The 57,521-nt window shown below is 40.2% G+C and overlaps 1 protein-coding gene across 2 annotated transcripts; it reads left to right on the forward strand.

Annotated features, from left to right (window-relative positions):
* The first annotated feature begins 20,274 nt into the window (after positions 1-20,274).
* Positions 20,275-50,987, forward strand: LOC102219132 (sodium-coupled neutral amino acid transporter 4-like). Of its 2 annotated transcripts, none has more exons than XM_023349819.1 (16): positions 20,275-20,462; positions 32,317-32,586; positions 33,384-33,477; positions 33,563-33,678; positions 34,707-34,780; positions 34,919-35,011; positions 35,769-35,850; positions 35,944-36,026; positions 36,173-36,231; positions 37,405-37,659; positions 38,523-38,602; positions 38,710-38,810; positions 39,310-39,434; positions 45,478-45,622; positions 46,138-46,235; positions 46,914-50,987. In XM_023349819.1, exons 2-16 carry the CDS (start codon positions 32,462-32,464, stop codon positions 47,016-47,018), a joined length of 1,635 nt encoding a protein of 544 aa, XP_023205587.1. In that variant the 5' UTR covers positions 20,275-20,462; positions 32,317-32,461; the 3' UTR covers positions 47,019-50,987. The 2 variants fall into 2 exon arrangements, with proteins under 2 accessions (XP_023205587.1, XP_014325063.1); XM_014469577.2 differs by lacking the exon at positions 20,275-20,462 and adding an exon at positions 28,275-28,774.
* Positions 50,988-57,521: the final 6,534 nt, after the last annotated feature.

The following is a 57,521-nucleotide window of genomic DNA, read 5'->3' on the forward strand; positions in this document are numbered from 1 at the left end:
TTGTGGGAGATGTAGGCACAGGACAGGCTTCAGTTGCTCAACCTGTATCTGTGTATAAAGGCTGTGTGTGAATACAAAGTATGGGGGAGTTGGACGCGCAAGAAAGCAACAGAAAACCAATTTGGATGCAACCGACTTGACTTTTTACACTTTTCGAGAGTTTTTGGATGGTGAGTCACCATCCATCAACAGTGTGTCTGTGTTGTTTCTGATTAGAAAATTGATCAAAGTTGTTTTCATTCCCACCAAATAAAGTCTGGATTGTTTCCGGTCGTTTTCTGAGATCTCTGCTTTTATTCCACACAGACTCCATGAATCCCATCAATCCACACAGAGTGCCCCCCTCCTCAGGAAGGGTCGACGTGAATGGAGATTCCACCCCGAATGCGAACTCACTGGCCGAAGCTGGAAACACTGGTGCTGAGACCACCACAGGTCACAAACTGTCTCCTCTCAGTTATGTTAAGTGGTAGTGAGGTAATGTGCTGCCTTTATACAGTACAGGCCAAAAGTTTGGACACACCTTCTAATTCAATGGGTTTTCTTTATTTTCATGACTATTTATAAGGCAAGAAATCCCACTTATTAACCTGACAGGGCAGGTTGACCTATGAAGTGAAAACCATTTCAGGTGACGACCTCTTGAAGCTCATCAAGAAAATGCAGAGTGTGTGCAAAGCAGTGATCACAGCAAAAGGTTGATACTTTGAAAAACTAGAATATAAGGGCTATTTTCAGTTGTTTTACACTTTTTTGTTTAGTGCATATTTCCACATGTTATACATAGTTTTGATGCCTTCAGTGTGAATCTACAATGTCAATAGTCATGAAAATAAAGGAAACTCATTGAATTAAAAGGCGTGTCCAAACTTTTGGTCTGTACTGTAATTCCTACAGAACCTTTCTGCGTCCTTCGGACATTAAAAAAGTGCTTTCTAAGTAGTTTCAACACTTGAATTTTTTTCATATTTAATTCCTTTACATCTGCAAACAATAGAGGAACGCAAAGGAGTTTCTAACTGTTCTGAGGGTGGATCATAATGGTTTTTGTTTTTGGATACAAATGTGGAAAATCTGATGCGCAAATGAGTGTGTTGCAGGATGTCTCTGCCAGCTTTAAGATATTAGAACTTTTCAGTTTCTAGCAATTAGATTCCAGTGTTTAGGGTCACGACTCAATTCAGAACCGAGTTTTAATTGAAGAGCCAATTTTTCTATACAAACGATCCAGAGACTCTGTTTAAATGATGTGACTGAGGAGAGGAAAAGACAGTGGAAGCAAGTAAGGACATTTATTTAAAAGTTCTGTGTCAAATTCCATCAGTTTGCATTTGAACAAAAAAAAATAATCAATTGTGCATCTTAAATGACCAGTAGAAGGTTAGCTTGGCTGCCTGGCTTTTTCTCATCTTAAATGAATTTTAAAATTGATTTTTCAATTCATTCAGAATTCCCAGGAATAAGAATTGCGATTCTCTACAGAATCACAGTTTTTCTGCACCTCTAATGTTGACTAAAATACACAACTCTATAAACTCTAATACACACCAGTGACTGATTTTAATCTGATCAATGCTTCATATTCAATCAGTAAATATTCATTACGTTTCCGTCACATGAAAATGATTTTTTTTTTTTTCTTCAACTCTTTGAACGTCTATATGCCAATTACTTACAAAATAACTTCAGTTGAGTTTAATTGGACAGAGAGCATCTGCTCATCTCTGTTTTCAAGTCTGGAAGTTTTACTCTGGGCTTTGACTATACCATTCATAAACAAGAGCAGGTTTGATCTAAAGCGTCTCGTCGCAGCGCTGGCTGAGTGTTTGCTGTCCCGCTGGCGGGTGAAGATTGTGTAACGTGACAAAACGTTGTCTAAATGGGGCTGAAACGGGATTTTCGTTGCTGTGCGGATTGGACACTGAGTATGATCAAATGTTGCTTTTGAATCTTGACACAAAGAAAGCTTTTCTTTTCGCTTTTTCCGACCTTCAGACCTGCTGCTGTGGGAGGTATTTTCCTCCTGTCTCCCTTTCAGCTGGTAAAATCCTGGTGATTTTTTCCCCTCGCTCCTGTCAATGACGGTTTTAAAGAAAAAAAAAAAAACACCTTCGCTTTGTGTCACTGGTAAAAGCTTTTGTGTGTCTGGGTCTGTTTTGTTGCTGAAAGAGAAATTGCTTTTTTTTCTTCTTCTTTTTTTCAAAGGTTGACAAAGAGAGTGTGTGTGTGTGTGTGTGTGTGTGTGTGTGTGTGTGTGTGTATGTGTACACACTTTCAAACACCCCCCGCTGTGCCTGCCAATTGAAGTATGCCAATTCATGGCAAGGCATTCTTTGGCTTCGCAGTGACTTCTTTCATTTCCTGCTTCTGAGCACAGGGTGAAGATGACCATGGGCGTTTCTTGTGTTTAATAGATAAGGTTCATATGTGGTCAAAATGGGCCAGTAAAAGTTTGCTTCAGGTTGTCCTTTTCTCTTTTCTTCTGATCGTTTACCATTTCTTTTATTAATTCATTGCATTTTTTTTTATTTTTTTTATGGTTCATGGCCATGAACTGCTTTGTATCGGTTTTTGTTTCATGACAGCAGATGTTTCAGCTGGACCACAGGTCAGTTTTGACATAGCTTAAAAAAAAAAGACAGAGTAATGTGTGCTTATTAAACCCCCAATTGTATAATTACATGAACATCAGCTGCTGCCAGAGTCAGAATTATTTCAGTAGCAGCTCACCATGTAAAATTCCAACCAGTAATTCATAAAAAATTTAAAAAAAGAAAATTTAAGTAGTCTGTCTTTTGAGTTGCCTTCCTTCCTGCAGTTTTACTTGCTCTTCCTGAGTATATAAGTTGGAGACTCTTATTGTGTCACGTAACCAGATTTCTACATTTTGTTAGGATTTATTTGTTTCTGTCATTTTTTTGATTGCCGTCAACTTTAAAATGAAACTACCGTAAAATTTAGAGACCGTGGATTTCTTTATGTGTGACCAAACGTACGACCTGCGAGGAGGATCAAATAATTATGAGCTCCACTATGTTAGAATACAGTAGAATTCAACTTTGTTATTGCACATGTCACAAGTACAAATCAACAAAATGCAGTTTGCATCCATCAAGAAGCAGAAACGAAATATATATACCTATATATATATATATATATATATATATATATATATATATATATATACATATATACATATTACAAATACAGTAAAGTTTTTACAAATATGCTAAAACTGTAAATATACAGGCTATGAATGTACAGACTATGAACAGGAGTAGATTATGTTCTACAGTATATACAGTAGTGTCTAACAAATAAAAGTGCAGGTAAGTTTCAGTCCATGTGTTGTTGTTGTATATATGAGGATACAGCCGTCGTTGTTGTAGATGTCTGGAGGCAGAGTTCAGGAGTGAGACAGCTGTGGGGAAGAAACTGTTCCGGTACCCGGTGGTCTTAGTCTGGAGGCCCCTGTAGCGCCTCCCAGAGGGCAGTAAGGTGGAGAGTCTGTGTGCTGGGTGACTGGAATCTCACAGCTCTGAAGAAATGTTATGGTCTCTTTTTGGTCTGCATACATACATTTGTCAGTAGGATAAGTACTCATATTGCTTTCTTGTATTTAAAGACACAAAGCTGATCTTCAGATATTATTGAGGAAACAGTGCCCTCCTGTGGACGAACGAGATAGTTGTACTTCTTCTGGCCCTGTAAATGACAATTCACTAAGTACTCATTATCTGAATGTCTTTCATAACATATTTTAAAATTCACATTTTATCTTGTGAGGACAAACTGAGAGGATATTGTTTGGCACTAAATGTGTATGTTTCTGCTTCCGGATCAAAGCTCAGTTTCCGAGACAGGAGAGTTTAACAGAAGCGCTGCGTTCTACCGGTAAAGGTGTGTGAACCTGTGATACATGGTTATGTTCTGATCTTTATCAGATGGCTTACTGCACAAACGACAACTGTCCATCTCAGGTTGTCCTCTCAGCACATAGTGACAGAAGTGATACGGTGGCTGAGATGGAAGCATTTCCTGAGCTCCACTCAGGAGCATTTTTGGTATATGCGTCAGAAGGATAACATAATAATCTCTCATTATGTTGTCACGAGTTTAAATACTACAGAGGCATTCCTTGACAGCTCTAGAGTCCCTTGCAAATGTATGCACACCCTTTGAAGTTTTACATTTTTTTCTTATTATAACTATAAACTCTCCTCCTTGTCTAGATAAGCCATTGAACCAACACAGTGTAGACGGGATTGTGGTGTGGTGGCTGTTTCACAAGAGTCTGGCTCGGCTCTTTAGCCCCAGGTCAAGGAACTCTAAAATATCCTGCATACCAAGATATTTTGGACAAATTCATGCTCCTGTCTTTGTGGGAAAAGTTTGGGAATTACCCCTTCCTGTTCCAAAAGGAAGGGATAATTCCCAATTCCGAAAATTCCCTTTGCTTCGTGCTTCAGTACACAAGGAAAGGCCAAGAAAGATATGGCCGTGTAGGTTGGGTCAACCAACCAAGCAAGATTGGATGGAAGCCTGCATAGAATCTTGACCTCGACCCAAAAGAAAATTTTTGGGGGAAGCTGTGCGTCAAAAACTCTCATAAACACACTCCTAAATCCAGAACAGTTGAAGTTGTTACAACTGTTGACATCATGCCATGCCCAATAGATCATGGGACGCTGCTCAAGCGTTTGAAGGCAGTTGAGCAAAGACTCTTGGCAATTTCCCATTACCCAGAGGCCAGGCATTCATCCAGCTAGCAATATAGCAAAGTTTCAAAACATTAGAACTGCCATTTTATCCATAGTATGGAATGTGTTGGACCTTAACACATCACATCAATGTTTCCTCAGAGAACATGTCTGTTGAAACTGATAATAGAACTATTTATGATTTACGTGGTCTTCCATAAAGAATGTGTTTAAAGATTTATGAAGAGGAACAAACTTTGGCAGTGAAAATCAACTCAATTGAATCAGCCAATCACCATCGTTTTCTATGTGTATATTTTCTATAAGATGAACTCTTATTTGTTTGATTATGGTCTAATGAAAGTCAGCAACTAATCCCCTATTGACTTATTCAAAGCATTAGCATGACAGCCAATGAACTGAGTGATACTGTTCCTTGTGCAGGTTCTGTGGTAAAAGCAACTGCACATGTCATAGATTGCACTGTCATTGTTGTGTGTACAGTCAAAAAAGGAATGACTGTTGAGAACAATTCCAGAGGCTCCTGCCATTTGTTCAGCTGCCTGATGGAAAAGTACAGGGCTCTGAACTGCCACCCAGCTGCTTGCCTGTATGACAGCATGGCACCTAATTCTCCTGAGCCGCAGCTCTGTTTGTGCAATTAGCGCAACTCAATTTGTGAAAACAAGTGGCGCATGACGTTCCATGAGACAAATCCTTGTTTATGAAAACACTTTTCACGAGGGAGAGCTTCCCGCCACGACACAGTGGGAAAAACACACCAAAATGTTGAATATTTTACAGGACGCAGGTTCTGTTGAGTGAGGTTTGAGTTAGGACATCACGGACTGTTGTACTGTGACTGTTTGTGACCTGAACAGTACCTACCTAATCAGAATGGCATATCACATATCATTTAATTTAATGAGTCCTGCTGCCTCCAACTGAAACATCGACAGATTAGTTTGAGAGTTCTTGTCTTACATAAACGTCTACCTTTGCTTTGGTTTAGCATCAAGTGAAGGACAGAATTTGATGGCCATGCCATTCAAACAACTATAGATCCATCATATATACACCCAAACGAAACTTTTCTTCTCTTAGGAAGAAAATTATAGTGATCGACCTCTTAAGATCTTAAATTTCTTTCTAAGAGCTCATCATGCCTCTCTGTGTCCATGCATGCCAACCGGCACAAACTCCTATTTTTAGCTCAGCATTTGAACAATTGCATTCCACTCAGAGGTGTACAACTTTTCCTTATTTATGAAGGAGTTGATAAAGCCCTGCTTGGACAATCCTGAGCATCCCTTTCTCGAGAGTGAGATACAAGAGATTGTCTTCAGTCAGAGGCTTCGTCAAAACTGCTGTTGCACAGACCGCTACATAGTGTTTCCGTGCTCATGACCGGTTTAAGAATACTTGGTCTTGATTGGATCTTGTGTTAAGTAACCTTTACTACAACACTGCTGCCATACTAACTATATTTTGACTTGACAAAATACACATTTAGCATATATCTTATTACATTTTGATTAAATGAAATGAGGTCAGATTCACCATCAAGTTTCATAGTCTTCAATTCAAGATATCTAGTGAATACTGACTATCTGAAACATATATTTCACATACAAACAATTACATTATGACTAATCTTCAAGTACATTTAAGATATCTCACGTTTTAAATATAATTCTGTTAAATCTTAAATGATGCAATGATATCTTAAATATATTTTTAGATGGGAGGTATAGGATTCTACTAGCGGAAATTTTATTCTAAATATCTTGAAAACAAATAATGACTCCGCATAACTAACTTAGAGATATCTAGAAGTCTAACTGTGACAAGTCAAAATTCCTTTTCAGATATCTAGAATAAATCAGAGTTATCTTGAATAAAAAAACAAATAGATAGCATTTGTATTTCAGATATCTTGAATCTTGAAATTACTGAAATCTTTACTAATTATTCCAACAAGTCGAAACTTCCCAGATTTACATAATATTTTGAAATTTCAATAACTGTTTTTCATGCTCTATTTTCAGCTTGGGAATCGACAGTTATACTTTTTGCTCTTCAAAAGCTGTTTTTAGGTGCATTGTGTGTGTCAGAAGAAAATGTATATAAAATCTGTGTGTGTGTGTGTGTGTGTGTGTGCGTGTGTGTGCGTGTGTGTGTGTGTGTGTGTGTGTGTGCGTGTGCGTGTGTGTGTGTGTGTGTAATTTTGACTAGTCATAGTTAAGTTTGAGATATCTTGAATTGTAATCACAGACATGTGACCCTTCAAACCCAGTGGCGTTATTTGAGATATCTTGGAAGGCAATCTGATACGTTAAAATGTAATCAAAGACATCTTGAATTCAGATATCTTAAATTACCATCCGGCATAGTTCAAACCTAGTTGTATCTAGTCAAAACTCACTTTTAGATAGCTGGGATTTAACCAGTTTCATGTTAGAACGGCCTGCAGTTGTAAGGCTGGTTAGTTCATGTGAAAAGTGACGGTAACAAGAGATCGTTTTTGTCAGTCACATGGTGACAAATATAGCCGATGGATATTCCTGGGCTTGAAAGCGGCCTGTTAGCTTGCGAGTCAGAGGCTTGCACTGCACCATGCTAGCCCTGCCAGGTAGCAATAATGTTTTTATGGGAATGTTTTAATTTAGACATCATGCTATGGATACTGACCACAGAACCTAATTGGGTATAGTGTTAGGTGTTATGTAAGAATGGAAGGGTGTTTAAGACTGAAAATGTAATTCAATATTAAAATCAGAAATAGAAGGCATTGAATTGCAGGTGTGGTAAGAAGTTACAACCTCACAGCTGTTGCTAGGTTTGCATGTGAAGTAACCAAGCAAGTTCAGCCTCCCAAGATTTTTGATATATGACACTGGCCTTTCAGCCAGCTGAACTGGCCTCTTAAGGAGAGGGAAAAAATAAAAGCCTCACATCACTAATTACCAGCTGGAAAAGGAGGCCAGGGTTTATCTCCAAGGATTAAATCCATTTTAACACAACATACGACCGCAGAACCGTGGCTCATGCATGTTCTGTGCAGATACTTTGGAAGGAGCTTTTCATTAGCAGTAGCCCAGGGCGCCAATTTTTAGGGGGCTTCGAATATTTAGGTTTTTAAACGTACCTTCATTTAAAAGTCAAAAGCCTTATGTTCTTGAACCAAACAAGCCTTTTGGATGGGAGATGAAACGTCTTCAAGGAACAAAAGAAATCCAGTTCTTCTTAAGCACTCAGTATAATCAAACTCATCGGCCCGTATCAGGTGAGGCGTAGTCATTTATTGGACTTTTGTCAAGATAAACAATACTTAAGTGTTTGAGAACCATGATACACCTCTGGCCAAACACCAAACCAAGTCATATGTAGCAGCAAGATTTAATGCTTTCGCCACACCGCCATGTTTTTGGAAAATTTCAGTGACACCGAGGAGCTTGGGAGAGTAAACGTTTCAAGAAAATGAAAGTATTCCCAATGATATTAAACTTAAAGTTTGCTAATCAGTGAGAAAACTCTCTAGGCTTTTATTTCCTCAAATCTGTTTTGCACGGGAGTCATGGTGACATCCGATCACAGTTTTCTTAACATGGATTAAGCAAACAATGAGAAAACAGACTAAAGACATACCCCACCAGATGGCCTTTCAGAAATTCCTCTCTCCTAAAACAAAAATATTTCGCGATGCCCCTGGCAGACCAGTGTCTGACAGTCTGCACGTGTTCCCTGTTTGCTCTAAACTTTTTGGGACACGTGTTGCGTCACAAAGGTGGTCCTCCATCGACCCAGTCGGGTGGGTTCAACGGGGCCAGACCCCGGAGCATGAGAATGTCAACAGCAGCTTCAACCGCCGAAAACCTTCATCCGGAACCATTAGCAAACCGGGGGCCTGAAATAACACAACGAAAACCCGTTGCATAATGACTTGCATAACGAAGCTTAGAAATTAATAGTTGGAGCAGAGAAGCGGAAGAATCGGGAAATTATGCGGGGCCTTGTTGTATTGTGTGGTGCCTCCGGTATGAGGGGCACAACGGAGGGTGTGGATGATTCATAAAGCAGAGCCCGGTGGTTGGGAAAACCTAGCAAAAATGTTTCAACGAATACATTTACCGGTAATGAACAAAGTCGAAAATTGGGAAAATCTCCGTCGTATTCATTCGGGGGAATTAAAACAAGGGGTCCCTCAAAAGAGAACAAAGGAAGCTGATGTGATTGCAATAGCTGCTCCTAGAAAGCTCCAACTTTTTGGTATGTAGCTCTGTAAGCAGGTTAGATCAAATCTGCCTACAGTGTTTGCGAAATCAGGCAGAAGAAACCTGTCAGGTTCTTGGTTTTCATCGCCTAAAAGACGTCTATGTTATACAATGGCAGGATTGATGTTACAGATAACACAGATAGAGCTTTGTGTCAATATAGTTTACCCCATAAAAGCATGCGCACCAAATCCCAGTGTCATTTTTCATCCATCTATCTGAAGATTAACATTTGGGCTGATTGAGCAAATTTGAGGATAAGTAGCCATTTTTTGGTTAGATCTGTTTATGTTTCTGTTAGCTACAAAAGGCATCGCAGAAATGTGCTGACTGGTCGTATAGACAGGGAAATGCTTCAGGCCGTTTATAACATGATTCAAATTTCAAGGAATAAAACCAAAACAATCTTTCAAAACGTAATAAAAAATGTTTGTTTTTTTTCTGGTCAGGAATGAATCTGCACAATTTATAAGCTGCCAACATGGCCAAGGTTTGAACATTCTCTCAAGTTTATATATAAGTGTATCCCCTGAAAATAGTAAGAAGTTTTAAGTAATAAAAATATGTATGATTCATGCTGATGTTGTATCGGGTCAATATCGGTATCTGCCGATACTCAGAGCTGCAGTATTGATACTGGAAGTGAAAGTTATATCGGGACACTTTTTACCAATATAACATTCTGTTAGCTAGAATGGCTAGCCAACTGTAGCTACTCTCTTCTGGATGAGTAGGGTTAGGGGTTAGCATTAGCGTCAGCTCCCTGTACTCCCTTTGTTTGTGTTATGAAAATAAGGTTGCAAAATTGTATCTTTGTGTGTCAGGAGTTAAAATCTTCACATTCAATACATGAAGCTGTTTCAATTCTATCTTGAGCCATAGACGCTAAAGGGAGGTTTGCTGAGCCAGAATAAAATCAGATGAATCAGTATTTTTTCATCTTGATCCATAATTGACCTTTGGATGGAAAATATGAGATTTAATTGAGTTCTTAGCCAAACTGCAGCTGAAGTTGCTCTGTCTTATGCATGTGTTGTGGAACAGAAGGATATCCACAGACATTTTTCCCCTCATGGTCTAAATAACGTCCATCTGGACAAACATCCATTGGGTGAGGGGTCTTTGTTTGGGTCTGGGTTCCCTCCCTCGGACATGAGAACTTCGTTTTCTGTGCTAAATTCAGCAGACAGCTGTTGGAATGGACGATAACACAACCCACCCTCCTACGCTGCTTAACAGGCAGAGATTTAAGCACAGAAAAACACAGATGTGGCCAAAGCAGGAAGATTACACAACATATGCCTCCTCCGTGCCGCTGGACGTTAAGGTGCAGCTGACTCTGAATTTACCTCTTTGTTCTCCCGAGCAGAGAAGTCAATTCTTTCCACTCGTCATTTCAAAGACGCGGATCAGAAAGTTTTCTTTGTGCATTTGTTTCGTCACTGTGCGAGGTTACATAATCAGAGCTTTTTCTGTTTGGCTTGTTTGCACATTGGGAGTGAACCCCCAGAAACAGGTACCACCCTGTCTGCAATTTGTTTAAGGTGCAATTGGTCAATTTCGAGCTCAAATTTCAACCCATTCCGTTCAGCTGAGTTCAGTGGATTGCTGCCACTGGCTTATCGGCATGACAAATAAGAGCAACATTTGTGCAAACTTGCAATCAGCTAGTGTTGCAGAAAGTTGCCTGTTTTTCTGTGATTTAGATCCCACTAGTTTAGAAACCTACAATGAAAAGATTCCCAACACTTAGATGGTCCGCCAAAATGCCACAATCTTTCAAAATTTTACAATCAAAACAAACTACAGTCAAGATTACATACAATGAAAGTAGCAATTGTCTATACAGCAATATATACTGTACTGTATACTGTATAGACTGTTTGAGATTCCGACACATATTTTGAGGATGTTCTAATCTGAATCAACAGGTCTGAAGTCAGTCAGTCGTTCCCATGGCAGCAGAGATTGTTCTTTCATGTGTGACATATTTTTGAAGCAAACATGAAAGCTGAGTTAGTGATGAACAAAATCTAGCCAGTTCAATAACAATCATCAGGTCCTAGCTAGCAGGACAAAAACAATTAGCTAACAAAATACATAAGACGCTACACCGTTTATCCAGCCCACACCACCAAAAAATGTGCAACCTTTAACCTTTTTTTTTACTTAATTTTCTTTTTTTTCTGTTTTTGTGGGCCACTAAACTTAGTTTGGATTACGGTACTTTACTTTTTGTTTTCATTTTGATGTACCTGTCGGTGGCCGTCGCACCACTCCAGGTGTGACAGTGCAGTTCAACGACTATGACCCAATGATGAGCAAAATAAAAAAACACCAGCCAGGCAGAGTTGTTCTTTGCAGTTTGATATATTTGTATCTTATCTTTATTTTTTTGTTTAAAGCATATGACAGATCTAATAAATATAAGAGATAATTATGGATAAAGACAAGATATTTTAATTTTCCTGAGATGAAACTGAACTTTGGGGCCCCCTGGTGGCATTTGCCCAATTCACTATACGCAAGAAACGGCTCTTCTTTCAATTCACACATGTCCTAATGACTCATAACATGCCAACAACTCGGTGTCCAGGCGGAAGAGATTCTATTTTACAGTAATATTCTAGATGACATCATCAGCTGTTGGCAAGCACCGCTAATCCACATCAAATCAAAATGTAAAACTTTAAAATTCTACCTTCCACCACTCTGTGCTGCCCGATTACAAAATCCCAATAAAACACATTCGTAGTTTGTGGTTGTAAAATGTGAAACAGGTGTGACAACTTTTGAAACCAACTGTTCAGCTGATGTCATTTAAAAAAAAAGAGAAGAAAGACAATAAACGTTATTAATTTTTAACTAGAAGCAAACCATATTGAGAAATGTAAATAAAGAAACAGGAAACAATATAACCTGTCTTCCAGCTACAACTACGTTTACGGCTTCTGTAATCAAGTGGGTCAAACGTGATTGAAGTTGGGAGTTAATCAGGGTTTTAATTATGTTATCTTTATTGTGTGAGGTTAGCGAGGACAAAGTTTAACAACTGGCTCTCTACGAAGCTGTGGTTCCTGCTCCAGGGTCTTTTGGTTTTTCTCACTGAAGCCAGAAAAGGCTTCAACTCTGAATTCAAACAACTAAGTTATACGTATAACTGCACAAAATGGATTTCTTTGCTGCTACTATAATTATTCCTTATTAATTCCAGGATGAAAATGAAGCTACATGAAGCATTATGCCATAAGGAATGCTCTTTCAGCTTGTTTTTGACACACATTCAAAAACACAGCTTGGTTTTTTTGTCCTATGTGTTTTTTGCTGTATGATGTCCAACACATTTAGTTTTGACCGATCAGAAACTTTAGTGCTTACTAAAACGAACTTCTGTTCTTGTGGGGCATGAAACTTCCTGGCCTGGAAAGGACTTTCATTTCACTCTCGTCACCGTTCTTTCAATGTACACACAGACTTGGACTCGTGTTTCCAACATAATTGTGCCGCTCTCCTTCAACAGAGGCGTTGAAGCATTAGCACCAGCTCCGAAGAGCAACTTTCAGTCAAGGCCAGTCTTATCAGAAGCAGCTCTAGAGCAGGTTTCTGTGTGCACCTCCAAAGATAATGTCCCTACATTCTTTATGTTTCCATCCAATTGTCACACAAATTTTGACCCAAATTTTCAAATGTCCCAAAAAAAAGAAGAAGGAGGAAAGAAAAAAAAAAGCAAATTAGTCGTGTTTCCTTCTCCTGGTTTGGAGCAAATCAGCCAAACTATGTAAATTGTAATTTCGGCAGATGTTGACACTATGCATGGTTGTAATAATAATAATTAATAGTTAACCACGCCACAAGTAATTTATTTCTCTAAATATTTAGCTAAAGCCTGACAACTGACTATTTACGGCCTCCTGGCAACACCCCAATAAAAGCTGCTAGTTGAAAAATTGCCTGTTGTATGCCCTCTGTTATTGCCTCATTAATCTTTTTTTTTTTTTTTTACACCAGGGAGTCATCACATAAGTTCTATGTGGTATGTTTTAATAATATAAATAGAACTTTGTGTCGTCCTCTGAATAAAAACCTCAAAATTCTCTAACTTACTGAGTCATTCTTGGCTCAGCTCCCTTGAGAACCTTCCAAATAAACCAGTGGTTACCTGATTCCACTGGGGAGGAAAATCGCTTTGTATGGAATGTGGGAATTCTACATTGTTGTCGGTTCCTCAAAATATGAGAACGGAACGTGTGTTGTATGTTCTCAACGCTGGTGAGGCGCTGACTTAATCATAATCAGATTTACAAATATAGACCCCCTGCATGGTAAAGTTCATAATTTGCACTTTCTCGTACTTCCATTTGGGTTTCCGTTGCTTCTAAAAACAGCCAAAATGCTAAAAAAAAAACAAAAACCCTCAAAAAGATGTTTTTTTTGACAATATGTCAATGTTTTTTGGTGTCTGGAAAATGTGCCCTTTCAAAAACCTCAAGAACGTAATGTCACAAATCAGCAAATCAAATCAACAGGCACCGGCTGGAAATTTTGACTCGTTGCCATAGCAGCTGACAACAACACCACAATAAAAAACAAACACTCAAATATTTCCCACACAAAGAGCAAAACATTCAGTCCGTTGCAGTAGTATGGTTTTAGCCTTAATGTTTATTTTGCGATTATTAATAAGTGATTGCTGTGGTAAGAGATGAAAACTATAACTACTGTATATCGCTGTACTTGACTTTATTGTATGGCCAGCTCACTGTTACTGTCTCTTACTCTGCAGTTGTGGAGTCACAATGTCTGGGATCATGAGCGCCCCCTGCCATGAGGCAAGAGAACTGCCTGCCTCACGTCGAATCTGTTCTCTGCCGTTTCTGATCGCTGCTCAGCACACGAAACATGTTACACACACACAGTTGGTGACAAGAATCACTGTACAATATATTATATAAGCTAAATTATGGAAAATCAGTTTGTACATTAAATGTTTTTTATTGGCGACGTACAGACAGGAGGAGCTTGCTCCCAATCCCAGGTGAGGCTCGGCTCACTGCTGCCTCAGCAGCTTCGCTTCCGAGCATTTGAATGGGAAAATGCAACAATTCAGCTATTTTGTAGAAAACATTATCAGAATTGGTGAAGCTAAATGAAAATTAAGTTCTTTATAGTACAAACCACAGGGTGAAAATATAAATATAAATGATTTTATCATTATATATTATTTTTCCATGATGACAGGTGAGGCTCTGCCTCCCCTGACCACACGTCACTGATTCTCAAGTATTTCTCGTGGGAGATTTAAAAAAAAAAAAAACAAATTCCCTGTTTTGTGTGAAGTTAACATTTGCAGTCAAGCTAGATCATCTCCTTCAGCTCCCTTATCTCTACTGATTTATTTTCTTTCCCATGATTCATTTTCTCTAGTTCTTTTGTCTAAACATTTGTCTCCTCTATGATTTGCGCTCAGTCTAGAATTACACGGGGGGAAACCCTTGTTTTCCCTACAAACTCATAAACTCTCAAAGTATTTCACTTCAAACGTTTCGACTCAACATAGAGATGAAAAAACAAGAGTCCCGTCCACCTTCGCCATCTGATGATGGAACTGACCATGACCCCGAAGGTAAAGTAACAACAATTCATTCCTTATCTCTACCAGATTAATCCTTGCAACATTGCAGACCAGCCAGCGTCTGTCCTCATTGGTCGATGAGTCCACCGTTGAAATGTGACCAGTGCCTCACAGGGTCAGGGACCACCCTCAATCATCTGGAAAACATGCAGACTTCCACAGAGCCGCCTACTAGAAACCTTACAGTGAAGCTGAGTCGCACTGGTGTAACTGTTGCTTTATCTCTTTACTGTACGGCCTTGGCCGCCGATTTCAAGTTTCACTTCTTATGTGCTGCCTTGTTTATTTTTTTTAGCTTGAAAGTTCAGATTTAATGGGTCATAGTCTAATATATGTGAAGAAACGGTCACCGTGTGTCTGAAAGGTTGAACCCAGCTGCCTTACAGAGGAACTTCGTCCATGAAGTGTCTACGGTCTTGTTCTTGTGTTCGTTGTCCGTTTCTCAGTACCATAGAAGTGGGATCTGGATGTAGACGGCCTGATGAACTGAGAACTTTGGTTTTTGGTCAGACCAGAGCAACAGCCACAATACAGCAGGTTAGGGCTGGGCATGTATCGTATCGTGTCGTATCGTATCGTATCAGTTATCATTTATCGTGATCAATTTCTTATGGTAAATGTAGGATCAAAGCTTTCTTTTTATTTATGTTCGTAACCTTTTTCCAAAAGGTTACGTAACATTTTCAACTCTCAAGTTTTAACCCGATTCGGGCTACCAGATCGCCGGCGATCTGAGATGCATACATATTTTTCAAATGCCGGTAGAATTCGAACCACGTAAGGTAGAGCAATTTTTTTTTTTGCATATTAAACTGTAAGAATTGCGCTTCCTTTTCCGACCCTAAACATCCCCCCCGAGTTGCTGTGCGCGCGCAGACGAGTTCACAGATTTATAGTAAAAAGGATGGGTCCACAAACATGATGTGGCATCCATCCCTCTATTTGTAGATCAGCTCGGGTCTGGCCAATCACTTCCTGTGTTGTTCTGACGTTGACAGAATGAAATACTACGAGATTTCATGAAATGTCACATGACTTCAGGTGAGATTTCATGAAAGTCATTTCCGTTTCCTGCACGTGCTATTTGGCTCTGCTCTTGCAAATGTCTGTCATGTGGACAGACATTTTCTCATGTGAATACACAAAGACTGACACACTTTCATTTAAATGTTTGTATTTTATTGTTGATGTACAATGTGCAATGTATCTTCTGCACTTCTTTTTTCTGATTGCACTGATAAAAGCATTTTTTTTATTTTCCCTCGTTTTATTGTTTTTAGAAAATTGGCTGTAACTTTGAAACGAAGCTTTGAAAAAACTCCAAATAAATTGTGTTTGGTTTAGAAGGCTTGTGTGCAACTTTTTTGTATTGGGAACTTTGGTAAATAAAGTTAGGAAACTCTTCATATTTACAAAAATATGTCAAAAAAATTATAAACGGATGGAGTTCTTGTTATTGTTTTGCAAATTTTCTATTTTTAATCAGTTATTATTGATAAATGGCATACAAACTTGGAAAGGAGGACTTATAAGGATTTTATAGATGTAAAGAACATTGGAGTGCTCCTAATAATGACTCTGCAGCATCCAAAAATGTAAAAAGATGCTCATGCGGACTTTTATAATGGTAGTCCTAGAAGGGTTAATAAGCTGGAGGGCAATAAAAGTTCTTTAGGTTGTAAAAGTTGAGGATCCCCGTTTTATGGTATCATTAAGGGTTCAACAAAAACTAAAATAAGTAGCTTAAAGTCTCTCATAATAGAGAGGAAGCAGATAATTCTTTTATTTACAGGGATAGAGTTGAACCTAGAAAAAAAACTGTTCATGTGTTTTGATTGTATGATCTGATATTAAGGTTGTAGGAAGAAATTACAGGTGATATTAGCACAATCTGTGGCTCTATTGTTAAAGTTGGACTGGTCATTTTGGAAAGTTACAAGAATGGGTGGGTGCTGACTTCCTTATCTGTCCAAGGATATGAAGGCCAGGGGGAGAGGAGGTTTTGAAAACTCTCTCTTGTTTCAACAGAAAGCCTGTTCTCCTGATGAATTTTGCTCTAAATACTTTGCACTCGTAAGCTGCCTGCATTAGTAAAACCTTCCCAATTTTGAACTGCTATTAATGTCTTGCATGATTATTGGTGATTCCAAACTTCAAATTAGATTTGTTTTGAAAGTTCTGCACCATTTAAAACATCTCCTGGTGAAAGCAGATGAACTAAGAAAGTGGGAAACTGCTGTGAACTAGTATTTGCCCTCTTACAGACGCCTTCTTTTTGCTTTTTCTGTCAGAATTTCATGTTTTGAATCATCGAAACTAACTGAAATCTCAAAGATAAACAGAGTGAAAGCAAAATGTCACTAGAGATTATAATAACATTTAAGGAGAAACAGCTTTTAAACCAAAACAGGAGGAACAGAATTGCCCACTGCATTAACTCCTCAGTTAACAGCAATCCATCACATTTTTCATCTCTGTTGATCAGGCCTAACGACTGCCAGGCATGTAGAATCAAAAAATTAGTTCCAACTGTTCATGTCTGACAACAAGAATTAGGCTAAGGATACGTCACCTTTTTTTTTTTTTAAAAGTGACGTACCCTGCTGCCATCTTTCAAACTCAAGAACAGAGTAGAAACAAAGTCCTCGACATCAGTCTGGTAAAAGCTTAACAGTTTCTACGGTTTTGGGACGCCATCAAACTGCATTATCCACAAGAGGAGGAAATACAGTGATGCCAGTCTATCACAATGACTTCAAGAAAACATCAGTGGCTAATCGAGGAGGTTGCAAAAGAACCCAGGACGTCTAAAGTCAACAGCAAGAAAGGTGATGAGAAAAAATGGCCTCCGGCGGAAAGTTCCTCGGCCCAAAAGAACACAAAGATCTGCTTCCCATTTGCCGAGCAACATCTTGACGAGTCATGGGAAAGTATTCTGTAGACTGATGAGATAAAAAGATTTATGTTCTGGAAGAAGAGCATCCAATTACATCTGTTGTAGAACAGGAACTCTGGTGTGTTTTGAATGCATATGGGACGGGAGATCGCCCCAAAAGCAGGAAGCGGACTACAGCGCAGGGCATTCTGGGTAAATACAACCAAAACAAACGCAAGAGTCTAGCACTAGCGTAAGAAATGGCTTATGGTGTTTTGCCAGAGACAGAAGAAAAATCGTACAGCCGCTAAATTCTGCCGCTACTCCGTTTTTATTTACATTTCGCAAAGGAGGAAGCCGCCCTCATGTTTTCTTCACAGGTTTTCCGTGTCGTTTCCTTCAGAGGACGTTGGCGCGGCGCCACCAGAGGCGAGGGGGCGGAGGCGGGTTTTTCAAAGGGTTTGGATTGTTGTAAGATCGATCCGCAGCAGCTCAAAATGTAACAAACGCTGCGATTTTGGTTCCCAATCAAACCGAGTCTACCAGGCTATCAGGTGCAAAAACTCCCAATGAGAAGTTTGTTTTACTTTTGTCAGCAGATCGTAGTAACCCAGTTCCCTGGTACTCACCATCAAAAGCAAGAGAAACGTACTCCACCACACTGACGGGTAAAATATATTTTATTTTCCAGTTCTAAAGCACCTACCTCTTCCTGTTGCCACTCTGGTCAACAGCAGCACCACTGCTGTGGAGATTTGCCATACTGAGAATAGGTGAAGATGCGATTTACTCCAAAAATAACTGAATGGACTTTAATTAGCGTTGCAGCTCAAACGGATCATTTCAAATCTAAACAGTTTAGAGAGGGTTAGTGAAAGTTTTGCTAGAAGAAAAAACAAATTCAGGTTCTTCATGAAGACACCTCATCTCATCAGTGGTGCACCATGTCGGTGACCCCCGCCGCCCCCCAGACTCCATAAATGAAGTGCGTTTCTATTTCGGTTAGTAGGTCGCCAGGCTTTGTCTGGAGCCAAGATTTCTGCAACGCGAACGCAGCTTGAACGTCTCAGCCGGCTGTTACAACCACAAACGTCAGAGAGTCTTCTCAGGATTTAGTGAACTAGAGCAGGAGGGCGAGCGTAAGTAGAAGAAAAACTGCACAGGGTTTCAAAACGTTTTCAAATAAAAATCTAACGAAGTGTAAAAACTCCTCTTCATTCAGTATTTAGACTTTTTATTTTATTTTATTTTTTTTGCTGCAAGTCCACTGATGAAGATTTCAACCAGCTTTGGATGTGAAACTTGTTTCTCAGTTTCTCAGTCCAAGTGGATAAACTTGATCAGTGAAAGTAGTTTTAATAAATCCTGCAGGTCCAGAAACTCTATATTTAACTCTGCTCCTTATCTGGCTCAGGTGTATTCTGCCTGCGCCGCACCGCGTCTGTAGAACCGGTCATTCAGTTAGAGAGGGAGGCGCTGCCGTGGTATGAGCGCATGGGAATGGCAAAACCACCGGCGGCTTTACTTTTACGAAAATAAACCGAATCCATCCAGCAGTGCAGTGCAAATATGTAAATATCTCATCACACTTCAGACTATTTTCTCCCACTTTGGCTCTAAAATAAACAAAAATGCAGATTCTTTTGCACATGTGGTTTTTCTTACTTCGGCAACTCGGCCAAGAGAAAACTATTTGTTCGTTCTGGACCGTGCGAGGTCGTCTTTAAGTTAAGATTCTGTTCCTTTCACAAAAGAAAAGGCTAGAAAGTATTAGAAATCTCAACACAAGTAGATTAAGAGTCAAACTAATACTTGAAGAATGAAATAAAAAATAAACATAAATACGCGATTAGTTATGAAATTCCAACATAAAAGAATATGATGGGAAAGACTTAAAACACAGAGACTAATTTTGGACTGATATACATAAAAGCACAAGTTTAAGATCTATTCATGTTATAAATTATGATTTTAAATTCTCAGACTTTTGAATGATCAAACCTAGAGCTAAATGTCACAATATATAAAATTTCTTTTGCAAAGCAAAACATAACCAAAACGTTTCAAACTCGGTAGCTCCCCATAGAATATTACAATATGTGTGACAGATCATTTATTTTTGAAGCACATTTAAAAAAAATGTAAACTGTGTAGTTTACTAATGAACCTAACAGATTTTAAATTTGTATTTTAAAAAAATTAATACAACTGTTCCATCTTAGCTCTTTATATGTTAAAACAAAAAAAGAAAAGAAAAATTGTGAATGAGACATGATGCAGTACTGAATTAATTCCAATTTAGATAAAATATAAAAACCAAAAGAGTGGGATCTAAATATTAACATGACAAAGCTGTTATTAAAAAAAGAAATAAAAAGATAATAATAATAATGATGAAAATAACAACAACAAAGTACTATTACACAAAGCTGCCCAGTGCGCGCGCACGTTCTGGGAGACGGAATTTCTTTTTACGCCCCTGCTGACGTCGCTTTCAGAATTCCTCATTTCTGGCGCAGACTTTGCGCCAAACGTAACAGAATCGCGGGTTTCCCATCAGTAAAGCAGCGCAGTCGTTTTAAAATCGCTTTTTGTGTAAGGAAAACGAAGCAATGCTGCCTTTGTAACTTTATCTGCTAATGTCCAATGATTCTTACACCATGTTTAGAGATGGAGGGGGGAAGAGCTGGAATTAAATGAAAAGAAACGCAACAACTAATAATAATCCTAGACTGTTATGTTTTTAACAGTAACAACCGAGGGGGGGAACATGAGGACCCCACCCCTCCCTTCCTCAACCCAGCCGTAGCCTCATCGTCAGGACTCGCTGCTGTAACACGAAGCTGCTGCTGCTTCTTCTTGACTCACATGGTAAATGGAAATTTCCATTCTGCTAAATGCTGAGGAGCCGGGGATCCTGGTTCCAGAAGCCCAGCTCCCCCTGTGCCTGCTGCAGCTGCGCCACCGCCGTCATATATAAGGTAAGCCCCGAGCACTGACAACCACTTCTTTACTTTGGTTCGGGGTTCTTTCTGCCTCTCTTCTTCCTCCCCAACCTTTGGGGTGATTATCTGGTTAATTCCGGACACCATATTTGACGGTGTGGAAGCGGGCCGTTCAATTCGTGACCGCTCCTCCGCGCACAAGGCTGCAGATCTGATCAGGAAAAAACGAGGAATTTTTTTCTTGTTTGTTTTTATCGGTTTAAACAAAACAAAACAAAAAAACCCTGCAAACCCCCGCCCCCCCCAAGAATTTTTATCGGCTAAATCTAAGCTTCCTTTTTATGTTGTGGTTTCGCAGTTTGCGCTCAGCCGCCATTAATTAGAAAAAGCAAGGAATCATGGCTCGTGTTGATGTTTTGGAGCAACTTTCTGAAAGCAACCAGTTGATTTTTCTGCATCAGAACTATGTTTGCATGCCTCCACTGAGTTTTGCTTTTTCTTGCCTGAAAAAGAGCAACACAAAGACACGAAGCATCTCGAAGCTTCTTTGTGTGTCTGCTCCACACACACAAGGAAAAAAATCATACGGACTCATCTGATCACGATTATTGAGGTAAAGATAAACAGGAATTCAGATTTATGTAACCAGAGACTAATAGCTGTGCTGTGACTCCAGTCACAGGCTTATTTACTGTCATGCTTTGTATTATGCAACCCGTTTGCATTAGCTTACCTTTAATTTGATTTTCCACAGAATAACTTAAGTCCCTTAAAAGTCCCCAGCTGGCTCTGATGTCCACAATAAAACAAGAAGGGTGGGTTTGCTGTTGGCCTTAATGGTTTAGGACTGTCCTTGTAGAGCGCAGGTCACAGGGGAAACATGAAGGGATTGCTCCAAGGCTTTGCATACTTGCTTCTCGGTTGTTTACCATAAGTTTTAATGAAGCAAGAACTCTGTAATCTTCAAATTGAACATTTTACTACAGAGAGCTGGGCAGTTTGCAGCAGAGCCTGGGAACAAAGGCACCAGCCTCGCTTTAAGGATGCATTTGTGGTGAGTTCAGGACCTGCCAGCAGCATTCTGCAAGCTAAATATACCTCAGTGCCGCACGGTTGCTTTTCAGTTTCAAGCCAGTTTGCTTTTTTTGCTTTTTATTACTTACACAATAGCATTGAAGTTTCGCTAAATGAAGCTCCAACCACAACAGTCTTTAGATTGTTCTAGTCGGAGGTGTAAGAGAAGAGAAGTGGGTGGGATTTGTGGCAGCAGTGGTGATGTAGCTCTTTTAGGCCTAAAACCTCCAAAAACCGTAGTGTACTCAACATAATCGCTTCCTGGTTACTTTTTTAAAAAATTTAGGAAGCAATGATGATTGACAAGGGTTTAGCTAAATAAAATAAAACCAATGAAGGACCCCCCCAAAAAAGACTTCCTCTTAGGTAGAACTTTCTCCAGTGTCTTTCACAAACACCCCAAGCCATTAGAGTGTTTACCTTGGAGGAAGTCGTTTTTTGTTGTTTGATTTTTCATTCTCCCAATACTCAGAAGTCAAACTTTCTAAGTCTAAAGTCATAAATCTAACAAACATTTCCCTAAGTTGGAGTTTGCTCTACAAGGGAAAATATAGTCTTCCGTATGGCCACCGAAGATAAAACGCAGTGAAAGGTGCCAGTCAATTAACGTCTCTGGCAGATTTCATGTCTTTAAACCACTGACAGGCGTAACACTGTGCAATCACGATTTGTAATCATGTTCTTTTGGTGTTTGAACACATGTCAGCCTTCCATTGCTAATGTTTTTAGCACCACAACCACAAACAAATCCCACTCATCTTCCTTCCTTCAGCTGGAACGTGCTCAACTCGTGTGTCGTATCCTTCCAAGGTCCGGTTTCTGTGACCAACTGAATACTTCGTTATAGTCGTCTGCTCACGGTCTCCTGGTGGAGAGTTAAAGTCAACTTATGTTTATGTTGCCATGACAGATGTGACCAGCTGGCCAATGGGTTTAAGGCAAGACCAGTTTGCAGCCTTCGAGGTGCATTGAGTCAGGCATTGCAGCAAAGTGTGCCAAGACGGAACAGATGACTGGTCTTGAGCCAAGGGTGTTTCCCTAAGCAGAGGGGACTCTTATCAATTTATTAAACCTTCTGAGCTTTGTTGTTGCGGCTTTATGGTTGTTTTACTTTTTCACATTGATATTTTCAATTGACCAATAAGCAAGAGGCACAATTTGTGACACTAAATGCTCAACAAATAGACTTTAGCCGCCATAAAACAGACTGAAAGAGCTTCCGGAACAATTCTTTCAACTTCTTGAGAGAAATGGGAACTAGGGGCCTCACTGGAGGATGACATACCTTCAAGAGTATGTAGGGTAGCCATTTCCTCAGCAAGGCCTCTCCTCTGTTTGCATCCTCACCACAAATAGGAACACGTAGGAGACGTGAAAGCCTGCTAAAGGTCGGAATACTAATCACAATCTCTCTGACAAATTTAGGACCAACCTGCAGGCTTCACTCTGACTTTGACAGACAGAGGCTTTGTCAAGTCACCTGCTGGCTGTTATTTAAAAAGCGTCATTTGCTAAATCGTTTTTACAGAGGTCAGAGAGCTGTATGAAAGAAGTCCGAAGGACAAAAGCAAGGCAACAGAATGCTAATTGTTTTCCATTACCATGTAAAGCACCAAAGTTGTAGCTGTAGAACATAGACGGTGCAAAGACTCAGTGAAGTCTTTGGCAAAAATGCATAAACCTTATGACTGGAGACATAATTTCTAGGGTCCAGATTAGAAAAAGATTTTGAACTTTTATTCCAAATATCCTGCATTTACAACGCGCCACAAATATTCCAGCACCAGTACAGCCTGATTCACCAATAGAGACTGGAATACCAGCGCAGACTGGAGCACCTGTTCTATAAATGCTGGAGGCTCGCCATGGATATGTGCTCCTATTTGGCAGTGACGAGCTCTGAAATGTCGGTCAGAGCCTGGCGTCGCAGGCTGCCGGCCGAAGGTGAACTGATGTAACCTGGAACGCAAACGACCGAAAGAGCTGCAAGCCAGACGGGAGTGAATATCGATAGCACAAAGGATTCCAAGCGGCCTTTGGCGGTTTGTCAGGAAGCCGTCGTCACATTCTGTTAAAATCTGGTACAATGAAAAAAAGTCTTTCAGTGAGTCGACATGCAGATAGAAACAGAGGTTATGATCAAATCAGTGCAAAGCACGTTCGCTTTTAAGTTTTATTGTTTTTGTTAATTTCTTAGATTCTTGTATTAAACTTTCTTGTCCTCAGTGGTTCAGTCATAATGATAGATTCTCACTGAAAATCCCGGATTTGTTAGTTGGTTTTTTTTTTTTTCAAAAATTTTTTTTGCATGTTTTTCATCCAGAAATTTACGTTAAAACACAAATGCAAACATACCAAGACGTATCTGTGACTATAGGAGTAATTGATCACTTGTATCTTTTCCCAAATAGAGAGCTCTCTTCTTTAAAGAAGCCGAAATGGGTCACGTTTTTGTAAATATGAACTCTCTCATGCTAACTACTAGCCTGGTAAAAACTAGCTGCTTGCTCTATGCTATTCACTTTCTACAGAGGTTGTGGAAAAAACTTTAAAATGAACTTTTGTGAAGCTGGAAAATACCTAATTAAGAAATAATGCTTTTTTTTTTTTTCTTCTAATGCCTCCTGCGTTCAGTTACATATATGCTAAACTCAAGGTTGCTATCATCAGCTGTGTAAGAATGACATATTGCAAAAGAAAAACACGATGCTGGCGTCATTCCTGGAATACACAACGAGAGATCGATAGCCACTGATAAGATCAACAGAGGTGGTCCGTCGGGTTCATTGTAGACTAGGGCAAACCAGAGTTTTGCACAAAAGGGCAGGATGGTGTTTACTTTAAAGCCAGATAGCCTTGAATGTCACATAAAGAGACTAAAGTCAGAGGTCTTTAATTTATTTCAGACTAATCTCTGAAGTCATAAAACTTTCCTTTCAGACAGTTTCTTTTTGTCAGAAACCTCTGAGCCGTTGATCTTTTGTTTTTGACGTATCTTTCGCAAAAACATCCCAGGATGACCAAAAGTCCACTGATCCCTTCCATCTCGGTTGCACTATGCAAGGTGTGTTGCGCCACGACAACACGCGTGTCTTTCTCGCCTCAAGTCACATGGTTTGTTGGTTGTACAGACCCATTTGTTATTGGCACATCCAACCTTTGAGTCCCGAAGCCGACTAACCTTGACGTAGGTTTCGGTGCTGTCGCTGTCCATCTCGACAACTTAAAGGATTTCAATTCTCCCGAAGTCTGTAATCAAATATCCAAGCAGTTGTAATTTCTTTAGGCACTGACCCAGCTAAAGTGGACAAACACAGCCGGCAAGAGCATAACAGTTGCTGATCATCTGCGTCAGAATGTGTCAACCTTTGTTTTGAATGTCCACACTTGAAAGTGTGGAAAGTGTGGACATTCGAAGGCGCTCCTGGATGTTAACAGGAGTTGAAAGCCAGAAAGACTAGCTTTTTTTTTTTTTTTTCCCCTGTCCCGTTCCCCGTATGCAAAGCAGATCTCCGTTTTAAGTAGAGATGACTGCAGCACTGTTGGTTTCAGGAAGTGACTGAAGAGGTTGGGCAGGGAGACTTCTCAAGAGAGATGTAGAGGGAAGTGGAATGCATTACATAAGAAGCACCGATGCTGTCTAAAGTGGAAAAATGTGTCGGGTGTTGGTTTTTAAGTTGAGACAACATAAAACTCCACTGGCATGAAGAAAGAAAATTTGAGCCAACACGCATTTTCTGAGAAAACCTAATGATATACAGTAGAGGTCTTGTTCTGTACCAGAAATCTCGCTTTGAAATGTAAATTTCATTTAGCTTTTTGTCTCATGTGTCATGATCTGCGGCTGGCCTAAGATCCTTCATCAAGTCCGATTATTTTATCTTTCATATCGTATGTCAATATATTTCTTAGATATTTATTTTGAGAAATTGTTTTCAGTTGTCTTAGCTGTTGCGGTGTTAATTCTGCCATGTTAGTTTCAAATGGTTTTTGACATTTCTCTCACAAAGGCAAAAAAAAAAAAGTTTGACTAAATCTGAATTTAAAAAAATACGCGTCTCTATTGAGCCACGGCACTTGTATTCATAAAATAAATGTTGTTTTTTGATCCCAGATTCTTGTAAACACCTGTAGCTTTGCTCATTTGAAAGCTTATCTAGTCTTTTTTTAGTCCAGGTCATGAACAAGCATCAAAATAATCCTTTATTTTATTAACCAGCTGTATTACCATAGTGCTTAGCAATTATTTAAATCTACTCTTTTAACATTTTTTTTACATTCTACCTAAACTCTTACCTGATTTTTATCCCTATTGTAGTCAATTTGAATGTAGCACATACAGAAGATACACATTTTGAACTCGAAGCACTAGATGGCAACGCACGGCTTTGATTATACTTCTTGGTATGTGTGAAAAATGCATCAACAGGCATTCATGGTATGTCTACATCTTAGCTTGGTGGGGGTTTGAGGTTAATATGTGATTATTAGCCTTTAACGCCTTGTGGTATATAGTTAATTAGAGTATAATGGTACAGGAAAGTATACCATTATACCCTTAGTGACTATAGACTGCAAGGGGTTAATTGTGACCCCCTCGGATGAAAATCGTTTTTGAGAACTTTTTTCATCCGAGCGTTGTCAACCAGCCTTATTTTATTCCCGGACTCGTCACAAAGCTGTACAACTCAATAACTACTTCCTGTCCTACTTCAAAATAAGAACCTCGAACATAGATACCGGGCGCTTAGCAAAAAGGACGTATCTACAAACATCAATATCTAACAGCAGGTTCCAGCATTATTATGACTTTGCCAGTTCGATTCAGCAACTTTTTCACAAAGCCGTTCCAAGAAGATTGGGGCAGTACTTGTCGACGAGAGGTGGGCCCAGAGCCGAAACCCATTTACATAAAAGAGACTGAAAGGACGTGGAGGGTTGGACGGAGTACTCGCTGTTCCTGTATACACAGAACCTGATCATTCGATTTGAACTGGAACCCAAACGTGATACCAGGAAGTGTTTTTCACAGATTGCTTCTAGTGTTGAAGTTCTTTTCTTCTAGCTTGATATAGAGACGGATCCATGTTCTCTGGCCCTAGAAACATTGATATTTTTAGGTGTGCAACATCTGCTATATCTGTCCTCAAACATCGCCACCCTCCACCTCCTATTGGGGTGACGTTAGCTCATTGATGCATTCTGGTCACAGGTGATTGGCTAAATACGCATGTGAAGATCCCCCACACACTGTTATAGATGACAACGAAGCCATCTATGGAATGCACCCTGCAGCCGCACAGCAAGTCATGGTTAGGCGTTTGCTATTTATAGGAATTTGTGTTTTGCTTCTTATTTAAGGAAACCTCCGAAGATGATACAGAGGCCTTTTGGTATACAAATGTTTGTTACTGGATTTATCATTATTTTTACGTTGGAAAAATTCAGAAATTGTAAGTGTTGTGGTGCTTCTTTTGTCAGCAAATAAAAATAGTGTGGAACAAAAATTCCAGACTTTAAATATAAAAATCTGAACTTCTGAAAAACTCATTACAATAATTTAGAGTTAGTTGTGCTCAGACTTCAATGCGTTTGATTAATTGATTACATAGATTTTAATGTGTTAAAACTTTTTTACGTAAGTCATAAGTTGGGGGGTGGAGGTTTCGTACAAAAGTTCCAAGCGGAACCTTTTATTTGCGTGTTTCTGGTACGCCCGTAAATCTGACACACAAACAACAGCGATGGACAACAAAGTTGCTTCTATTGAAACCAATTTGATTTTGCTTATTTTGTTGTCGTATAGTTTTCAATTAACATTTTTATTTACCTACAGACACCAACATCAACTCTTTGAAAATTGTAATAAACTCCCACCTCTAATGTTTGGACGAAACTTCATTTTTATGCATAAAGTAGCTTGACTTAATCCAACAAATCTATCATTTTTAAATTCATTTACTGAAATCATACAGTGCCACTGGTTTGTTGATCTCCAACCTGTCAAAGGTTCAAGTATACTGTAACTATAGCAACATTCCAGCTGCCATATTGGATTAACATACAAATCTGGAGCCTTTATGCTTTACAATTCTATCTTTAAGAAATATTCCGGTAGATTTTTCTGACCTGCATTTCCAAATCTTAATGAAAAACCATTTCCTCCATATTGCAGAGACTGATGGTCTAGATCGAAACATTGGATCAAAAATGCGTTCTGATTCTCTAGAAGTTTGAAAATAAATTGAAGCCCTCAGCAATCATCCAGCTCCTCCCAGCTGGTAAGTGAGGCTGTTTTCTAGGTACGAATCGCGCCGGCAGTTTGCCCGCCGTACGATCCGTCGACGCTCGTGTTCTCCGGCGTTACGACACAAACCCCACAGAGATAAAGAACCCCCGCATTGACGCGAACATAACCTTGGCTAGAGCAACATCCCTGCAGCTCTTCCCTCCGATTGGTCAGGCAGCGGCACAGCCTACCCAACCAAACCCCTGACGGTCACCGTCGGTGTGCATCTGTCCCTGAGTGTGTACGGATGACTTCTGTGTGTGTGTGTGTGTGTGTGTGTGTGTGTGTGTGTGTGTGTGTGTGCGTGTGTGTGTAATCAGTCGGCCATTATCAGTAAGTGACTCTGTTTGGGGATGGTCTCGGATCGGTAACAGAGTGTTTGACCGGACTACGTTTTCCAGAGAATAAAACTGATGAACAGGTCATGTGGTGTGTCACGTGATCATATCTTGAGGGCATTGAGGGTATTTAAACTGGTAGACCTGATGACTTCAGTCTGATGGTGGCAGATGTGGTGTCAGTACCCTGTCTGTCAATTTGTCAACCCATATATCTGTCTGTCTGTCTGTCTGTCTGTGACTATCTGTATATGTATCTGTCTATATGTTTCTCTCTATTTATCTGTCTGCATGCCTGTCCTTGTGTCGATCTTTCTGTCTGACCATCTCTCTTATCTTTATGTCTATCTGTATGTCTGTCTATATTTCTGTCTAATTTCTTTAGAGGGGTCACGGCCCTGTCATTTTTTTTCCCTACATTGCACAAAGGAGGGGCCCACACAAAGTGGGATCGCCGTCATAGGCTGAGCGCGGCCCTCCCTCTTCCCCTTTAAAACGCCCGACTTTCTTACCTGAGTTCCACCAAAGAGCCGCACCTCCTCGTTTCAGTCGCTCATCTGTCTTCTGTCTTTCGGCTTTCAATTAACTGTTTCAAAAGAGAAAAGCAAGGCGCCGACCGGATCGGACCCTCTTTCAGAACCATCTCAGTAAGTGAGCCTAAATGTTCACTGTGTTAAATATTATGCAGAGGGATTTTAGGTGAGGATTTAAAAAAAAACACAACTAGAACGTAGTGGCATGGCTGAGTGTTTAATTTTCATGTTTTCTCTAAGAAGTGATTGCATTTGCGTGCATGTGTTTTTGTTTTATTGTGTGTGAGGTCAACAAAAAAAAAAAATGTAGCTCTTTTAAAAGTCTGACCCAGGCAATGCCTGAGGGGATTTTTGCAGACGGCTGATGCAAGAGTTTGCTTTGGGTGGAGAACAGACGAGGTCGCTGCTGAAAGTGCTGAGGAGAACTTAGAGGAGTTTTATCCGAACGTGTGTGTTTGGATAAAACATATGCAGAAATCACATCAATATATTCTGTAAAACAAAACGAAACGTAACAAATCGCAACCACTAGATCCATCTTTGTCTACTGAGAGTATTTGTGCAGGCGTTGTAATCATATGCGATTTCTGATGAGTTTACTTTCTATCTGCACTCAAGCGTGAATTCATTTGCATGAGAAATCTGTGACGCCTCGTTTAACGATCCAGTTTTATTTTTCAATCATCAGCAGTGATGATTGAAAAGGACCGTAAACACAAACGAACCTCTGACAGATTTTCAGCTCTGATTGCTTTATGAAGTGACTTCTGCAACCTGTTTTAGTCACGTTCTGTCTTCTCCCTTACGTCTCGACTTATTTTATAGTACATTCACCAGCATTCTTCTTCTCATGTGAAATTAACCCGGTCCGACAGGTTGATCCCCTTTTGGCAGCAGCAGGCGCAAAACTCCCCCTCCGGTTCGTTTCTGCGCCGCCGTCGGGGCGGACACGGTGATTTCAGGCGTACCCGAGTGTGTGATCGTTGTGGCAATGGAGCCTCTAAATCTCCTTTAGCTAAAGGATCCGAGGTCTTTTATTGTGACAGGGCTATGAAAACAGGAAGAGCGACAGTCGGTCAGCGATGCCAACACCATCTGCAGGAAAGTGTCATGCTGTGGGCCAACCTGGTGGAGGTGGAGTCACATGTGGCTACTTTTGTTTGCAATAATGATCCTGTTGCTGTTGCTAAATAAAACCCTTTGTGCTTGACTCTGTTCATGCCTCTGCAATATGATGCAAATAGCCTGTTGCCCAAACACTTCCTTCTTGAAACTGTTGTTGATTCAAAAACCTCATGGTATTTTTCTAATTGTTTTTAAGCTCTTGTGGAAAAGAGCTGGTACTGCTGAATGATATTTAACTTGTATATTTGACATTAAAAGGTTTATTGTATTAATCTTTGATTTTTATTGGCGTTTTAAAGAGCATGAAGACACTTAAATACGAATTTAAATATGTTTTATATTAAAGGAATAGTTTACAGTTCGACTCTTAGGTTAGAGAAGCAGTCAGATTTGCTAATTGTTAGTAGTTCCTCTTACCATTACATAGCTAGCAATGCTATTGGCTTGTAATTCTGATAGCATTACAAGATGATAGCTGTTGCTGATAGACAACAGCAGAAATTAGCCAGAAGCTAGTAATGCCATCTTCTTGGCTTATAGCTGCTAATGCTATCATTCTTTCAAACTCTTCAGCAACATGCTTTCAATCAAAGGTTTGATAGTACAATGATTTTTTTCATGAGTTATTGTGATTTAATACATCAGAAGTACAAATTACCAAAGCTATTTTTCAGTTTTCACATGTATGGCAGTCAAATCGGATTCTTAGGTTGGGCTTTAAGTTCCAGACATAAAGTTTTTAGTTTTGTTTTCTACACCACTATTAAACAGATAAGAGTATATAAAAAAGTTAGCATTAGGCATGGGCTTAAAGTTACTTTTCAAAACTACAAAAGATTTTTGTCACTAACCTCCCGTGGTTTAAAGTCCTAATGAGATGCCAGATGAATTGCCTGAGTTTTTTGTGCGTTGCTTAATATATTCTCTTGTAATGTGAGCTAATGCTTCCCCTCCCCCATCTGTTGCTGACCGTTGCTGGTCAGCTGTCTGAAAGGAGACCTTTCCCACACCTAAAATAAAGGTACATTTAGGATTTTGGAAATTACTTTGACCGCAAAAAAATGATCTAGATACTCAGCTACAACGAAATAGAATATTCTTACAGCTTCTTCTTGATTGATCATCTTAGCAAAACTTTTGATTGGTCAAAAATATGAGCTACTTTACTGATATATATACCACTATGAGGACTTTCTAGGAGTTCTGAACTTGAGTTTTCTTGTGAGGTAAGAAATGTTAGGACAAGAAGGAACCTTTTAATTTTTGCCTGGTGGAAAAAATTAGTTTCTGTTTTTTTTTTTTTTTTTTGTGTGGAGTGCGTAAATGTGCCACTTATTGGTGTCATTAAGGCAGAGTGGACCAAGGGGTACCGTATGTTTATTGCAACTGCTGAAGTTGTGGAACCCTGTATGCTTCTTCTTTGTTTGTTTGTTGAAATTAGCCGGTTGCCGAACATGGGTACTGAGTTGCCGGTAACATCCAGACATGTAGTTATGGCAACCTGTAGGAAATACCTGAAGGTCACTCTGTGTAGGGGAGAAAAAAAATGACGTCTTTACAGTTGGTGTAGTTATTCCCATTGCTCGGACTTACTCGGTTGTTTGTTTCTTCTTTGGTCGGCGTGTACCGTCGTGGATCGTTTTTCCTCGGATTGAGTCAAAGAGTTCTTTGTGTGAAAGACAAACAACACTGTAAATCATTTTAGCAGTAGCTGCATTAGAGTCATGCCTGCCTGATTCCCTGGCTTTGACCTCTCGATTACACAACATATTGATCAGCAGCACAGACAGAAAACAGAAAGCAGGTACCCAGTTTGGCGCCTCCTGTTTTCTGTGGTTAAATTTGAATTAAACAACAAGTGAAAGTCAACATGCACTTTGAACGTTGCCGTGTCCTAAACTTTGGTAAGGCAACGTATTCATTTCAAAGTTATCTTGGAGATGTTGGACTTTTTTTTTTTTTGACAAGGGTGCTGCCAGAAATCAAGGTGATTAAATCCATAGTAAGATGTTTAGCCCGGGTTTTACTCTGGGCTTCTTGTTTTAATTAAATCCTGAGTTCCTCTGAGGTGATCCACCCAACAGCAGGAGACACTGGGCCTTTTTTAAAGCCGCAGTGGACTGCAAATTTTGATACACCCAACTTTTTAGGAGAGAGGAATTTTTAGACTGGCCTTTACAGCTAAACTTGAAGTAAGCCAGACACGATACAGTCTGCTAACATAAGTTACAAACGCTCTCCTCAAGGTAGCGCCAGAGTGGATCATGGTTCCAGGAAACTGTAACTGCAAGGTAGACAGCTCTGTTTCTCTTGCCTCCTTCATCAAGGCCAAAAGGCTCTGGAGGAGGCTGATAAGACGGCCAACATACCGCCGTTCAGGTCTGCAATCTGCATATTGCCACTCCTTTTTGTCAGTGTTTCGCTTTTAGCCCTTTAGGGGAAGACACGTTTGGGTGAAGAACTCTGCAGGTCTGAACAGAAATCTAAATAGCTCAGACTTACATTTGTTCTTTTCTCCGTTTTCTTTTTAGGCTTTTTTCTTTTCTTTTCTAGGGCATCAACATTCAGTCAAGCTTGAAGAAGAAACATTTTGTGTCAACTCTTTGTGACGACTGCGCGCCGAACAATCGACCGAAACAAAGGATCTTCGCCTCTCGTCCCGCTGCCTCCGTCATAATGCCTGGGGTTAGGGAGCTCATGGAGCTGAGGAGGGTCCCCATGGAGACTGATGATGATAGCACCGCCAGCCTGGACGAGCATTTCAGAGGCTCCATTGATGTGGAGAAGTCCACAATTGCCAGGTCAGCAAAAAAACCATCCCAATAGGGAACAGGAGGTACCTCTTTGTTACTCTAGATGTTTCAGATCATCAAAGAAATGGGAGTGTCAGACAATTTGTCCGAGTAAAAACAGAAAGCATTTTTTCAAATGACAATTATTGAAATATTGAAGGAAAGAAATCTATCCAGGCCAACCCAAACCTATCCAAAAAAGTATTTGTTCCCTAAATCTAATGCTGTCATCAAGTGTTTGCTATTTCTGGTAATGAGTTGTTTAAATATATCTGGAGACTTTTTGGTCAACTGTTTGGATTCAACTAAATGGAAGTCCAGGCTTGACTGTATCGCACCAAGACCTTTTATTTGCTGTTTTGGGGGCGATGGAGGGGGTTGCCACTCAGAGGTACACTTGTTGGTGTGCTTTAGTTCAGTGTTTTGCTCCATAAGGTAATAAGTGCTCTTGATTTCTCCTTCTCAAAGATTTTCCAGTAGAGAGCAAAATTAATGGTTCTGTCGCTTTGGGCCCCCAAGCAGCAGAGCAATCTTGAGGGTCTTTTTCTCAATAGTTGTGTTTTGCTTCAAGTCAGATGTAACACACACACACACACACACACCTTCCAGAAACTTTAACTTTCGTCTCCTCAGTCTCAAACCATTTTGTAACTGTGTTGCATATCAGCTCAGGTTACATTTTTCTGAAACGAACATTTGTTTGAAGATCTGAAATATTTCAGTAACGGAAGGAATCTGTGAAGGGCCTCTAATACTGTCTGTAAGATCCCAGCGTATCCTAAAGACTTGTTCTCTTGGTCTTCCAGCAGTCAATACATGGACGAAAATGACGATGGGGAAGAAGACAGGTTCTTATCGAATGGGCTGATGAAGAAGAAGAAATATGAGGAAGAAGAATATGTAAGAGAACTCATCCGTCACTACAGGTAGTTGACCAACATTAAAATAGCAAAGCTGTAAACTCTCCAACTTTTCTCTCGGGCAGCATCCGGGCCACGCTTCCTTCGGCATGTCGGTCTTCAACCTGAGCAACGCCATCATGGGCAGCGGCATCCTGGGCCTGTCCTACGCCATGGCCAACACTGGCATTGTTCTCTTTACGTAGGTCCAGAGACTCCTTCTCATTGCATAAAGAGTGTTGTGACATTTATGTGTGCATGACTCACATTGGGACGTGGCGTTGCTCACAGGGATATTCCTAATGTGTTTACGTATTGACCCTTTGCTACGGCGTCACTTAGTCATGAGGTGCCATGACGGACGTCAGAAGTGAGGGACGGGAGTATTGAACAGAGCAACTGAGGTTGATGTCTTTGCCTGTATAGCCTTAGCTTCTACTAGTTCAAGTTGAGCTAGTTTGACGGTATTTACAAAAATTGGAAATAACCTTCTTCCGCCTCATGTATTTGTTGATTTGATCAAATCGCCAACTTTGCCTGAATTCACACTACGTTGTTTATACCACTACGTTATAAACAATGTTTCCCCTTGCACCAGCGCTGACTTAAACGTGTACAAAAGCTTTAGCTGTCCTCATTAAAAGTTATTCAAGAACTTTTTCCCAACCGCACAGCACCTATGACCATTTTTAAAGATCAGTCAGCTAAATGAAAGTGACATTAGGCTACCACCTGGTAGTTTTGATGTCTGTCATGGCCAGCCATGGAGTAGGCCGCCTTCTGAAGAGCACAACGTTACGTGCTAAGGGCCAATAACATTTGATCATGTGTTGGTTGTCGATTGGTCCAACAATGTCCTCACTGAGACTGGCAGCATCTGTCCTCAAACATTATTAGCAGGATCAGCTATGAGACAAAGCTCTACCTTCAAGTCCCAACGAGTTGGGTAGGATCTGCTGCTGGCGGCTGCTGCAGCTGCAAATGTTCTGTTCCTGTACTTCCAGTATCACCCTGCTTGACACATTTAGGCTATTTTCAGCAACCAAATGCCTGGATGAGTTGGCATTGCTCCGACATGACTCTACAGAGATCATCCTAGAACCATGCTCCGTGTCCCATGAGGCCGGCTCACCAAATGACACACGTCCCAGAGAGACTTTTCTGTCGTATTCAACTGAAAAAGCATGAAAACGTGCTTCGTCTTCACTCTTTGTCCGTCTTTGTGTGCAGAATCCTCCTAGTCGCTGTGGCCATCCTCTCCTTATACTCCGTTCATCTTCTCCTCATGACGGCAAAAGAAGGAGGTTGGTGTTAACACTTAACATGCATCTTGAGGATGCGGATGTGTTCGCTTGTTTTATTTTAGCAGGTTTTTTTAAGTGTGGGGGGAAAAACAGTATACACTTGATTGTCTTCATGTTTCCGCTTGTCTGCTTGGGCAGGATCTCTGATCTACGAGACGCTGGGGCACAAAGCGTTCGGTTGGCCGGGGAAAATGGCTGCCTTCGTATCGATAATCATGCAAAACATTGGAGGTAAATGTGAATTCCTAGCGCATGTGTGAGTCTGTCTGGACCTGGTGTTAAAGTGTGTCTTGGGTCAAATTGATCATAATTGGAGCCCTTCAGGAATGTGTTGGCTTGCTTCCAGCCACGTGCTTATGAGAGCTTTGATGCAGTTTTATCTACACCCACATTGAGTTTAGAAATGTATATTTAGAGATGTCATTTAATCAGAGTACAGGGTGATTCACACCTTTCAAAAATAAAATAAAAACATAGGATTATGGGCGAAAGATCAACACAAAATAACAGTGAAGCTGAAGGAAAAGATGCGATTTCTTTTTAAGTTTGTTAAAAAAAAGTTAATATTCAAAAGTGAATATGTTGGTTTGGATTTGTATTCAGCCCCTCTGCCTTAACACAATGCATGTGTCCATCAGCATGATGCTGCCACCACCAGCTTTAACCCTGGGGGAAAATGTGAGGTTTTTGCCACACCTAGCATCTCGCAAACATTCGCTTGTGGCAAACCTGTGTGGCACTTCTCATGAATTTCCTTTGAAAAACGGTTTTCTTTTTTTTTCTCCCACACTCTGTAATAAAGACCAGACTTGTGGAGTTCAGGTTAAGTCAGAGTCCTGTTTCCCAATCTCTGAAGTCAGTTACAATTGGCCTCTTGGAAGCTTCTTTGATAAATTCAAGACACTAATTACTCTAAATACGTTAATGACTCAGGATGAATTCATGCAGATACAAAGTGTGACCTACTGATGTCCTTGTCCTCTTGCAGCCATGTCCAGCTACCTCTTCATCGTGAAGTACGAGCTCCCTGAAGTCATCCGAGCCTTCTTACGCTTGGAGGAGAATTCAGGGTGAGGTCTCCTCTCGGGGATTTTGAGCACTTTTTACATTTTCCTTTAAGCATTCCTTGATCTCGCGGTCTCAAACTTGAGTTCTGTTTGCAGGGAATGGTACCTAAACGGCAACTACCTGGTGGTATTCGTGTCCATCGGAATTATTCTGCCGTTGTCCCTCCTGAAAAATCTGGGTAAGGACAAATCCTGTTTCGCTGCGTTGGATTCGTTCAGCGAGGTTCTCACTGAAACAAGGGGAAAAAAATAGGCTTAAGTAATTACATAAACAATACAAATGAGTTATAATCTAAAACGTAATGCATTTTTTTTCTCTCTCTAGGTTACCTGGGCTACACCAGTGGTTTTTCACTGTCTTGTATGGTCTTCTTCCTGGCTGTGGTAAGTTGAGCCTGTTCATAATTAGCATTTTAATTATTTTTTTTTTGGAAAAGATTAGACTTTCTTTTAAAGTATTTCAATGCTTTATAAAAGTTAGAATTTGAACTAAAAACTGTGAATAATGTCTCAAACAAGGTTTGACACAATTAACACCTAAAAGTAAAATGCAGTCTAGAGTTGGTTACTTGTTGCCAAGTTATGGCAACATTCCATGCCAACAAGCACATTCCATTAACTCATTTTTATTACAGCACTGTCACTGCATTAATTTCAAGTTCCTTCTCTCTATTCAGATGTACAGCTTTCCTAAAAGGTAGCTAGCCAACATGGAAATAAGTTTTACCAGCCTGTTTGAACATGTTAGGGTTTGTTAAAACCCGGGAATCTGCAATAAAATGCAAATAAATGAAAAGAATCGCAGTAACAGTCAGTAACTCTCCACTTTATAGCAGTAATCTGGAATAAATTGAAAAAGAATTGTCAATGTGAAATAATTTTGGATGAAAATTGTGTAAAATGCATTCCCTGGGACTAAATTTACAGCAAATTCAGTCAAGTGAATTGTAGTAAGACTGAGTCACCTGAACTGAAGTTTATTAAAAAAAAAACTATGACTATGGAGTTTAATTTTGCTTTCAAAATTAAGCTAACAGTTCAGCTAACATAAGCTAGGTGCTGTATTCACGGATCAACAAGCAGTTTATTTTCATTTAGTCTTTGACTTCCCACAAAGAGCTACAGTTTGCTATTGTATAACATGAAGAAAGAACAAAAAAGTCATTTTAACTGTTGGAAATGTCTAACATGTTAGCTTACAGCTGCTAGCTAGCATGCTTGTTCAAGCACACTGAGTGATTGTTTCATTATTTGTTTCATGTGCCCTCAAGTTGCCAATAAATATTGCTAACTTAGCTAGCAATATGGTTAGCTTTCGAATTAGTGTTACACAGTAATACATGTTTTTAACTATTTTTCTTTACGATATGAACAGATAAACAATTTATGGGACAAATAATGTATCTATACAGTTGAAACAAGGTTTTTATTTACAACATTTTTTCTTACAGTCTTGACTTGAATCACACTAAGCTGTTTTTAGCTCAGTCAGAACTACCAAAATTGTTTGGTTAAAGCCCAGTAGATAATGTTTTTTTTTTTTTTTGCTGCTCCTAGATTATCTACAAGAAGACCCAGCTGCCCTGCCCTCTCCCTTTCATGTACTCGTCCAACCTCAGTACGAACGCCAGCGACATTTCCAGGCTGTACGCGCTACGACACAACATGTCGCAGATGGACTTCTCGCGGGCCGACGTCTCCCCAGTGGTCACCAGCAACCAGGGCGACCACCACGCCACGGGCGTCCACTACGAGCCTCACCCCGACGACGAGGAAATGTGCCGGCCCAAATACTTCGTCTTCAACTCTCAGGTAGGGGGGCGAAGGACGGCCAAAAGTGTTCTGTTCAGCTGGGTCTACTTCTAGTAAAGGCTGGATTCCAGGTGTTTGCCGAGACATGTTTGGAAAAGGTGGGGTTATTTGAGGTGTGTCTTGGACCTTTGTGTGCTTATGGATTCATGCCTGGGCTTCTATAATCCTAAATCATGATAAGATTTTGGCGTTGTGTGCTATATTCCCATGTGGACTTAAGGTGAGCCACCTCTGATTCACAAAGGTGTGCAGTTTTTACTGTCCACAAGTAGAAATCCTAGAATTTTTTTTTCTAAGCTTCTTAGGAGAAGCAACTTTTTTCACCTTTGACCTGAACGAATACCTCACATGGCATCCAATCAGAACTGAGCCAGCCAAAAAAAGAAAAAACTGTCTCTACTGATTGTGCAGGGAAACGACACGACTTAGGAAGTACTGAGTAGGTGTTACATGTTTTACTATATTTTCCACGTTTTGCCACATAAAATAGATTTTACTGCATTTTATTGGATATTTTAATGCAATAATCACAATTCATAAATTTTTGAATTTGTGTCCTGACTCAAGCTCACTCAGATTAGAGGGAGAGAATACTGTTTACGTCTTACTACAGATTCTCCATTGGAAACAGGTCTGGATTTAAACTGGACCATTGGTGTTTCAGGTAGGGTGGCCAGGACTAACTAAACAAAGTTTTAAATCTAAACATTCAGTTGCATAGAAGTTTTTTTGTTCTTGGAGCAAACCATGCATTTATTTTTAATATTTTCCAAGAATTTAGAACTTGGGTGGTTTAAAAGTGAAAACTCGTTGTTTGTTGATGCATTTTGATTGTAATCTTTTGTTTTTGTCTCGACCCACAGACTGCATACACTGTCCCCATCCTGGCCTTTGCATTTGTCTGCCATCCCGAGGTGCTGCCTATCTACAGCGAGCTAAAAGAGTAAGCGCATTTTCTTTCACATCGAGATCTATCGTCCGTTTTTTTTTTTTTTTAAATCTACAACATTTAGCTGCCATCGGATAATTATTTGTTTTCTACGCTTGCAGTCGCAGCCGGAAAAAAATGCAGCGCGTCTCCAACCTGTCCATCCTCGCCATGCTCATCATGTACATGCTGTCGGCTCTGTTCGGCTACCTCACCTTTTATGGTAAGGGCAGTGAGCTACGTTAGATGGATATTGTGAGTTATTTACATAAATTAAATTACAAATTAAAAACTTTTTTTATTTACTTAGTTTATATTCAAAATTGACTTGACATTTTTAAGAGTGACAGAAAACAAACAATCTGTGAGGAAACATCTTTTATAAGCACTTTATCCAAACAGTTAGCATGCTAGCTTGAGTTAATCTTTGCAATCTGGAGGCAAAATATACACCTTATCCTGTAAAATGTTCTCTTGTGTAAGAGAAGTTTAAAAGCCACCTTTTTATTTCAGTTGATATTGAAAATTGACAAACTCTTTAAGAGTGACAGAAAACAATCTGTGAGGAAATACTTCCTACAAGCACTTTATCAGAACAGTTAGCGTGCTAGCTTGAGCTAAAATCGGCAGGTACATTTTAAGCCCCTCCAGCTAAAGCTAACTGCTAACTTTTGGGGTTGCTTTAAGTGTGACACGACTGCTTTGTTACACGTCTGTTGCAGACTTTGTGGAGGCCGAGTTGCTGCACACCTTTACCAAAGTTTACAAGTTTGACACCATGCTGCTGCTGGTGCGCCTGGCTGTCCTCACCGCCGTCACGCTCACTGTCCCCATCGTGCTTTTCCCTGTGAGTAAGCCACACTTTGAACACAGCGGCTCTGTGTCTGTTCTGCTTTCTATGTTTGTATTTTATTTTTATTATTTATTTAATGAGAACTTTCTTTTACATAGAGCACCGCCCCTTATTTTAGTCGGTTCCACTTTCATTTGAAAGGGTAACAGTTTGATTTGCGTCAGAGCACTTAAGCACACGTAAACACACACCGCCCTTTTAAATGTTAAATGCTGGGCTGTGTGTGTGTGGGCGTGGGTGTGTGTGTGTGTGTGGTTCTCCTTACAGAGTCCGTTTGTGTTTGTTCTTTTTTTTTTGTCATTTTCTGGATGGACTGGTCTTTTTCCGCTTAAACTCTGGGCAAATAAGTAGAACATGTTGTTCGCTTGAAACTCTTCCTGTCGTCATTCAGGAACCCAAGCACACAGCCTGTGGTTGTAAAAACCCGGCACCTCTTTATTGCACCCACACGCATTTAACGTCATCTAAAAGATTTCAGCACTACCACACTGTGCCGGCTAATGTTTTTCCTCAATGTCTGCTCATATTGGGTCAAGTGACGTGCGGCCGCCAAACCTTATCATCTTACTCCTATTCATTCACACATGTGCCCCTCTTACGTCCATCTCCATATATGGTCACAGGATAATTTTAGACTGCCCCTTATCTGACACCAGGAGAACAAAAAAAATGAGGGCCCACTGGTCAGTGGAAGTTTCCTGCCTCCTTTAGGCTCCAGAACACACACCAACACACACACACACACACACACACACACACACACACACACCAACACACACACACACACTTGAGATAATGTTGGCACATTATGTGCTTGTACTGAAGTTGTAATTGCACATGGCTGCCACTAAGGGGCAGCAAGTTTACTTTTTTCAGTAGTGAGCTGCAGTATACTGTATGCTGTATACTGCAGCTTTATAAAAAGTGTTTGTTTCACAATGTTAGTACAACAGTAGGATATGAACTCTAAATCAGCTTTACCATTTAGTAATCTTGCCGATGTTTGGGTGTTTTTCCTAAAGCAAGGTGTGGGAGAACTCCATGTTTCCCACCCTAACAACTGAGCAGTGGAAAAACCCTCACCCTGACCTCCTGTGAGATATCAGAGGCAGGGAACCGAGGGCAAGCAGGCAGGGGGAGGATAGTACATTCCTCGACATATCTTGTCTTACAATCCGCCGCACTAGGGTGTCTGTTCCTCGAAATGTGTTAGTAATGTTGAGAAATCAGCTTCCGGGTGCTTTGAGCTGGGAGAAATGGCTTTAAACCTGTGTTTAAAGCCAAACACAGGTTTGGCTTTAAAAGAACATCGTAGTCGAAACACGATTACAGTGAAAGGAAATTGACCCGGAATGCGACTTTTTAACTAGCTGTTACACATTTTAACAGAACTGAGAGGAGCTAATAAATTGTTTAACTGAATGTGCCATGCGCTAGCTAACATCTTCAACTTAACAGTGTTTTATTTTAAACAAAAATAATTGTAAAAACATTTCTATTTTACGGCAAGAAGGAAATATTTAGCAATAGCAATGTTTCTTTACATTTAAATAGTAGAAGCATGCTAGTTTTAGCTTTGGCTAAACTACATGTAATATTTAGCCTAAATATTACCTTCCAGTAACTGTGAACCACATAGCTAAGCTATCTGTGCTAAACAAATAAATATTTGGAAAACCTTCACTCAACTCAAACTAAAGCTAATGCCTCTTTATGTTTTTGACAAAAGAAGTAACTTTGTTGTAACTACAAGTCAAGCAGGAAGAACATCATCTTGGAGACCTAGACATAGTTAGCTAGCTAGTTTTAGCTTAAGTTAAAACCTGTAGGTAAAATTGATAATGTGTGTATGTTTAGCTATGTCTTAATACATGTTTTAATGAAATTACATGTTACCCAGCCAGTCATATAAAAACTAACGTTACCAAAACAGAAACGCATCGATGACTGTAGATAAGCAGTGCATAACAAATGTCTATGCTAGCTTTTATTTGTATAGCCAGTTGTGTGAACCACAAATCTGGCCACTTTTGGACAAAAAATAGATTTATTAAAATAATTTCCTGCAGCTAAAGCTAATCTTTGGTTTTTGAAAATTTTGTAGTGCTTGTAAAAAGTGAACCCCAGACAAAAAGGGAAACATTTAATATATATTAAAAAAATAAATCAGTTAGTTTCATCTTCATGCTAAGGAAGGAAGGTATTAACTACCCTTTTTTTAAAATTAAATAAATTGGATAATAACTGAGCTTAAGGTGATACTCATTTTAAAATTGCTCATTGTAGAAAACTAGCAAAAGAAAGAAGAAAACTTTAATTTCCTCATTTTAACAGCTACATTGTTTTATATTTTTTAAAAAGCTATGGAAATTACTTTCAGGTTAAAGTTTTATCTTCACATTAAGAAGATAAAACTTAGTTAACTTCTGAATGTGATGTTAAGTTAAACCTTAAACATTAAGGTTTGATATAGTCACATTAAACCTTAATGTTTAATGTAGCATGTAGTATGTAGAAACATGATAAGAACATAAGCACAGTTGGAATGCATAAATGCAGATTTGATCAAAAACGTCATCAAAATTTTACCAAAATCTTTTTGTGAGTGCTTTCAAAACTGGTTTTAACTTGTATACAACTGCAGCTGTATAGAGACATGAGTCAGTGGCTTTTTACATAAATTATTTCTAATGAAGAACCTGTTGCTGTCAGCATGCAAATAAATGAGCCGGCTTAGCGCTAAGGGAGCGCAGTTTTCCACTGGTACTTGGCATTCTTATTAGAGAGTCGTAGGTGTGCAGAGTTAGGAATGTTTCATTAACTCACCATAACTATTCATTCTGTAAATTAAACCGCTGCTACTGCACAGTGGGGAGACTGATAAAGAAGAATGTGCAGCACTGAACCCAAAGAACTGCTTTGCCTCACCGTTGTTCTGCCAAGTTTCCGTCCGGCCTCCTGAATCCACCTGGCAGGTTTTAAAGGAAAACGCCGACGACCTTCAGCGAGAGATTAACGTTAGCTTTGTCTGCCGACTGTCCTCGGCTCCCGTGGCAACGCAGTGGTCGTGAGCGAAGACGACACATGCAGACGGGTGTGCAACCTGAAAGCACGTGTGTGTGCTGCGGCGGGCGGTCGCATGAAGGGTAGACGCCGACGGCGCCCTGATCACACGGGGCTTTTCCTGGGATCTGGTACATAATGAAGGGGCTTTATGTGGAGGCAGACATGTCCCAGTTCTCAGGCCAACCAGGCCACAGGTGAAGCCGCCGCCATCTTACCATCATAAACATTCAGGTAGAGATGTAGAGTATAAAAACGTGATAATTACTCAGAAAAATGACATGAACAAATCTAAAACATGCAGAAAAAACATCTTATTAGGAAATGTAAAATGTAGTTAAAACATTTAATCAGGCAAAAACAAAGTAAATCCTGGTTAAAATAAATTTCTACCTTGGTAACACTTACCAAACCAAATTGGAAAATTAGCTCAAATAAAATGGAATTATAGATTGCAGTTCTAGTAAACTGAAAAATTAACTAAACATAAATGCATTTAGGTGTGTAAATAAATCTCAAACTGCAAGAAAAAGATGATATCAAACACATTAACATCAATTTTAATGCTCAAAGATGTAAACTGTGTAGAACTGCGTTAGCCGATTAAAATTAAACATGTAATTCATTCTTCTTGGATTTCTAACGCACTGAATAAAATTACTTTGCAATATAACACATAAACATACCTTTGAGTTTCACTTTAATTTATCAAACGCTACATTACTCTCCAGTTTGACAATTTAATGTTCATTTTTTATTCTGTAAAAAGAAGTCTGTTTTCTAAATATGAAATATTCAGTGTGTTTTGCACCTTTCTTCTGGTTAGTTGGTCCTGCAGTGAGCCAGTGTCGCCACTAGAGGGCTCATCGTCCTATCAATCGAGTTCTGTGTTTGTTTTGGTTGAAAAAGGGGAACTACTCTTCTTCAGAAGGCTCTTGTTTGGGTGTCTAGTTTCCGCTGATGCTTCAGTGCTTCCTTAGCCCACAAACCCTTTGAGGTGACTTTCCTGTTGAGTATTTTTACTCGTGAGGGACTTTTCACCTTTGCTGCCGATACTTTCCATTCTCACTTGCCTTGTGCGCCGACAGTCGAGCCACGCGTTTATCTTAGCGAAGCACAAAGCAGAAATATGGTTCAGATCTTGCATCAACCTCAGTGTGTGTAGTTTGTGTTTCACTCTACTCGGGTGATGAGTGAAAATACGACCCATGTGGGCAGGCCCATACAGCAGAAACCTTGTTCTTGGTTCGTTTCCAACAGGCCAAAGCCAGATGTGTCCGGCTCAGTTTGGCTCTACAAGTAAATACCAAGGAGCAGAGTGTGCAAATATCACACGGTGAACTCCAAAGGCTTGGTGCCAGGTAGCAGGCCTGTGCTGAATGGTTTGGTGCCATGGAGAGAAATGCAGCATGCAGGCTCGACTTTTCCAGGACGACCAAATTATGCACAAACCCCTGGGAAGGAGGGAGGGAGGAAGACTGATGAAGATCTTAGATTTATGGCATGATATGAATTTTTGGAACAAATGGAGACAATTTCTTGGCAGTGGATCCAACAGTGCGAGCATCTCAGTTTTGCTTTGGTTCAATCTGGCAGCCCAGAAAATCAAGATAATTAGTATTTGTACCTAGCAGTGAAGCATAAATAAACCTCTTCTTTAACCCAGGCTTAAAAGACTTGAGCGTTGCCAGCACTGGAGAAAATTTGATAAGACCTTGAGATGTGCAAGTCACGACTGCTCAGTTGTTTTAATGTGACACACTTGGGTAAGAAAGGTAAAGCAGAACAATGAGTAAGAATGAAAACTGCCAACAGCAACTCCTTCCCTCCCTCCCCGCATTCTTAGCCCGCCCTTTTCTCACTGGTGGCTGATGCAACCTCATAGTCCCATTGCGCCGCGGGAGATAAAACGACGCTTTCTTTCTACCTTTCCCCCCGTGACCCGCCAATCCACGGTGCCTCGGGTTTCTCCTGATCCCCACAACCTTTCCCCCAGTGAGGAGGCTTAACCAGCAAAAAGGTGTCTTAGCTGAGATCTGCTGCTTTACCTCCCGTCTTTTCTTAAACACACCCAGTTCAGGAACATACCCTGAGACACCAAGTCTGAGAAAGGGAACATTATTGTAATGTCTGTTTTGAAGGAAAAAAGTCACAAGGCTGGCAGAAGAGGGGTCTAAATATAGATGCATGCTACCAATGAGGCACCGTGTTTTGTCTGGCACATAAACCCTTCATTAAAGACGTTAAGGTTTGCAGGTCTAATGTGAAAAAGCTTGAAGAGTTGGGATGCAAGCTACGGTCACACTGCAGCCTGAAATGACCAAAATCTGAACCTTTTGCCCTTGTGCGACCTTTATCTGATCTTTTGATGACAGGCTGAACAACACAGATCGAATATTTTACAAATGCAACCCGACCGCTTGGATATGTGGTCCTCAGTCCGTCACGTATCCGATCTTTTCAAATGTGACCTTGTGTTTGTAGGTACAGGGAGCGTTCATCCGACCTGTTTGTCACTGACACTCGACGAATGTCACTATTCTGCATTCAGGAAGAAAAACAACAACCATGTTGGACGATGCTGAGATTTAAGTCGTTAATGTGATGTTTCTGGTTTGACAACAACTTAAAAATCGCAAGATACAGTCCACCGTTACTGTCCATATTTACTTCTGCAAACACTGAGCGCGTTCGCTACGTTTGACACTACTGTGTCCTCTACTGCACATGCTTGATGCTTTTAAGTTGTTTCAGGTTCACACACTTGATCTCATACAAGTGGCATTTATTTCTGAAAATAAATTCACAAAAAATTGGAACTGAATGTTACGGTTTACAGTGTGAATGCAGCCTAAAACACGTTACAGTTTGCGTTTGTATTCGCGAAGCCTCCTTCATGTCAGATGGATCTGTAAAGTTCTAGGTGCGGCAATCAAGTGCAACCCCTAAACGCTCGTGGCTTGTTTCCTCTCAGATCCGCTCCTCCATCACCACGTTGCTCTTCAAGGGCCGTGACTTCAGCTGGACCCGCCACTTGGTGATCGCCGCGCTCATCCTGGCCTTCAACAACATGCTGGTCATCTTCGTTCCCACAATCAGGGACATCTTTGGCTTCATCGGTAAGTCCTGACTCACGGTTTCTTTTATTAGTCTTTCAGTCCGGTGGACACATGAAGCTGCCGACGGCAGACGGTCGACACCTCAACGCTAAATATAACCGAGTCATTTAAACCTCCTGCACTCTAAGAGAAGTTTAGAAGTGCCCTACTTTTTTTTTTGCTTACAGCAGGAAGAGCCTCAACCTAAATCGTCAAGGGTCTCGCTCTGCGAGTCATGACTGTCCTCAGTGCATTTTTAGCCTGGCAGGACGAGCATTTTGCCATCTTTTCTGCTTGCTCACTCAATACCTAATAGGGCACATTCTGTAGGAGGGCAGGCAGTTAGGCAGTAAAGAGAAATCTGCTGAAGCAACGGGAAAACTACTGCAACCTAACCTGCAATCAAATAGTAAACTATGTATTGTCAACGCACAATATGAAGAAAATTCTAGTCCTCACTCACCATAAATTGCAACCTGTTGAGTGCAACCAGGTATTGAGTGCTTTAATGAGCCCTTCTTCCCCTCTATTTGCAGGTGCTTCTGCAGCTACAATGCTCATCTTCATCCTTCCTGCTGCCTTCTACCTCCGCCTGGTTAAGTCGTTACCATACAACTCCTGGCAGAAGGTTTCGGTAAGTTTGCACTGCCATTAGGTTTGTTCTCCTCTTCTAAGCTCTCTGTCTTTCTCCACCACGGCTGATGTTATTGTCTCTGGACCTAAAGAGGAGCGTTCTAGAGTCAGCGCACACCTTCAGTTGTTTCAGATAGAAACTCAAGATCAGGCCTGAAATCTGGAAGTAGTGATCGATTCAGACCCGAACCTTCAGAGCCACATAAAGACAGTAACAAACTGGGCCTTCTGTCGCCTGAAGAACATTTCCAGGACTCGAAGACTGAGGTCGCAGCAAGATCTAGAGAAGTCTTTATCTTTAGTCACATTGAGTTCTAGGACAGTGTCAAACTTCAAGACCTCTCTGGTCTTCAGGTTCTGGTTCTGCATCACCAGAACCAAACATGGAGAACCAGCATTCAGCTTCTATGCACCACAAATCTGGAACAGACCTCCAGAAAACACCCAAAACACTTAGTTCCTACATTAAACAACATTTGACAAAATGTGTTGTTTATTGTTTGTTTCATAATTGATGACTGTATGATGTTTTTATGGCATAAAGCAACTGCCTTGTTGCCGAATGTGCTATGCTAATAAACTTGAGTTGACCAAAAGTCAATACATCTCCAGGCGACCCCAGTTTATTGCCTCCTTACCCAGAATCCCTTCTTGTTCCCGTCTCTCTCTCTCTCTCCAGGCGGCGGTCTTCCTGGCCGTGGGGGTGGTCTTCATGATTGGCAGCTTGTTTCTTATCGTTCTCGACTGGATCCATCACCCACCCGGCACCAGCCACGCCCACTAAAGACCCCCCTCCTTCTCACGTTCGGATTTATATCTAAGACAGCAGCAGCCATCCTTTCCCAACCACACCACAATCTTCGTCACTTCCCGCGACTGAATTATTCAGACAATCTCCAGCGTATCGACCGGATGCTCTGCATCCTCAGAACATCATTTGGAGGACTTTTTTTTTTTTTCCTTCTTTTGTACGTTAGAATGTAACAACTTCAGACTTTGACGTAAATACGCCGTTACAGGCGGTCTGGAATCATCATCGCGATGAAGATATCGTACTTCCAGCTGTGAAGATGCTGAGCAAATCTTTCACTTTGAAGAGCAGCGTTGTGATTGGACCGCAGGGCTGGAAAAGGCGACGGCGTTTGCCGCCGTTCTCCTCCTCCTTCTGAAATTAAGCTACATTTACAAATGGAGTGTGTCGTCACCCATGACAAACAAGCACTTGGATTACTTTTCACTTTATGTGGAGATGCAGTAGACGCCTCCACTCGTATAAAAAATATGCGCACATGTATTTCTTTAAGCTACTGTCCATGAAATTAATCAACAAAGACGGTTAAGCGGAAAAATCATCTTCTTTTTCCCCCCCACTTAAATTGATTAAAAACAATAACAAATCAGAAACCTTGCCAAAGTCTGCATTCGTCAGGGACGATCGTCTTGACCAGCTGCGTACAAGAAGGTGCTTTCAGTATTGCTGTCATACAGAACTCTGAACATGGAGGAGACGGAGGTACATAATCACCTGTAGCTACTGCATTAAGTAGCATTGTACATATCTCAGGCGACCTATCAGAGTTCTCTGCTGTTCAGGTGAAAACGAAGACGAACGATCATTTTCAAACAACATGCCTGCTGGAATAACCTATGAGACACATAAAGTAGGGCTAGACTGCTGGATGGAGAATCACTTGTTACTTTTACACAGAGTTAGCTGAAACATCCAGAGGCAGCTAGAGTTTTCATCAGCGAAAGCTGAAATCGTTTCTCTAAATATCCGTAACTTCTATTCTCTACTCTTGTTGCGTATTTGTATCGTAACTCTCAGTTCAAACCTTTATCATGTGAATGCTACATTTGTAGTCAAGTTTGCGGCTACCTGCTGACGTTAGGCTGGAGGCCGACTGGCTTTTCTAGAAATTGGAGCTCGGATTTGGAAATGACGTCAGAGCCAAGGAAAGCTCATTACTTTAGCTAGATACCCGTTATATGTTTGAGGCGGCCACATTGATTTAAATCCGGTGACTGATGTAATTACAGTTTCAAGATGTGGACCAGTCAGGCTGTTTTTCCCAACTTGGAAGAACTGGAGAAAGATATTTTTCTAGCCTCAGATTCGAGGTGGAAGCTGTACATCAACACAACATTGTGGTTCAACTGAGAGGAAAACTGTACAAATGGGGGCAGATCAAATGTATGTGAAGGCCGTTAAAAAAACTTCTTACATTTTTAAATTTCACACTTCAGATTGAATTATTTCCAAGTCAAGCCAATGAACTACAACTTTTAGAGAAAGTAGTGAAGGATTTAAACGTAGTAATAATGTCTGTTACAGTCAGTTATAGTCAAAGTAAGTGCCATGCTAATCAATAGGTGTTTGGTAAATGTCTTTGTAATGCTTTTGTACTAAATCGGTTTTTAAGGAGTAACTTGATTTGCAATTGTCTTTTTCATCATTATCAAAGGCTACAAATAACATTGGCTGTCCCAAAGCATTTAATTTTAAAACCCCCAATAATCACCAGTCATCAATAATTTGGACAAAAGTGAACAAACACAACGTCTAAATGTCAAATTACAACATCGTCCCATTTTAGCAATGGTATCGTGAATCAGCTGCATTCTGTACATCATCCATGCTTTGTTTCCAAATTCTTTATTAGTACACATTTAAAGCCAATACACTTACACAGATATTGGGCTGTTGCTCATTTCATTTTATATTTATGCTTTTATAAATATGGAAAGTCATTCATGTGGCTATGCAAAGCTCTCTTATGAAAATGCTGCATATGAAGTTAATGTAACAGCTACTTGCTGATCCTTGGCAATAAATCAACTGTTTACACACAAAACTATTTTATATTTTCTCAAATGTACGTTTTTTACAACAAAAAATGTTTGGGGGCGGGAGGGTTAGAAATTTAAAATGAATGTTATACATTTCTAAAGTAATCAGTATCCGTTTCCCCAAATTGCTAAACCTCAATATCACATTTGTTTCTAAAGGATTTTTCCATTTCAGCTATGCTAGCTTAACCATCTCTGGCTGCTAGCTGAATATCTAGCTCATAAATGCAAGACATTTTTGTCTTTCTGCCTTCATTTTAGCTACAAATTGAACAACATAGAGTTTTTATTTCTCTGAAACATAAAGTGGCTGTTCTTTAAACTGATATTTCAAGAGAAGTGACATGTTAAAACGTACCTGGGTCACTCACTATTTGGCTAACAACAGTGTTCAGTCGCTAAGCTAAAGTTTGTTACTATTCAGCAATTCGTTGTTACAAATGCCTTAAATGTCTATTACCTACATTTTAAAATGGAGACCTAAATTGTGCCTTTCGGATACTTTTTATTTCTCTATATTTTTGGCATTTGAAACGCGTGCCTTTTGTAAAGTAGCTGGTGACGACATGAGAAGCTCGGATTCGCCTGATTCCACCGTCAGTCGTTGCGCCGTTACGTGTCGCGAACACACCCCTGCCAAAGTGGACATTTATAGATCCTTTGTGGATCTACGTACGTGAAGCAAATAGATATTTCAAATGAAATAGTGTATTATGTGCATGTTTTTGGATTACAAACGTGGTCTTTTTTTTGGACAATTGTACATGCTGTGTAAATAATCTTTATTTTATGGTACACCGACATTCATCGCCGCTGAGTGGGTTGTGGGGGGTTGTACTTGAGAAGCCTTTTACAATCATTTGTTTTTAGTATATATATATTATTATATAAATGTGGATGAGTGTTAGCCTGTTTTTGTTCTCTTGCTGTATGACAGTAGCTCGCCTTTTTTTTTCTCTCTCTCTACGTGATGCTTGTACATTTGTCGACTGTTTTCTCCTTACATACATATTCTCATGTTTTAGCGTGACCTTTTCGGATCAGAACATCTATTGGATCACAATAGCATTATTTTTCTCAAAACACATCAGAATTAAGGCAGTTCAGTTTTTGCTCCGGGTTCAATAAAGCTAAATCATGAAAGCAAGACAATAATTTCTTTTTTACCTCAGGTTATCAAAAATGCACAACAATATTTCAACTCCCCGCCGACAATCGTTCGTAGCTGAAGGTCCCATCTTACTGAGGCTTGCAATGTGTATCAGTGCTGTCCTAGAAACATCTTTGGTGAAGTTTCATTTTGTATAACTTTACTTGAATCAAAGCATTTCTTAGCCTGATAAAGCAACGGTGCCTTTGTTATTGAAGAAGTGCAATGAATGTTCAGTATTGGTCTTACGAATGTTTTTTGACCTCAGTTAAATGTAAGAGACTCATGGCCTCCTCAGGTTGGGTCGTCTTACGAAGAAGTATAACTATCCACACTACACATTGACCCTCTAAGTATCTCAGGTTCGCGGTCTGGATTCATTTGTTCCCCCCCCACACGTTTGCGTGCAGCGTCGAAGAATTTTACCTCAGCCTATGCTGTACAGACGGACGCATTTTGTGCTGGCACAGACAAACGGCCTCCTCGTGCTTTTTCTAAAGCAGACACCAGCGAACGCTGATTCGAGGGAAGGGTGAACAAAACCGCCTCGGCCTTGGTTTTCTACGGACCCTCAGGCACGGAGAAGCACTGGCTCAATGTTTTTGCTGTTCCCAGTGTCTTTACTCCCTGTGGATCAGGCTAAACATTCAGATTTGTAATTTACTTAGAGAGTGTTTTATTGTTGTTTGTTTTTTTTTTGTATCTGTGATGCTGTTTCATTACGATGAATAAAATGTGATAAGAAAAATAAAATCGTCTTGTTTTTTTTATGTGGTTGTTGCTTATATAAAGAAATAACAGCTTAGATTATAAATACAGGGTCTGACAAGATTTTCTAAATTATCACCGGAACTTTCTCGTTTGCACCCGGGATCGGAGGGACTACTGGTAGATGGTTTGCAGCAGATTTTTTTTTTACAAATAAAAGTATCAAAACCTGAGTCATTTTGTTTTAATTCAACTCCCTATATACTGTGTACCCCTAAATAAATTCCATTGCAAAATTTCAACAATTCAATGTCAATAAATACATGAACAGCTGTTCTTTAAAAGGTTTGTAGAAATCCTTATTAAAGACTTTGAAGTTGTAAGACCACAAGAGTGAAAAAGCCAATCGCTTTATGTTTGCGTAAATCTATAGAAATATGGAACTTCGATTGAAAGAACTAAAAATCCCACCTTATCCATCTTTCAGCAACAGATGTAAAAGTTTCAGGGATCTCTAGTCATCGGTTGCATTTCCAGAACCCGTCCGTTCATTTTACAGCAGTTATTTCAAAGCTTAACTTTGCAGCAAATTCTGCAAATATTAATGGGTGTCTTTTAAGGTAATGATAATTCCAGAGGAATTATGCAAAGTTGAGTTTGAACTTTAAAAAAAACCAAAAAAACAGGTGCAGGGTTTCTCTTTCACCGGAACACCTCGTCTCATGTGCTGCGCCACGTTGGTAACCATTTAACGGCTCCTTCCCCCCTGGACCCCGAGTCTCCACACCTGAAGTGCATTTCTATTTCAGTTAGTGGGTCACCGCCAGGCTTTGTCTGGAGCCAAGATTTCTGCGACGTGAACGCGGCTGGACGTCTCAGCCAGCGACGATCCGGTCTCAGCCGGAGCTGCTGCACCAGCAGCTGTCCTTTAGATGACGGGACATGATATGATATGTCCTGTCCCATATGATATGTCCTGTCCCTGCTGCTGGAATTGAAAGGCCCGCATTTGGAGAATCGCCAGGCTCGCCTTTAGGTTTGCCTAAAAGGATTTTGTAGATGCGATGCTATGGAAATGTTTCCTCCCTTACAGATTTAAGCTGTTTTTGTTTTTTCAATATAGATTGACTTTATTCTAGACACCAAAGGTGGTACGTCTTGCTACTACGTTTAGAGCACTTTACCACCGATCCACCGTCCTGCTCAGACTGCACCCAGTGTGAACCAGTGTGAACGGTTTTTCGATTCTTTGAAACAAAACAAAACTAAAATAGAATAAATCTTTGAGAGGACGATTAGTTTTTACAACACTGTACGTGTTGACAGAATGTGGAACCTCCTTATTTTCATTGCTTATGAGAGGATTCCTAATCATTGTCTTGAGTCTCTAAATTCGAAACACAAGTGTCACCATGTTTCACCAAAGCTAAAAGGAAAGTGCCGCTCCCACACAACATGCTTCTCTGGAATGCTGAAGAGTTACTGTACGTCCCTTCATGGTATTAATCTTTAATTGCGTTGCTTCCATTAAGTAAGAAACGATTAAAATCACATATTAATAGGTTTGCCATTCAGTCATTCAGAAACACCGTGTCGTCTTCTTCGTCGTTCCCATCAGTAGATTCCCGTCATTCCGTTGTTGGTCATGTGGCTGGTGTGACGCGAGAAAGTGATTTCGTTGCAGTTTTGAGCAATTCACTAATTTCAACATGGCCAATAAAAAGAAAACACCTCAACCTCAGGGCCAAAACGTTTTGTCAAAAAACATGAGATATTTTTTTCCTTTCGAATTTGTTGTGTTTCCATTGGGTGGATTTATTTTTTGTAATTCCAATTTGCGTAGTTAAAATAGTCAGTGGAAACCCAGGTATTGTCTGCATCCTGCATCTACTCTAGATATTACACACTTCCTCATAATGTCCCAGTTAAATCGGGGAAATCGTATAACCACTCTGTTTTTCCCAAATATTCATTAATGAGTGAAACAAATATGACTCCTCCAGATCAGAACCAACTGATCCCAAACTACTGTTAAAAACCTACAACACATATTTGGAAAAACACCAGCGATGCCCTGCATTCTGTTGGGCCGTGGAACAAAATCCTAATCAAATACATTGTAGTTTGTGGAAGGAATGTGACAAAATGTGAAAAGTTCAAGGTGAATGAACGGTACTGCAAAGCTTTGTCGCTGTTCATCTGTTTGGACTTTCCCATGTGAAGTGAAAATGACTGTTTATTGAATGGACTGGCAATATGTGGCGTTTAGATTTTTAACTTTGTTTTTAACAAAGCATTTGGATCAAACTAAAACTTGTCTGGTGTCGCATTTGTGACGAAAGACCAGCAGATCGGCGCTGTTCTCTTTTCCTGATTCCAGTAGTTGGCTGTCTTTATTTCTCATCTGACCTCTTTGACTCCAACCTATACACACACACACACACACACGCACGCACGCACACACACCCACACACACACACACACACACCACTCCTTCTCTCTTCCTCCCTTCATCCCCCAAATCTTCTTTTTATTAGGATTAACTGGGCTGTTCTGTACGGGGGGTAAATTCCAGGAATAAAGTCACCGTTACTAACCTACTGTCTGTGTGGGAAAAATTCTCAGCAGCACCAATTCTACAAACTGTGGTCACGTTAGTTTTATATATACATATATATATATATACTTATATATACAGTATTTATATAATTGTAAAAAGTGAGAGGACTCGTATTCCTGTCAAGAACAGAGATGCTAAAAGATGAAAGGACGGATCAGAACCTAAAAATTCTTTCAAGACTCTTTCCTAAACTGATCGCAGAGGAAGCTTTCAATCTTACTTTCAGTCATTTTTCGTTGTCAGTGGGCGGTTTAGTTTTAGATTCTGTCACTAAGTGTGTAATGTTTACACAACTCTGTGTTAGCCTCCTAATGTCTCATCCTTCCTCACAGCTGTTCCACATTCTGTTAATTAGACTCACCTGTTCTTCATTCCAGCAATCAATCTTCCTCCAGGTTTGAGCCGTCTACATATTGAGGCACTTCTCAACAGGTTCGTTTACGCTAGGCCGTACTGTTCATGGTTTCCCTATGGTCCTGGTTTTTAGTTAGATTTTCAAGCGCAGCGTCAATCTGAACTGTAACTTTGCAGTTTTGAAACCAAAGATATCTTGACCTCAGCTTTTTTCTGTATTAAGCTAAAGCTGACGCTGGTCTATCAACTCAATATCACGAACACCCTAAAATCAGAGATCGGAATCGGCTGTGACCCAGTATTGATAGAAAAAATGGAAAATTGTGTGTCATCAGCAAAGTGCAAGATTTTGAACAAAAGTGGTCTGAGAAGGGAGCCTTGATGAATCCCATGTGAGATTTTTCCTTGCCTAGATTTATATTAACCAAATGAAACCAATGAGTCCCTGTCTGCTACATAAAATCTGGACCAAATGAATTAACGCAGTGCCAGAAGGTCCAGCCTGTAAAACCTACCGTACGCAGGCACCTGGATCAATCTGATGTTAAAAAGACACAACTTTGCTTTCAAAGCCAGTTTTAATTTAAATATTCCATCATGTAAACAGATGATGTACTCTCCCATGACTTTAACACAAACGTATCTTACCTACTGTCTAGAAAACGCGTTTTGCTTTCTGCTGAAGGACTGTTGCCATTTTCAGTCAAGCTGTCAGTTTTTTGTCCAAGTTGTCAAACTATTTTTACAGCCAGACTGGAACAGTTTTGTCATCGGGTGACACAAGCCATTCCCCCTGGAACCAGAGGGATAAAAATTAATGTTTAAAAAAAAACAGGCAAATTTTATGACATAAATATCTACATATGTGACCAAAGGGAAACGTTTAATACGTGGCAGTACACCAAGTTCTTTTGGATTGACCGGCCCTCCTTCTAACACTGTAAAGTGTCCGCCATCCAAGTTGGCTCTTTGATTTGCTCTGACTGCAAGGTGCTGGACGGGACTCGACTCACAGCGGCAGATATGTCAACATGGTGAGAGAAACCACATCCAGGTGTAACAGAACAACCACTCAGCCTGACGCATACACACAGAGATCAGAGCTCTGACCTGTCTGGATCTTTAAGGACCACGCGGTTTTGGTCAACAGCTTAAGTGTGTCTCACATGATCTCCATTTGGCGTCATGACAGATGTGGGTCCTTAAGTCTTTCTTCAATAAACTTTTCAGGTGGATTTATTCCAATCCCGCATCAAAGTTGAGTCATTTTGCATCCGAAGCCTTTCAGCGAAGGTTTTAGGCATTTGCTATGTGTTCGGACGCAAGGCGGACGAAGAAAGTTATCAAATGTGTTTGCTGCATCCAGTCCCAAGTACACACTCTTCAGTCTGTTCACATAGATGGTAACATGTAATAGAAACAATGACAGGGTTAGTAAGACGTGATCTCATAGGGATGATTCAGGGTTTGTTTTTTATTTGAAGAAGGGTTGTGTTTAGAGGCTATTGGTTGTCTTACCTGCGGTTAGCAACTCTTTGCATGTTTGTGTTGTTTTGTCCAGGACTAACAGCAAATCCAACCAAAGGGAATTTCTTAATGGTAGTTGTTTGCGTGGACTACCGTAGAGTGGTAAAGACCATCTTTGAGTCTGTTCCAATGATCTTCCATCGTTAAATTACTAAGTAATGGGACATTTAAAGGTTGTTCATACTAACGATAGGCAGCAGAACATTTAGCTGATCACAGCTTCAAGCTGCACTTCAGAAAGCAACTGTCACTTCTTTCGACTGCTAATGTTGGCTCATTTGCTAAATGGCTGGATTATTTATAGCACTGTTCTGCATGTGAAGGGATCACACTTCTCAGAGTCTCTGGGTGTCTCACTCCAGGTTGTCTTCTCATGCTGGCCATGGGTCAGTTCTGTACTCCTGTAGAACTGTACAGGGAAGTCCTCAGGGTTTGTTTGTCCAGTCCAGACCCGTCTTTCTTATATTTGTGAACAAGGCTTATATTTGTGTTGCTAAATGAATGAAACAAGAACTGTGTCCACAATCTCCACATAGAGTCTGTGGGTTAGGCCTGGAAGGTACATGTTGCTAACTTTGGTTTGGGTTGGTATTCTGGACCAGTTACCGCCACGACCTGATTTCCGATAAGTAGCAGACAGTGGATGGATGATTGGAAGGAAGTGGTCACACCACATGTACACCCCCAAATAAACTTTTGCTGAGTTTCTCCTTCGTGGTGTTGGGTCTGAATCCAGCCGGACGTAGCAGCTAGCATCCTTCCATCCAGACGACAAAGCAGCGGCTCTGCTGCCAGATGGGGTCAATGCTGCGCCCGATGCAGTAACACAACTGTTGCAGACTACCAGCACCATCCATTAGCCAGGATTGGAGTTGGTTGCCATGGAGACTGAACAGAGACTGGAAGAAAATGACACTGCTTGAGTTTATAGAGGTGTAAGACGGGTGCCACGTCCAAGAGCGGCTAACATGAGGAACGGAAACTGAATAGATATCCTCCAGAATTAAGAAAAGCTCAAACATCTTTTATATTTTAACATTCTGTAATTAAACTAGTCACAACTATACTTATTAATTTCTCTTTGGGACAAATGTAGTATTTTTGAATTTATGACTTCACATTAAATTTCTTGATACAAACATGGTAAGGCAACATTAACGTGAACCAATCTACTACTACTCTACACACAAAGCCCAACATAATCACAATACTTCATCTGTTAAATAATTTTATTGACATTTCATTTTCACTTTTGATTCCAAACTAGCTAACCTGCTAATCGTCACATGCTTAGCAGGTGATGATGATGAAGGGTGTGCTTTAAAATACACACCCTTAAACATTTCACTGTAAATTGCATAAATTCACACCATAAACCCTTTGAATGACATATTTATTATGGAATTATTTGTATTATTTCAGCTTTATTTATACAGATTACAGAGGTACTGCTCTTATTGCTTGCATTATTTAATCTTTATTGTCAGTCAAAGAACAATAAAGATCCCAGAGTGTCAAAACCTTCATGATTCATTTGTTCGCCTGACAGGGAGAGTTAACGTTATGAACTGACATCTAAACAAGGATTGGGCAACTCATCCAGGAAATGATTCCTGTTTTACCCCATGGCTCAGGTCAAAGTTCACTGTTGGAGGAGTTGTTTTTGTCAGTGGTGACAAATTATACATGACAAAATTCTTTAGAAAGATGACATTGTTTCCTCTACAGTTATTATTTTTGTGTGTGTGAGTCCTCTGACCTGTTGAATCCCACCCAGATTCAAGAACTGAACGTGAATTCTGACTCCCCTCTAAACGCTGCTTCAAACAAACATCTGACAGATGCTGGCTGGTGACCGGAGAGCGTTATGTAATTTGGTTCTCTTTTGTTGGTCATGAGTTTTTAGCTGTTCGTATGTTCAGGGTCACTAGAGTTGTGCATTGCTGCACCTTCCTGAAATAATGGCCCAAGTCATTTTTTGCCAAAAGATTTTTTTTAGGTAAAAAAGTAAATAAATCAAATACATTTGGGGAAAAAATTAGTTGGGCCATCATTTTAGAAAGGTGACGATATTTTGT

This window comes from Xiphophorus maculatus, chromosome 17, assembly GCF_002775205.1.
Source record: "Xiphophorus maculatus strain JP 163 A chromosome 17, X_maculatus-5.0-male, whole genome shotgun sequence".
In the NCBI taxonomy this organism is placed as follows: domain Eukaryota; kingdom Metazoa; phylum Chordata; class Actinopteri; order Cyprinodontiformes; family Poeciliidae; genus Xiphophorus; species Xiphophorus maculatus.

Excerpts from the sequence above, each read along its gene's own strand:
- LOC102219132 (XM_023349819.1), top strand. The coding sequence starts at position 32,462 with ATGCCTGGGGTTAGGGAGCTCATGGAGCTGAGGAGGGTCCCCATGGAG. Across the intron at positions 32,587-33,383 it reads GAGAAGTCCACAATTGCCAG|CAGTCAATACATGGACGAAA; the intron begins GTCAGCAAAAAA and ends TTGGTCTTCCAG. Across the intron at positions 39,435-45,477 it reads TCCCCATCGTGCTTTTCCCT|ATCCGCTCCTCCATCACCAC; the intron begins GTGAGTAAGCCA and ends GTTTCCTCTCAG.